General features: G+C 40.2%; 2 protein-coding genes across 3 annotated transcripts in view; both read left to right on the forward strand.

Annotated features, from left to right (window-relative positions):
- The first annotated feature begins 7,127 nt into the window (after window positions 1-7,127).
- On the forward strand, window positions 7,128-30,900 carry LOC139480665 (pro-epidermal growth factor-like). Of its 2 annotated transcripts, none has more exons than XM_071263732.1 (12): window positions 7,128-7,271; window positions 12,581-12,823; window positions 18,448-18,619; window positions 19,501-19,628; window positions 21,079-21,235; window positions 21,925-22,022; window positions 22,607-22,738; window positions 23,381-23,512; window positions 24,979-25,221; window positions 25,646-25,720; window positions 26,032-26,110; window positions 26,373-30,900. In XM_071263732.1, the coding sequence occupies exons 1-12, from the start codon at window positions 7,220-7,222 to the stop codon at window positions 26,665-26,667; spliced, it is 1,806 nt and encodes a 601-aa protein (XP_071119833.1). In that variant the 5' UTR covers window positions 7,128-7,219; the 3' UTR covers window positions 26,668-30,900. The 2 variants fall into 2 exon arrangements, with proteins under 2 accessions (XP_071119833.1, XP_071078424.1); XM_071222323.1 differs by having other exon boundaries at window positions 22,607-22,735.
- Window positions 30,901-52,358: 21,458 nt separating this feature from the next.
- Window positions 52,359-55,674, forward strand: part of LOC139469331 (15-hydroxyprostaglandin dehydrogenase [NAD(+)]-like) — an 8,187-nt gene continuing 4,871 nt past the window's right edge. The window contains exons 1-3 of the mRNA XM_071251475.1: window positions 52,359-52,417; window positions 54,498-54,606; window positions 55,445-55,568. Of these exons, the coding sequence (XP_071107576.1) occupies window positions 54,514-54,606; window positions 55,445-55,568 (217 nt within the window). The 5' untranslated portion in view covers window positions 52,359-52,417; window positions 54,498-54,513. The remainder of the gene's footprint in view (window positions 52,418-54,497; window positions 54,607-55,444; window positions 55,569-55,674) is intronic.

A 55,674-nucleotide genomic window follows, 5' to 3' on the forward strand; every position in this document is an offset into this window, starting at 1 on the left:
ATAATTCCTGGAGATAGTATTAACTAAAAGGCGAGACAGGTCATATAAAAACGGATTAAGTATCAACATTAATATCCGACTCATCGGATTCTTCTCCATCATAGATGTCTTGAACGCTAGATAAAGATTTATTCCTTCCATATTTCAAATTACTGAGTGACAATGTTCGTTGGGGAGCGACCTTTTGATTTTCAAGGGTGGGGTTGGGGTGGGTTGAGGTGGGGAGGGGAGGGGGGAGTTGGGGAGATTTGAGTATGAGATCAGCACTTTTTCTAAGGAGCTCATTTTTATTCTTTAACATAAACAGGTGCTCAGTTATTTTTTTTAAATAAATAAATAAAAATAGAACTGTGTTCTTTAGAATCTCGTGCCTTTATTCTCATGCCATCTCTCAAAGTCCAGTGACCATGGCGACCACGGTTGCAGAAAGATTTGCTGGATGCGAGCTTGCCATACAGGAGGTCCTTCAGTGTTGTCCCGTCCTCCATGGATGCTGCCCAGCCAGTGAAGTCAGTGATCAGGGAGAAGAGACGTGGGAGAAAACATCAGTGTTTGTGACTCGGTTTACCCCACCAAATGATGTGCCTTAGGCTGTTCTTGTGGGAGGCGTTGAGGTTCTTTTCTTGTATAGAGCAGAGGGCCTAAGCAAAGAGATCCAGATAAAGGTGTTACAAACGCTTGTATCACCCTTGTTCTTGTACAAGGTGACGATGGTACAGTCTCTTCCCAACACTGACTCAAAAGTTCATACAGGTGGATTAGCAGGAGTCCCTGTGTGCAGTTGATGGCCAGATGATTTCTCATCTTCTTCTTCCATTACTGGCGGGCGCTAAATGGCGTTATTAGTGCTCAACCCATCTCTCCTCTGTCACTGATCGTTTTGCCCAGATTTTAGGGGCACTGCCTTGCTTTGAGTTGGACTGATGCCTTTCTTGACGCCGTACAACATTCCTTGGATGATCCCATAATCAGCTGATAATTGATTGCCTCTGCAGACATGCAGCAAGCAGACTTCACATTGTAATTTGCTGCTGTCTTTTCTGAGAGCTTGCAGGGCCTTCTGGCTGGGATGGCGTTTGAATGATGGTAATGCTTCGCACCTTTCCTCAGTGGCAGGGATGAGCTCGCAGGTGTGAGCTTTGAACTAATCACGAGTTTTCAACGGCTGATTCCTAAAGGCTGAGAATGTAGGGGCGTGAAGAGAGCCTCTCATATGGACCAATCAGTGCTTGGTATCTCCCTGTTTATGTTCTGTAGCCAGATAATCACACATGACACCAGAAGTGGACACCAATCTCTGCGGAAGTGAGGTCTTGCTGACATCAATCATAGTTTTTCCCTCCAGCTCTGTGTGGTGCATCCTCTTTGGTTGGAATCTGATCCTGCAGTTGACCCAGGAATGGCCTTTATGATGTAGGTAGAAAGGTAGAAAGATGTGATAAGCACATACCTGAGATGGCGCCGCCTTGTGATGACCAGGTCCATCTTATGCCAGTGCCTTAACCGTGTGTCTCCAGGACACCATGTGATGAGGTTTAGACTGGAAGAGGGAATCTGAGGTGCGCCGGCAGTGGTGTGTCTAGAGCTCCAGAAGCCGTCCATTTTCATTCATCTTGCCAATTCCGTATTGTCCCTGACAGCAGGTCAGGATTCCTGGTAAGTAATCTACTCTGTCATTGAAGTCGCCAAGTAGTAGCAGCTGTTCTTTACTTGTGATCCTCTTGATGACGGTCTGGAGCTGGTCATAGAACTAGAACTCATCCTTCGTGTTGAGTGAAGTGTGGAAGCGTACACCCTGATGAAGCCCATTGAATGTGCCGAGTCGGAGAGTCAGAAGTGTCTCCATTACATTCATACCATACTCTATCATTCTGAGCATAGAGTCCTGACAGCAACGCCAATCCTATGCTTTCTGGTTTGATCAGCTCTGTAGCGACGTGATGTCCACTTGAAGTCTTCAGAGTTCGTTGTTGATGACAGCGGTCTTGCATACATCACTCATCTCCCGGAGGGCAAATATGCAGACCTCGCTTTCGAAATGTCACGCTTGCATCCCAGGTATCAAGTTTTCCGACTCCCCATTGTTCTCGGTGCCTCAGGTTTGGTATCTCCTAATCTGTTGACTGACACTGGGAGAGTACCCGGGTTTGCTGCCAGGAATACAGCCCTTCTGGCGATCTGGGTAATGCAGAAGGCTGCAGTGTTGGGGAGTCTTCACATTCTAGGTGGGTTCGACAACTCAGCGCTTCCTGGGAAAAGTCACATTCGCTTTCTGGGCTACGTGTAGAGGGGATAAGGGCCCTCAACCGATGATGAGCCTAACCTGCGTGACTGTGCCAGGATCCGGGATCACACAAACCCTCTTTGCTTCATTTTTTATTTTAATATAATCTATACATAATATGATACAACAACAACAACAATAATAATGATATTTCAACTGAGATGCATGCTCAAAGCGCAACATTATCATTACCCCGGTCAATGGATCAGCGTGCACTCGAATTTCATTCTCGGCTCCCTGGGGAGTATAACATATAAGCGCATACGAGTCACCTGCGTAAACACAAGTCAACGAGACTTTAAGATAATTACGATGGTCTCTCTGCAAATGGGTTCTTCGGTATTCGTAAAAGAGGTATCTAACCTTTTCAACATGTTTAGTACTCATCAGTACAACAGTTGATCCAGGAGAGGAAATGCCCGATAGCACTTTAAATATAGACGGAGTATTTCAGGTTCACAGGAAATGGGAGACGTGCACACATACAATGCATAGGGCAAGCTATGTGTGCTGCTGTGGGGTTACTGAATTCGACTTTAAACCATTATGATGAAGTCACGCTATTGTTGTTGCAGCTGATTCGGAGCCAGGAATTCACTGACGTGCATTTTAACAAGTAAAACGGACGCAACTGTACATGTAGATCATTATTCAAAATACCAGAGAGATATGTGTCAACCACGACATGGTTAATCGGTGAATCACTCATAAAAGTTGATTCCGTAAGAAGAATAAATTCTACTCTTGAGTTCTCAGTGTTCTTAATGAGAATCCTCGAATCCTTTGGAGTATGGAGGAAATCACGAGAATCTGTTCATTGTATGTCCAGAATCAACAGAGTCAATTGATTTCTCCGATTTAAACCACGTTCAGAATGGTCAGTAAATTCCTGGCTCAGAATCAATTACAACAGCAGCGTGTCGTCATCGTAATGGTTTGAATATAATATCACAATCCTTGTGTCAGCATTGTATGATGATGTGGCTGACGTTTGGGACAATCCTGATAAATCGTACAAATTACGTGAAGCTGTCATAAAATCTTAAAAAACCTCGTACTTCAAATACAATACAATGATGAGGAAACCGAAACTTCAGTGGGTTCACTGTTGCAGTCGTGTGGAAGAGATACTGTGTGTAACAGTGCAAATAATGATTTAAGATAGTGACACTGTGTGATAGAGATACGATGTGTGACAGTGCCAGTAATTGTATAATATAGTGACACTGTGTTATAGAGATACGCTGTGTGACAGTGACAATAATTGCATAAGAGGGAGGCACTGTGTGTGATAGAGATACGATGTGTGACAGTGACAATATTTGTATAAGACAGTGACAGTGTGTTACAGAGATTGGTGACGATCAAAATTTAAAGACGACATACAGCCCATGGTCTGATATTTTAGCGACGCGTCAGACAATTAACACAACGGGATAACCTCAAACACAGGTTCTCGCCGGAACTTGGACACAATTTTCATGTTTGGCTTCATCCCTTCGTAATATAATTAGGTTTTGGTGTAAATCTCTTGTGTGTTAGTAATAGGATTGTATTAAATAATTGATTATATTTGTACAATGTGTTATTAGTATATGCAAGTGTGATAGTATGTACTACTTTTATGTTCTTGTGTCAAGAGGGGCGGTCGGGTAGCCTAGTGGATAAAGCGTTCGATCGTCACGCCGAAGACCCGGGTTCGATTCCCGACATGGGTACAATGTGTGAAGCCCATTTCTAGTGTCCCCCGCCGTGATATTGCTGGAATATTGCTAAAAGCGGCGTAAAACCATACTCACTCACTCACTTGTGTCAAGAGTGAGTGAATGTTGTCTTATTCCGCAGTCAACATTATTACGACTATGCTTGTAAAATAACGGGATTTGTTAAAGTACATGTGAATCATAGCAGGTGTAGGCATCCACATTCTTTGGATTCGGTGGCTCCAGGCCAGGTCACATACTTCAACAAACCGTTCCCAGCCGGATGTTACAAGTCTTGGTTATAAGTGGCCTATCCTACCCCTGTATTAAGTACGGCTACTGCATTTCATAGATAGTCGTTGCCAACAGAATGTCCAATTATGCGGAGATTGATTGTGTGGTAATTGACGATATAGAAGAAACCAGGAGACCATGACTAAGTTCAAGTTAGTATGTCTAAGGAATATACGAAAGGCAACTAAATACATGAGATTCGGGGGCACGAATAACCCAGTCGTCCAAGTTGCCGATATTAGCCCTGCAGAGTTGTGTCCCTTTGGCCTGCCAGGAATCTATAATCCCAGTTTCGAATCGAAGTTCTATGTTTCAAATTGAAGGTTCTTTCAGTTCCATACTCGTGGTCGTGTGTTTCACTTAAGTGGTAAAAGTGTAAGATCTGAATCACTGAATACAGGGGGCACGGGTGGCCCAGTCGTCTAAGGCGCCGCGATTCGCTGTGCAGAGTTGCGTCCCTTGGGCACGCCAGAAACCTATGATTGTGGGTTCGAATCCCGGTTCGCCCCAATTATGTTTCTAGGTTTGTCAGCACTATACCCGTGCTCGTGGGTTTCACTGAAGTGGTAAACGTCTGAGACCTGCATCACTTCGGACTTTCCTTCAATATTACACACGCCGCGATATAACTGAAATACTGTTAAAAGCGGCGTTAAACCCAACTCACTCACTCACTCCTATTACAATCTGACACTTCGTCATATAACCAAAATACTGTTGAAAGTGGCGTTACACTAACCTCACAGGGTTGACGTTTTGCTCAAATTACGTTTCAAAAGGGTTCGGTTCAGTAAGGCAATGGTCACGACAAGATGGTTTAACGCCAACACTTTTACTTTGACGTCAGTAAATAGATTTGTTTAACGAAATGCAGGAGTTTATAAATAACTTCAAACTAAAAAGTCAATTACAGTGGGGCAGGTCCGCCAGTTCGGTCGGGGCAATTAAGTGCACACCTAAATAGCATCCTCTGTAAGAGGGAAACTCTCTTAGCTCCTGACTGCAATGTAAATAGAGAACGTCAGCGCCAGAGAAAATTCAGCCTCGATTATCTGCCGAAACAGATTCCATTGGGCTTTAAAGGCAAAATGGTGGTTACAATTATTTGAATGGATCACTGAAATTCAGTAATGACACCCGGTGTTCGCGAAAATGTTCAGCATGTCTTGCTCTACCGGTAGCAGCCGCCACCCACAAGTTACATACTAAGATGCCTACCTCCACACAGCAGTACTCATACCGTACGAGGGTGGCCTGTAAACAAATGAGTCTTGACCAGACAATCCAGAGACACAACAGCGCGTTTATGGATTTCCTTGAAACTGAAAACTGAAAACGTAAATGTTAATTTGGAACTACGTCTGTTGCGTACAAGTGCACAGATTTTGCTTCTTACAAGCTACATGCTATATATATATATATATATATATATATATATATATATATATATATATATATATATATATATATATATATATATATATATATATATATATATCCACATCTTTTGTGGGAATATCTACATGCATCATAGATTATATATCTACATGCTATATGCTATGTATCAACAAGTGATTTCATCAGGCGTATAAGTATTAAATAATAAAAAAACAGACTCCAGATATTCGTGCTTGTCAAAACTCCTTTATGCACACAAGATCTTTCGCCGTTCAACAACGTTCAATATATATAATTTAGCATTCCATTCTGGAAGATCCGGGGTAGAATAAGTCAATGTTTAGAGGTACATTGAACCGCAAAGGTGTGTAACAAACTGCATAAACAGGCATGATAAATGTAAATTATTTCTAATTACTTCGAATTCCCTTGACATGTTTTATAGAATGAACATATCATGTAACCCATCGGCAATATGTTTCCTAGAACACTGAAAACACGGGTTACAATGAAAGTGTGTTCTTCCTTTCTAAATATCATACTTGGAAAGGGAAACGGAGTTGTTTTACTCAGATAAGGTCATCCTTGTTTTCAAAAAATGAACAATGCTTTGTAATAATGCTATTCTGACAATTTCGGATCTAATCGGTGCGACATGTCTGCATTCTCGATGATATCAATCTACATTTGTCTCAGTACAATATCCGGAGGTGTTTTCTTAGAACACTGTAAGTACTGTAATTTCAATAATATATACCAGCTTATACGAATGAGTATAAATTATGTAAGTTTCATAAGTTTGTGAACATTTTGCCAAAACTGGATTTAAGGTAACGAGAAATACACTTTATTACAGGGTTTAAAATGATGACACTGTTGTCGGAAGAGTTACACCATTCAAGTGGTTTCCGTAGAAAATGTACCTGACGTTGCAAGACGCAGGTAAAAAATGTGAAAACACAAAAGGTGTACATACATCCACGTACAAAAAACGCTGCGCTGCAACCTTGGAAATGAATTATAGCATTTGATAAGAGTTTCCACGGGAGGATTTCATGTCTGAATGCTGCTAAGTGCATAGTATTGGTATTCACATATAAAAGCGGAATAAAAGAAAAGGAGAACTGGAACCATGACATTTAATATTTGTTTCAATGAAATATTAAAATAACGTACTAGATTAGTTACACCACGGTAGCGTCCATCTCTAACAAAACGAGTCCATGGGCCTGGAGATATTTATACTTGTGGCAGTGATAAATAAAAGCGACAAAAACTTTTCCATAATCATAAGAATCTCTTCCAAAAGCAGCGTCCAAAGAACGATTCCAACTATAATAACCATGTGTTATGAATCACTATTAAACCGGGGGCACGGGTGGCCCAGTTGTCTAAGGCGCTCGTGGGTTTCACCGAAGTGGTAAACGTCTGAGATCCGCTTTGTTTTGGTTCCGCCTGTGCTGTCACGTACATTCTTCTTCCTGTTTCGGACATAGTCAGATGAAGTGGGCCAGTGTAACTGGCAGACAGCATAAGCAGGATGTACGGCTCTCGCGGATGGTGCTTCATCGTCATGGTCTGTGTCGTTAGCGGTGAGTACTTGCTTTCATATGTAAATTTGTCCTGCATCTCTCTGTTAGTTAGTGTGTACCTTTCACGCGTATTGACACTGCATTACTTGTATTCCCATATATCCATCCATCTTTAATTGTCGTGCTATTATGAGGACTCCTTCCACCAACAACAACACACGGGGAGAGAGAGAGAGAGAGAGAGAGAGAGAGAGAGAGAGAGAGAGAGAGAGAGAGAGAGAGAGAGAGAGAGAGAAACAAACACACACACACACACACTTACTAACACACACACCCCACACACACCCCCAGTCAAATAATTGATGATTTATACTACTGGATTGGGAGGAAGAACATAATTTAAATTCACTATTTGATCGTGATTTGATGAACACATGCTCACGATATAGTGCATGAAGTGCGCAGTGTGTTTACATACCATGTGTTCCATTGTCGGATGTTTGGCAATCACATTCACTATCAATGTCAAATTTGACTTTGGTATTATAAATATAGAGGAATGTGATGACTGACGTTTCAGGAAAATATTCGTCAAACGGAAAACAAAATGAACTCACTAACATTCTTGTACCTAATTAAAACGCGATTTATATGAACATGAGCAATTACGCCACATCATTTCCGTCTCTTTGTAGGGGTAAGACGAGAAAGATACGGGAAGCTTTTAACTGTCATTCTTATTACGCTAACTTGAAATATTGTGCAGTACACCACAACATACGCAGCCCATATTTGGTAGTTAAAAAAAAGCAATGTGTTATTAAAACGGTTCAGTATTATAATTCAACCTTACGCACATTCGATTATAAGATCATCTTAAGTGTATATGTACGTGCATTGGCTACAGAATATTTCTCGTGACACATGAAACTATTGCAGGCCCTGAAATATGATACGATACGAGAGCGTTATGTACACTGAAGTAGAGATATCCTATATGCAAATGCGTTATCAGTCAAAGTGCAGATATGATAAGACATTCCTAGGCGTTATACAGCATTTATGCGCAATGAAATCGGCGACATTGGAAACATATATTCTCTCTGGGCCCGATAATGAAATGCCATAAGCAAAGCCCATAAGCAGACTCTGTCAAGGGGAGAAAATACGTCTACACGTACTGTGGGTAATTACGTAATAGAGATCCATTACCAAAGTCCTTGTTGACATTGTATCAAATTCTGCCGAAGCAGTATCATCAAATTTAACCTTATTCAACTAATGTACCATCAAAATCAGATGTTTATTACTCCACACTTGTAATACATAAAGTGCTGGTTAACGAAATGGGCTGTGCTGCTTGGAGAGGTATATTTTCTATTTGTTTTGTTAAATAGAGAATCTCACCCAAGTGTCTTTTGATATCAAATATATCAACACGAGTTCATAAAAGTGGAAAAATTCCGCGGCTTGCCGAGGATTTTTGCCACTTTTATCAACGTGTGTTGATATATTTGATATCAAAAGACACGAGGGTGAGATTTTATTTATCATCCAACATCATTTTCCAACTTTTTTCAATTTGTAGACAGTAATTAGCAGTGTCTTTAGTGAAAAAAGTACTGCTTACAGCTTCAGTTGCAGAGCCATAGTGATGTCATTTGATTGTGACGTCATGGTAACCAGTGACGTCACAATGGTCTGCAAAGCATTGTGATGTAATTTCATGGCAGCGATATCTACAGTGTAGATATCGCTTGATCTCATCCAAGCGATATCTCCTGTGGGAGCCAGTTTTGGATGATAAATAACGATGACTAGTACCTACATGTATTTACTAAGAGGATCTCCTGGTCACAATATATATTTAATGTTTACTACACATACATATTGTTTAATGATATGATGTGATATCGTGTCACTTATCAAGGGCTTCGAGGAACAATAACATTGCCTTTACCCACGTAGCACCAGCTGAAATTCGCGCATCCCTGTTCTTGGCAAAACATATTGAAAATGTCCCGACAAATACGCTGAGCGGAGTGCTGCATGCCGTGCATCTATAAAACACAGGTAAATTTAATCATGGACTGCTGCATCCTGCTAGTAATGAGTAAGTGGTGTGATGAAATAGCTGGTTGAAGCGATCACCTTGTCCGTTGTGTACTGTTGATGGAGAGCATCGGCGTCTGCAAAATATCTGGCGTTTCATTATCCGTCTATCCTTCCCACTGCATTCCGGATATGTTTTTTTCCTGACATGGACACGTGCCAGTTATAGGTGCGAGTATGTATAACCTTAATTACGGCATAGACGTTTTAATCAACACCACGGTATACAACCCTGAAAACTCGAACGATCGAAATATGGTTTGTTGTCTGTGGTTCGCGATGCACAAATTGTCAGTATCGGACCATGGGATGCTGATACGGATTCTGACAGGAATAAAATGTAAAAAATGTTATATAAAGATATATTAAGCTTATGAAGTTCGGGTAATTATATTTTGAATAAGGAATACAAAACACAAGGAGTTAACAGAAGAAGTTGGATTGCTCACATTCGTTTGGCTAAAAAATAAAATATGCTATTTTAGTATGAACAGACTTTAGGACACAATCAAACCCAGACTTTCAGAGTAAATATCAAATACTACTATGACATGACTTTTAGGAGTGACCTTTGAGAACAATAATCACGTTACTGTTCCTCGTTTGTAAAGGTCACTGCTGTGTATGGCAATACTGTATGTTGTATGCTGTTAACGTATTTGTCGTTTTCAAAACACGAAATAGGTCAATGAATTTAATTTGATTTTACATCACAGTGGTTTCTTTATTACAACCAGTTTAAAGGGAGAATAGGAGGGTCTGTGCTATATTTATATTATTGTCTTTTTCCTGTACTTACACAGTCCTGTGATATTTCTTACGTGGGTGTAGGAAACAGTTTAAAATATATGTCCGTTAGCCTTGCATGGTTAAACTGTGGAGCACTGTACGGTGATATCCTACTTGTCCGGCATCCGGCAAATAGTTAATCCCCACCATGTGTGTTTAAGACGAGGGGTCGTCTCAAATATAAGTCTGTCAGTGATGGTCCCCAGTAGTCTGGCCTCAGTAGAAAGTGTTTTTGCTCAACATTTTATTTCCATTGATATTGTTTTAAAAATAAAGATTCAAGTATATAAATATACAAATTGTGGAATATCACATACATTCACATTTACAAACTACATTTGTATATATTTCAAATAATACTTTTATTAGATAAAAATGCACAAAAAATACAATACAATAGTATCACCAGTAATGCTTTTCCCATTGTATCACAAAAAGTTTCTTTATTTATTCGATATATGATATGATTTCTGTACATACATTCACAATTCACAAACCAACAAGATGCGACATTGGGTCATGGTACTGGTATTTGGACTTCTGATTTGTATTCAGAAGTCGCTTCTCTCTTTAAAGAGCGTGTTACAAATTCCGATACCGCTTCTTTTTTGGCGGCATCAAACTACCAGACTGCAGGTGCATGATTACAATCTTATTACTGCGTAAAATGTGTTCACCCCCGAATTCATTACAGTGTGAAATTTGTTCACCCCTAGCATACAATCTTGAGATGCCCCCCTAATCCCCCTATTGTTTAATCAATTAGTACGCCTGGGCGATTTTTACTACTAAGACAAAGGGTGCCGGACAAGTAGGATGCCCCCACTGTACGAATGAGTTTGAATAATACTTCGCTGGTTTGGTGAAATGAAAGTCAGTTGAGCTCATGTCATGGGTTGGTTGTCGGGCGTCCAGTGTTGTCAGCGTCTGTAAACATCTTCTCCCATTAAAGCTGAAACATCACAGGCTTGTTCCGAAAATGATGACACCTCAATTTGTTCAAGAGTTTCGAATCCGGTTTGCAATATGGCCTCCAAGGCGGCCATATCAAAAAGATATTCATGGTAATTCCTCGTACTCAAACTATACAATCTCATCTACCTAAGCGGACAGGTTCCTACTCCCTGGAAACAGGCCCTAGTCATACCAATCCCTAAACCTAATAAACCAGCTAATCAAGCTAACTCATATAGACCAATATCCCTAACTTCAAACTTATGTAAAGTAATGGAATCAATGGCTAAAAATAGATTACAACACTACCTAACCCAAAATAACATCATAAACCCATATCAAAGCGGTTTCACTCCTGGCCGCTCAACCCTAGATAACCTCGCCCGACTAGAGCAAGATATTAAGACAGGACAACTAAATAAACAATATACCGCAGGCATCTTCTTAGACTTCTCTAAAGCTTTCGACATGGTATGGCACGACGGGCTAATACAAAAACTTCAAAAAATAGGACAGAAGGTCAGATAATAAACTACATCCAGGACTTCCTAAACAATCGTAAAATAACCGTGGGTATAGACCAAACACTATCGGACCAATGTCCCCTAGAAAATTGCACTCCCCAGGGCAGTATCCTCAACCCCACACTCTTCAATATAATGATAAACGATCTATTCGAGGGCCTATCCCCTAAAGTAAACACATCAAAATTCGCGGATGATGGAGCCCTCTGGATCCGCACTAAAAGCATTAAAATGGCCCAAAATTTACTCCAAAAATCTCTTAATAAAATACAACAATGGGCTGACAAATGGGGCTTCTCCCTTAACTCAGAAAAAACAACAGGAATAGTATTCAAACATAAAAATATGTAACCCACCCCCACGTCCGACCTCTGATCAGAAGGTCCGTGATTCAAATCCAATCACGGGACTCAGCCGCTACATGGGCGCCCAGCGTGGGGCTGAGCACGTTCATATTAAATTTGAGCAAAATAAGCCTCAGTACCCTCTTATGCGGCCCGGGACTTGCCTTCTGTTGACGGGGGAGTATGTAGCAGGCGTGGTGTCATCCCACAGATGACATCCTTACCTTGTCAGCTTGCTGACGGGGTTACCTCTTTGGTCATGTGGACAAGGCGTCCGACCTCTGATCAGAAGTCCGTGATTCGAATCCAATCGCGGGACTCAGCCGCTACATGGGCGCCCAGCGTGGGGCTGAGCACGTTCATATTAAATTTGAGCAAAATAAGCCTCAGTACCCTACTATGCGGCCCGGGACGTGCCTTCTGTTGACGGGGGAGTATGTAGCAGGCGTGGTGTCATCCCACAGATGACATCTTTACCTTGTCAGCTTTGTCTTTGGTCATGTGGACAAGGCGACCGACCTCGGATCAGAAGGTCCATTGTTCGAATCCCATCAAGGGGCTGTTAAAAATGTTATGGCCGCTACATATATAAATGGAAAACTGTTCAAAGCGGCACTCACTCACTCACTTCCACTCTGTATTTCAGGCATAGAAGATGTGATGGTATTTGTGACAGACAAGTCCAAGGAAGTAGCTGGTCAAATTCACCGTATCAACGTGACGTCACGTGTCGTCTCTACACTTCCATTGTTTAAAGTTATTAGGCCTGTCGCTATTGGATATGACAACATGACGGAAAATATCTACTGGAGTGACGTCATGTCTAAAGAACTCCGGTCAGCCAAATTTGATGGCTCCAAAGAGGAAACACTGTTGGATCTCGATACAAGTAAGTGCAAACGATAAATAATCCTGCCTCATGAAGTCGGTGAAAAATAATGATGATACCATTTCAGATTTGAATACTAGTATACATTGGATGGTTATCGTTGCCACTATACAGTGAAATCCGCAGCCCTCGAACATTCGGAAATATGTCGTGTTATCCGTCCTTCAAGTTAACGAAGTTCCACCTCATGTATGTGTCAGGGATACCTTGGTAGTTTTTTCCCCGTCCATGTTATTGACCATGAATAATTTTTTCCTGCAACATTGTATATTTTCGTTTTTGTTTCATCACAACTTTTGAGGGTCAGTAATATTACTTCTTACCCATGTGGGAATCCGGATAGAGGTATCAAATGTTCTGTAATGCTCTTGTGAATTAGGTTTTTTCTATAAATAACTCGTTTTTTCATTGGTCGTCTGTTTGATTTGATTATGGGTAAGAAAGAGAATAACCACCACGAATCTCGGAAGTACGTTAGTGTGTCTTTCCCCTGGGAGTTACTGTAATAAATCATTCGTTCACTTCGCTCACATGGGACCTGTCACATGGATTCCTTTGGGAAAGATGGAATCCGTTATTTCTCGAAGCTACGTTATGTTATTCTCATAGTCAATATTCCACATTATGCCACTGTCGGAGCCGTTCCACTGAGCAAAGGGCGATGGGGTAGGCTAGTTGTTAAAGCCTTAGCTCGTCACGTCGAAGATCAGGGTTCGATTCCCCAAATGGGTACAATGTGTTAAGGCCATTTCCTGTGTCCTGCCGTGATATTGCTGGAATATTGCTAAAAGCGGCGTAAAACCATACTCACTCACTCACTCCACTGAGCAAAATTAACGATGTGATCGTCCTAACAATTGTCAATTGTTCATTGTATATTACAATTGCCCTTACTACGTCAAAGTATTGAAGTTGTAAATCATGTGCTGTGTAAGAAGCCTTACGGGGACTAACATTGTACAAGCGCAGCGAATAAAAGAACGTACAAGCAAAAAGTCTGCCAGTGAGTTTGGGTTGAACCGTACACCAGTCATCTGAGGGTTTGACAAATTAATGTGGGAGGAATGACGAAAGTTACCCGTGTCATCTACTTACCATCAACCGGTAGGAAACTGCGTGAACAGCGTCATCACCTTCCCTCTGTCATTTACGTGGGTGGTTTAGGATTAAACATAGGATATTGCCGGCATTGTCATCATGTGTGGTTAATGAAGATTTATTTGTCCTGAAAACACGTGTACTTGGTATACTTAGTGCACGGCCGAAGTGAATGTGCAAAGTGCATACCGCATTCGTCGTAATAAGATACATTGGCGCTGATTAATACCATACACAACTGAGATCGAGATCGAAACATATTTCAATATTCGACGAAACTATTTCGATGATAGTTACTCCTCCACAACTACTTGGCTGCTGTGTTTTTAAGAAACCTGTAATATATACAATATTATAGCTAACATGGATAGAATTATCATTAAACCGCCCGCACGTTATCAGAAATGAGCGGGCCACTGTAACTTGATTATGCCCTCATTGCTTGACGACGGGCCATTATCAAGCCCGTTATTAGGTGACGTCATATTTGTAATATCTGGTCAGTGACATTCGTGTTGATTGCTGTAAATGTTTCAAAACCGATGTTGTTGTTTCTTTTTATTTGATAACAAATTCCATCCATTTTAGCTATAATAACGGTAACGCTCTTTTTCAGGGCATTATCATTTGCAGAAGCCCTCGGTCTTTTCAACTGACTTCCTTCGTCGGGCAGTTAATGGGAAACCTCGGGCTCGGGAACAATAGTGTTACCCTTATAATATATGAACTGTGATATAACGTTTCAGTCTTAGAAGGGGAAGCTTATTGATATTACTTACAGGTGGGTCTGGACGTTGGTCTGTGGCAGTTATTTGAGAAGGGCGCTTAAAACGGGGAATACGGTAGTTGATAGTCCATGGTTAGTCCTGCACCATGGCTGGAATATGTTTATTTTCTGAATTAAAACCCAATCTAGAAATGAAAAAAGCAAAAAAAAAGCAAGTATAGCCAGCTCAAGCTAGCTCTTGACCACAACATGAGGAAAATTATTTGTTTAATTTTAGAGGCGAGAAGAGTATTATGTAACATAAAATTGCATAGACTAAAGGTTAGTCTTAAGTCCAAGGTCTATTCTGTAGTGTGCAAAGGTCACGGCGCATTTCAGTGAGTTTGGTCTTGTGCCACATCGAACTCTCTTCGTCATTATGGTCAAGCCATTGTCTTTCTACAGGCAAATGTTTGATGTAAACAAAAAACAAAAAATCGGTTCCACTATCAACATCTCTTCGAGAAACTTTATACACATACATGTAATAATGTACGAGATGCGCATTTTGCGGTCAATTCTCTCAGAAAACTGTGCCCCTGGCCACTTCATGACGGCTCATAGTAGTGATTATGAGTGAGTAAGTGTGAGTGAATGAGTGAGTATGGGTTTATCTCTCTTTTAGCAATATCCCAGCAATATCACGGCGGGGGACACCAGAAATGGGCTTCACGCGTGCCCATGTCGGGAATCGAACCCGGGTGGTCGTCGTGACGAGCGAACGCTTTAACCACAAGGCTACACGACCGCCCCTAGTGATTATTAAAGTCACAAATGTTTTCACATTGGCGGCATGTTTGGCGGCTGTAGTTCCAAGTTCTGCAGGCAATGTAAAATATCTTTCTGCATCTGTAATTGCGTAAAAGGAGCGTTGGGGCAACCTAGTGGTTAAAGCGTTCGCTCGTCACGCCGAAGAGGCGGGTCGATTCCCCGGTTAGGTGCAATGTGTGAAACCCATTTCTGGTGTCCCCCGCCGATGTTGAGAGGATATTGCAAAAAGCGTCGTAAAACTATACTCACTCACTATAACTGCGTAATAGTCGTCACAGCAACTGACAGAAATAAGACGTTGTTTGTTATCTGCGCTTTAATAAAAACATGTGCACAGTCTAGTTTGTCACAATACCTGCACTATATATAATGTATGACATTATTTTATTGGCCACGGAAAATGATGACACGAATGTTCATTTTATGATTTTCAATTGTTGAATACATTGTTCCAAGCTGAAATATCGTTCTGCAACCATAACGTTCTTTAATGATATGAATATAGTATGCTAAACGAGCTCCCGTGTAATACTAGTTTTATGGAGTTTAGTAGTTTAATTATTATTTGCAGTTTATAACGTTTCTAGAATTTCACTGTCGTGTGTGAATATAGACAGACATCTATGTGATCCACAGCAAAATCCAATTGAGTTTAACTAAATGTTAGCTCAATATTTGTTCGTAAAACCATTCGTCACCACTCACTCCTTTCCGTAACAAGACGACTCGTCCCCATATCAATGAATGTTATGTTCTAATTCAATATGTTCAAACGAACATAAAACATTTACTATGACAACATACTCCACTCATGGGTAATGCCTACCGCTGCTAACAGGCGAGCGGGTTTATTTACAAAATCATACAGAAAATTGTTTTATTTAAAAAAAAAAAATTATATGTAGACATGTAGACACGCGACTGTCGTGTTATATTCCATTCCAAACACCGACACTCCATATTCTCTATGGTATTCTTTCTGTAAAAAACCTGTACATTTTAATATTTTTGGCACATAAAACCGTTACGAAATACTGCAATATCCTTGTAATATCGCGCTTGAACATTTTATAAATTACTGCGAAATTTACTTTTTGAAAATATACAGATAACTTATCTGGACGGTGGGTCTTCTTGTGTATCCAAATCCATTTCCCGACTCCTGCATCACCTCTGTGGGATCACTCACTGAAAGAAAGCAACAACCTGCGGCAATTTTTCCATATGGTTTTACCTGCCATTCGGCAATACTGCAATAACAGGCGGTCCAACGCAGACAAGCATTACACTAAATGTCTGATTATCTTTATATGTATATTTTTAACAAACAAAGAAGACAACAGCTCGCCTCTGTGACGCGAAGGCCTCGAGTTGTGTTTCTTGCCCTCTCCTCTGCACCTTAAGCACGTGACACCACCGCTTTCACGTGCACGGCCTTCTTCAAATCACATTCCTTACCGTATTTACCCAATAGTAAATACATTAAGGTGCGCAGATACGACACACCAATCAGACTGCGCGTATGACTTCGTACGACAAGTACTTCGGTTAGGAGTCCCTTAGGAATAATGTTTGATTTTACATATGTCTTACATTAAACAAATACCCAAGATACAGTTAAACGTGTTCAATTATACTTTATACTAGTGTAAGCCCCGATGTGTTTCCAGTAGCATCTGTAATATATATGATATAAGGGGTACATTATTACTCAACGAGTTTACAATTCTTTTAGCTATGCCGGTATGCGCTTAGACGGAACCCAGTCGCAAAAATGGCCACGAGAGGGGCACGAGTCGCTTTTCGGCTTGTCCCGGAGCTGGTCACGAAAGTCGTGAAAGTTGTTCCAGCAGTAAATTAGTACACCTTTAGGTATTACACAATGTGTACAGCTTCATGTTTAATAACGGGTAATCTCATCACGGGCAAGTAATAAAGAAAATATCCTTAACAGTATTTTCCCAATAACAACATCAAACCAACTGTAACAGCATCACAGCAATCAAAAGCCATGAACTCACTTACATGTTATTTATGCATATACCTGTACCATTCCGAATCTCAATAAAATAAAACATTTTTTTTACTCTGATGCGTTGGTCGCGTCATGTGTACCCTGTGTAACCTTTGACCATCCAATCTAGCATAAGGATGAGCGGGTTCTTGAGTCAGTGAGATGTCATCTTTATAAAACGTTGATGTTTTATTTCTTTTCGATTCGAGCACAAGTGGCCCAGTCGTCTAAGGCGCTGCAATTCCCTGTTCAGATTTGTGTCCCTTGGGCACGGCACTCACCTACATGGGCGGATACAGCTTTTTTTTTAAAGGAGGGGTGTGTGTGTGTGTGTGTGTGTGTGTGTGTGTGTGTGCACTATTAAGATCTATTTATTGTCTTTGGTGGTAATTTATACAGAAATAAAGATTTTTTTCGAAATAAAAAAAAGGGGGGGGGGGGGGGGGGGGGGGTGGGGGGGGGGGGCGCCTCCCCGCCCATGACCTATGATCGTGGCTTCGAATCCCGGTTCGCCTGATTATGTTTCTAGGTTTGTCCGTACCGTAGTTTTGTCGGTGGGTTTCACCGAAGTAGTAAACGTCTGAGACCTGCATCACTTCGGGCTTTCCTCCCACATTAAATCGACACGCCGTGATACTCACTGCTCTGTCACAAAAAGAAAACCCACGCAGGACACAGATATGCCTTTGATGATGCTCCCTATTGAGAGCAGTTGCCTAGGAGCTAGCAGTGACAGAGTATTTAAAATATTCACAGCAATATGGCGCCGTATTCATTCGGTACATTTGGAAAAAGGTCGTTTCGAGATACAGAAGTCAGATACGCTGATCTGATTACTTCACGCATTCATACTGATAATTTAGAATGCTCGAAGCTCATTGGTTGATCAGAAATCGTACCTGTAGGTATCGTATCAGAGTGAAAGGTCTGATTTTAATGCCGATATTGATACCATTCCCGGTTTTCTGTTTCTAGATGCTGTCCCAGATGGTTTAACCATGGATTTATCAAATCGCAGACTTTTCTACACTGATGCTGGAAACCGCATCATTTGGGGTGTCGACTTAGATGGTCGCCACGCAAGTGAAGAAATAATTAACACGGGCCTTGAAAATCCTAGAGCTATAATTGCATACCCCTCAAAAAGGTAAGCATAACACAGTTTTTCAATTGTATGGAAGTCGTACATACCTATTCCAGGAACAGTTTATAGATACATTACATCTTGGAGTTGGTGTGATTAGTGGACTTTGGATGTCACGAACACATTCTGAGAGTCGTAGAGTTTATATTCATAATGAAGGGTATGTGAGTCAATTAGGACTAACGCCGCAATGAACAGTATCTCAGCGATACGTGATGTGTTTACCACTCTGATAAAACGGAAAGCCATTCACCACCACTTCTGTATTTTCATTTTCAGAATATGTTTATCGCTTGGAAATATCCCCATATGAAGTTAATCTATGGGGCAAAAAATCCGAGAAATTGTCAGCCCAAAAAATACTTTGTTATATATAATCATCATAGATAATCGATTTCTTTTTCTATATTTCAAAATGAGTATGTCCCTTTCTCAAAAGCATTGAAAAAGGATTCGATTTGAAAAAAAGTAAAACTATTTATTTGGGAAATATATACAGGAAGCGGTCCTTAACTCTTCTCAGCTTTATATAATGTCTATCATATGTACCTGGCAGTCGAGAAGAGTTGCATCCCGAGTTTCGGTATTTGGTTAACATCTAAACATTCCAATAATTTATCTCTTCAGTTATGTTTATTTATTATATATGTCCCCATGTCCCGACCAGAGCACTGTGGCGGGAAATGAGACAATTGTTTCAAAACAATGTAACCTCTAGTGTCAAATTAACATCACAAACAGGAAGAATCTATCAACACCGAAACACAATATCATTGGGCGAAGTCTTCGTGCAGGAATAAGATACTCTATTGTGAAGTTCACTCTATATTCATTGTAGCTGATGAATTATTATGAAACAAATGTTATTGTTTTCTGTTTGGTAGACTCCTGATATGGACAGACTGGGCGGTTTGGGCAAAGATAGAACGGTGCAATTATGATGGCAACGATCGCAAGACACTTGTTAACACCGACATCGAATGGCCAAATGGGATCACTCTTGATGAAAAAAGTATGCCTACATCAAGAACATATTTCGTGTAACTATAAATAAAAAACGAACAGCCTGGTGAAAGTTCCGTTTTGCGTTATCGTCAATAGCTATAACACATCTTCGATATCACTTACAGACAATAAGGGATTTTATAGAAACAAATAAATTGTCCAATAAAACTTTGAAAAAAATAGTTATGCTTTAGCTTGTTGAAATAATTAGATTGTCTGCCACAAAATAAATTGTTGCAATGTGGGTTTTGTTTTTTGTAGGCTCAAAGTTTTATATATAAAAATATCTGGTCAGCTGAAAAAAAAAATCCTGTCTTCATACAAAAGCCCCCCCCCCCCCCCCCCCCCCCCCCCCCCTCTTGAGTATCAAATAGTCGGCCTCCTTTAGTAATAATAGAATAGAATAAGAGATCTGAAGGCACCAATGCACCAATAACAGGAATGCTGCGGCAAATATGTGTTTGACTAGAAGTGGCAAGGCTTAATTGCGACCATGCGATCAACATATTTATAACTGAGGGAAACACTTCCTTTAGTTTATGGGGAATCACAATATAAACAGAAACGTAGCGGTAATAGAGAAACAGACACTACGAACATAAGGCTATTACGAGCAACCCATGCTAGTGTAAGGCGTAGTATAGGGTATGTGTCATCACGAGTCCGGATATCGAAGCTGGAGCTGAAACTATGCGTGCTACGTTACAGTGATCTTGATAAACTCTGATGCTGACAGTTACACTAAATCGGGATGCCATCCTGATAATTAAATATGTTATTGCCCCGGGGACAAGGCCCCAGGTTATACTCACAGAATTTAAATGAGCCTGTCCCAACCGACCAATAACACTTATTCTGTTTTACTATGTTCCTTGTGATACCCTAAACTGGCTTCATAAGCGTCGTGTGTTGTTTATCTCACATTTTTAGTCACTCACTCACTCAACGTTTCCTTAGTGTATACTCGACAGCAGGAACAATGATTCACATGACAGGAAAGGTTCTAGGATTTCACGATGATTCAAAAGTATCTGTCACGTCCGCCTCTATTGTTTCACAGATGTATATGGTTACATCCAACGCAGCTCCGTTATTCTCCTATAGCCCGACCAGTGTCTATACAGATTATTGACTCGTTTTGATTATCAACACTAGTACGATTTATAAAACATATCCTGATATATTAAGTAACTACGAGGAAGCATAATCTTATCCCTTCCTGTTTATCTATATCACGTTTTGTTTTCTAAAGATGTTTTTTTCTCATGACATTAATGAAAGCAAAAGAACAATGGTACAAACGAGATGATGTAAATAATAACAATAATTATAATAATAATAGTAGTAGTTGTTTTAGTAGTTTTAGTCCCATTTATTATTATAATCATTATCATCTTTATTAGAATTAAATTTCAATTGGAATTAAAATTTTAAAATTATACGTTTCTATATTATAGGCGACACAGTGTACTGGTGTGATGCGGGGAAACACCGTATCGATTCAGTCAAACTTGATGGTACAAACAGGAAGCAGATCCTTGATGAACCAGGCACTCATTACTTTGGTCTGTTCTTCTTCGAGGAAGCACTGTACTTAACGGACTGGAAGACTAAGTAAGTCTACAAACTGGGTCCAGTTACTATCTGGTTAATGTTGTGCAATGAGAGTCGCAATAAGGCCTGTCGTGATGATGGTGAACGTGAACATGTAAGTGATCTGAATAGGAAAATTTTTGGCTACTGAGTCTGCTGTTTCACTTCCTTGTCACTGAGAGGTAAAGGAAAGTGCCTTTTAAAAACATGCGCTATATTGTGAACGGTCAGTGAAAACTCTACATCTCACTGAACATCTTGTCTTTCGGCTGAGATTATGAAATCAGTACGGTTTTTAAAAAAAATCCTCCGAGCATGTTAAATTTTACTACAAACACCATCAGTGTAAGTAGGCGGTTATGTATCATTACTTCACTCTAGGCCAAGCCCCATAACGGACTACTGTTTCATGATTGGTTGACAATAGAATGGGAGGGGCTTGTGTTGCATTATCACTGGTTTTGTACTGTTGTCAACAATTAATTTTGTCTTGATTAAATAAGCAGTCTGTGAAGTGGTATTTATTTATAAGAATTAATTTCAATATTGTTTTTTCCCCCATTTATGCAGTTATAAACGTACAGTAAAATCCTGTGGTGACACTTTGTGTGCCGATATTTGCAAAATGATATAAACGCAAAAGATATAAAGTCTCTCCTGAAGTACACATCTACATTTAACAGCCATTTTTACATTTTCTCTTTTTATAGGGCTGTTCGAGCAATATATCTCAACGGAACTGAGAAGATGAGGATTTCTGCCGGAAGCTTCCAGCAAAACACTGGCATTTATGTCACCAAATTGTCGCGTAAGTTGTGTACACGTTACTCCTGTGGGGGATTCAGTGTCAGAATTGGTCCCCAGAGCCCCATAGCCCATCACTGTACCCCGACCCCGATGCTTTCAGTCACTGTACAGTCCACCTTAATATATCAATAAAGCTGGGCTATATGGGAAGAAACATTCACACGTTAACATCTCAAAGAAAGCAGGAAAAGAGTGAATGAGTGTGGTCTAACACAGCTTTAAGCAATATTGCAGCAGTTTCATGGCTGGTGACGCCAGAAATAGGTTCCACACATCGACCCCCATCTGGGAATCCAAACTGGGTCTTTTGCGTGATGAGCAAACCCCTTCCCAGGCTACCTTACCGCCCCAGTAGGAAAAGAAAGCTTGAAACTAGGGTTTGTAATTATATGCGTATGCAAAGAACAATTTTAGAAATACCAATGTGACAAACAATAGGTTTAGTGACTTCAAGACGTGTTTGACGATTTTGAGAGTGAAGTTGAAAGTTTTATTGTTGTCATCTCAATTCTATATTTCTAAATGATGTATGATTGCCAGAAACTGTTCATATTTTTTTGGCTTTACTATATGTATGTTCAACAGGGTGCTCCCCACACACATATGGAGAAAACTGTAACATTCAGTGTGGCGAGTGTGTGGATGGTGTCGCGTGTACCAGGACGACAGGGTTGTGTACTGAAGGCTGCAAACGAGGCTATTACGGAAGTACAGGTGGTATGTTGTGGCAAATATGATGCGTGTTGAATCGGTAGGGATGACATCATAACCTCGTATCTATTATCACATGAACTCGACCTACATGAATCAGCAAATCACTAATCGTACATTATACAACACGCAATGCTATAATATGTACCTCGTAGTTCATGAAGGTTTCGTTTAACTAATAGTTAACTAATACTACGGTAGCATGTGAAATGCTGAATCGAAAACATGATCAATTTTTCATGACCTTTTACTACAGCATCTGGTGCGCAGACATCGCTAAACCAAAACATTGTAAATTATTCCTGACTAATTATATTAAAATTGTATAATTCTAATCAGTGATATCACTTTTGAAGGGTGACTAACATGCCCGTTAAGCATGTAATATCGGTCTTCGTAATATGTTGATGTATTTGAGCGGTCCTGGAATGGGTCGTTAATAGGGCTCGGATGGTACAGTGATTACATCGCTTCAGACCATGATCCGCTAGTCGTGGGTTCAAACACCGACCACCAGCATCACGGATTTGTCTGCTAGTACCCGTAGGTTTCACCAAAGTGGTAAAAGTCTACGCCGTGGACTATTATAAATAGTACAGTAACTAAGCGTAATGGTTTCGTTTTGATGACCATCGTATTGTTTTTCAGAGGCTCCGGGGTACAACTTCTCCATGTGTAACCAGCAATGTGGTCATTGCAAGGCCAAGTCCTGTCATTACCTGACTGGAGAGTGTCCTTACGGCTGCGAGGAAGGATGGAGTGGTCAGAAATGTGATACAGGTACATTTTACTGCCATTCATGGTATTCACACAAAGGTGAAGATGTTAGTCGAAAAGAAAGTCAATATTCAAAAGCGAAATATTAGTTTCGGAAATATTCTTGCATCCTCGTTTAATTGCTTACCACCGAACACTCGTTTGTAAGAATAAAAGGAGAAAATATACAGTATCTGAAAAAAAACAACGTTGATTCAAAATAGTTTCAAACGTTACCAACCGCCCCTGTGAAGGTTAATGACACTTGTGATCGAGATTTGTTATATGTTCCCGAAAATGTTTTTTCCTGCCGATGTATGTCCGTATTCGATTTTTATGTTTTATCATTTTAGGAAGTCGGTGTTCTTTAACACTTGAAATTAGCGCCTCCGCAAGGTTAAATACTCACTTGAATGATCATTTTTTATATAGTTCGTCCTTATTTGGGTTCTGAACCTGGGACCCGTGAACATCTAGGTCTTCAGCAACCCATGCTTGCCATAAAAGGGGACTATGATTGTCGCGACTTACGTCATCGGGTGGGCAGGCTCGCTGACTTGTTGATGCATGTCATCATATCCCAATTGCGTGGATCGATGCTCATGACGTGAATCACTGGACTGTCTGGCCCAGACTTGATTATATACAGACCGCTGTGGTTCATCCGAAGGTGGTTCATCCAGAAAGTGCACATGGCTCTCTTAACAACTTAAAGTTAGCTCTTTTTACTTTATTGAACGGCAAGAACATATGTTTTATCAAAACGGAAGCGGTGCTATTAAACCGGACAGCATATGAAATAAGTTTATTTCTTTACTTGAAGTGAAATGAAGTGAAACCAATGTGAACATACTTTTCTACAGTCATGGACATTCTATCTAAAAGTGGCTCTGCATTTTACATGTGTTTCCCCAAACCGACGTGACGTCAATAAAACCGAACGTTCATGCAACTTTCTTATAAAATCATCTTGAGGAATGAGACGTTCTGGTTGAAAGCTCTTTTCGGCATGCCGTTCCACACACCGGTGATGTCGATAGACGAGAGAAGCGAGGGGAATCGCGCTTCCGTGTAAAAGCAATATCTTTTGTCCGGATATTTTATTAAGAAATCGTATTAACGACATGGTACCGTTATCTGGTTGGAGGCAGTAAAGAGCATGTATTTCCCAATACAGAGGGTAATTCAAGGAAGAGTTCGTGGTGGTTCAGACAGGAATTCATGGTGGTCTCAATGTAAAAGAATGTATTGCGCCTTCGGGAAATTGCGGTGTTTCTGTCTTTTTAGTACTTTTTGAACACCCTTTCTAGTTTATTTAGGTTTTTAACTCTATGTAAGGCTATGATTTCGTCGTCATGGAAACGGTGAAGCTTGAAACTTCAGATTCAATATGTTTTCAGTAAGACATGCACATGGGCGATTTCATGCATGCATGTTTGTGTCGCTATATGAACGATATAGTAAAAGTCATACATGCTTGTCTTTTGCAGAAACTATGGTAACACTGGAAACCAGTACATCGACGTCCTATATATCAGCGACTACTCCGCTCCGCTCAAGTCAAGTCGACAATGAAACCACTACGTGTGGTAAGGTGGGATACTATGGCGACGGATGCAAGTACTTGTGTGGTGCGTGTGCTGACAATGCTACCTGCCACGGCCAAACTGGGGACTGTCCACAACACTGTGCTTGCGGATGGGAGGGCAGCAAATGTAACAAGAGGCGAAAAGGTACGTGTATGAAATCCCCAGAGAAATTTATTTGGATAGTTTCAGCTGCATCCTGCAACACTAAGAAACTGACCATGAACTTCAACGGTTGAAGCAATTGATTTTGTTTGTAAATTTAAGTCATCTCTGTGCCTAAGAAAATATACTATTTACTGACTTCCATTCGGCAAAATGTCATTATTCAATAATTATGTTTGCATACAAGACATGTCGTTCTAACAAATATTAACAGTGACCCTTGCATAGAGCCTCATTTAATATTGTGACTTTGTGCACGTACATATACTGCTTGAAGAATTAGAAACACAGAAAATGATAAATTTTGAGTATATTTAAAAACAAAATTCAGTGATTCTTATCACGCATTTTATTTGCCACACATGTTGCAAACATTATTTCCATGTATTAAATTTTCTTCCATCAGACCTCCAACGAAATTGCCCTCAAGTGAGGAAAGCCGAGTCTAGCAAAGTTACTTTAAAGGCCAAAGAAAAGATTGGTAAATGCCAGCACTGATTATGAATACATTAAGAACTTATAAAAAAAGACTCATCACGCGATGACTGTCTTATATTTTGTCCAAACCTCATCAATCGATGAACTGTTTGGGTCAGACTTGATTTCCAGGCAACTGTGATTTGGCCTGGGCTATTGCGCTCTACATCAGCTCACATGCTCACCCAAAGTAAATGTATAATTCAGATATTCTTCTACATGTATATTCTGTTCACAAGTAGTACAACATCGTGAAAAAAATCAATACATAAAACCAGTAGAAATTGTAATAAGGAGAATGCGTGATGTTTTCAGGTGATGCAATGACAGGGATGATTGCTGTAACAGTGGCATTGTTGATTGTGATTATAGTATTGGTTGCATATATCATCAGGTGAGTTGCTTCTAAGGGTTAAGTAAATATTGAAAGTCAACGACAGAAAACGCCTTGGATTTTGTCGAAAAAATTAATTGTCCCAGTAAACACTTATGCTTCAAACTGTCGAAAAAAAGAAACTGTCTGCCAAAAACAGGCACACACACTTTGTTGCAAGAGACTTTGTTTATTTTAATTTTGATTTTAAAGAATTTATGGTCAAATTCATTTACATGCGGACATTAGGTTTTGCAGCAATCCCTTGTGTTTTGTATTCTAGGTCTCGACAACCTAAAGAAAGTCAATACGACAATCTGCAGTTCAACAATTCAAGTGGTACCGCAAGCATCGCAGAAGAAAACACTGAGTACTTTTTAGTCAGTAAGGCACCATGTGGACCAGAACAGGAGACAAACGCCAATTCGCAGCTTAATTCCCAGCCCGATGTTCTCTTAGGAAGCGACAAACGCTGTAACGCAAACAGCGATGATGAGGAAGATGAGGAAGATGAGGCTGTAGACAAATCAAGCGACCCTGCATACGCATCACTGCAGTTCGGGATCGGGAACGAATGAAAGAAGACTCCAAATTGAAATTTTGCGCTCGTTATTTTCTGAATTGTGATCTCGTATTATAGTACTTTGAGATTGAGTTGGGTTTAACGCTGCTAGGAACACTATTCCAGTTATATCACGGCGTGTCAGCTTAATGTGGGAGAAAAAACCCGAGTGAATGCAGGTCTAAGACGTTTACCACTTTGGTAAAAACCACGAGCACGGGTCTGGTGCTTGCAAACCAAGAAACCAAGATTCTAGCCCACAATTGTAGGTTTCCGGCGTTTCCAAGATACGCAACTGTGGACAGCAAAATGCTGCGCCTCAAACTACTGGCCATCGTGCCTTATAAGCCTTCTGTAGTGAATTGAATTCTAGTGTACAGTGACTTGTGAATTTCACATAAATTGTTAAGGGTTATAGCGCCATATAGTTCTTTAAAAACTTGGAAATGTCATAAATGTAAATAATTTGTATAAACTTTGACTTTGACTTTTTACACAGAATATCTGAAGATAATTAGTTTCCTCATTTATTTTTCATCTTAATTGGGATAAAGATTGAATTAATAATGTACATCTTTGTATACATCTAACCAACTGTTTTTTGTCACATTATATTATTTACAAAGGTAAAACCATTGTTTTATATGTACAAGAATATTCGGACCCGTGCAAATCCGGTTTACAATTGTTCTTCAGCAACCCAGGCTTGTCCTGTAAGGCGACAGACGGGATAGGGTGATCAGGTTCGCTGACTTGGTTGATACGTGTCATCGTTTCTCGTTTGTGTAGAACGGTGCTCATGATGTCAATCACTGGATTATCTGGTACAGATTCAATTACTTACAGACCGCCGTCATATAACTGGATCACTGCAGATAGCGTCGTCAAACAACAAAAAAGCAAACCGGAAATGTTTAAGAGAAAGTAGCTTTCTACTATTTATTTGGAATTTGTAATGGCAATCCAATTTTAAGAAAATAGTACAGAATATAATTCTATTCTCTGTGGATATGCAACGCATAGTTATTTGTTTATATTTTAATTGTTGAGTTTTGAATACGTTCAGACATCCGAACTAAATTCTTTGAAATAATCCACTCAACGTTATAACTGAATTCGCCTATACAGTAGTATCTCATGCTTCCATATGTTATGTTTGATATCTGACATTTGAAGTTACGTTTGAGAAATATTATACTCTGTTTACTTTACGAAGCCACCAAAAGACACTGCTGCTGTTGATAATATATCATTGCCAGTAATAAGAAATAATACGTCGTGCCCTGATAACACTTCAGTAGGAATTTGTGACAGTATATCCAAGGTTCCATTATCTAAACTATGCATGGCATGTTTTCTCACCAAGTGCCATGTTGCAGAGTTCATGTAGAAATATGGCTCTGCTAATTACTGCATTTTACGGTATGCATATTTGAGGTATGCATATATTTACAGAGCTCCAGATAATCTTTTGGTGTTGTGGGTATTTTACCCATGCATTTTAAAATCATTGGGTATCAGTAATTCTATCTGGGTTTTCAAATTTCTGTTACCCACTAGTTTTTACACATGTGGGTATTTAAGTTAAATATTTAAACACTATTTATCTAGTCCCTGCAAACTGGTGCCGTGTGGGTTCGAGAGCTTTACAGGACTCAAAAATACCACGATACTTCCACAAGAAAGTGTGATGGCAAATGATCATGATGTAACTGTCATCGTGGAGTTTGGCAAGGTTGACGGAATGCCCGTTTATAATTTCAAAATAAGTTGCTGATTTGCTAATCGAATACGCAGGGTTACTTCACAATCTTTAGATGATATGCACAAGTTTTATTTTTGTAGTGTATCTGTAATGTTCGTTGCGTATTTGATACGCTTGGATTTTATTTTAATGCGTCTTTCTGCATTTCTGATGCGTATTTCACGCAGATATGCAGCTTTTCTGGAGCTCTGAATTTACCTATGTGACTCAGTATTACAAAGTAACTGTGATGCCAACTGTATCATGTACATAGTAACGATTGTATATCAATCAAAAGCGCTTCACTTTTGGAATATACTAGTAATTGCCTACCAGGACATTATATTTTATGTTCCTTTTGCAAAATATGCACCCCTACCGTTATAACTGACATTTAGTATTAACTCTTCTATATTAATAAAAATGTAGTTTTACGCAAATATGTTTTTCTATTTTATATGACAGTGCTCGACTCTGCTTTATGCAGAGATTTCTATTGGCTATGGAAAGGACTTTGTCGCTTTGTTATTAGCAGTTAGTACACAGATGTATTGCTTCCATGTTGATTCCTTTTAATAATACTCTCATATATCTTCCAGTGTTTAATAGTGAGTGACTGAGTATGGTTTTACGCCGCTTTAGAAATATTCCAGCCATATCACGGCGGGGGACGCCAGAAATGGGCTTCACACATTGTACCCATGTCGGGAATCGAACTCGGGTCTTGTGACGAGCGAACGCTTTAAACACTAGGCTACACGACCGCACCTAGCTAACCCTAATATGCTTATGAAAATAATCCAATGTCTGTTACAATACATTATTAAATTTAAACTGTTTTTGCTACTTTTGTAGTAACATGTATTACGTATATTTGTGCCAACATAGTTATGCATTTTGTACTACTCACGTTTGTCTTATTCATATTGATGTGCAATTTTAGACCAATGACCCCCAAATAATGCAAGTAGCTTCGAGGAGCACATCATGTAAATATAATACCTCACTCAAACCAAAGCATCTGCTTTGTTACAACGTTGTTTTTATGGAGGATGCTCTTGAAACAATTTCCCTGCCTAGTCATTCGGCTGATTGCCCTGTGATTGAATCATGTAATGCAAGTTAGTATTATCTGGTATTCAGCAATATAATTCAGTGTCGATCATAAGATTAATGTCCCGCACGACTTATTATAGGACATTTTTTATTGTTGTTTTTATTTATGCTACAGACATGTTTGAACATTATCATAATCTTATGATTTAATCTATAGATAGTCCACACTATCGTATTCTCAGAAAAGCTGAGATTAAATTTGAATAAGGATGTTATTATTCAAATGTTATTAAATTATGATGTTTACTTACATGTGTATTACAACACTCATTATTGATTTTATGTGTTTACAAAAGTGCAATGTAAATAAGCTGGGGAGCACACTAAACTATACCTACTTCTCCATGGTAAAATATAATTTGATCTAAAACTTTAAAAAAATAGAAAAAACATTTTGCATAATACACAAAGCTGATGTGTATCTTTTACATTTTATCCTTCGAAATCACTACATTTGTCTTTTTCGGCACAAATTTACAACATTTCAAACATGGCAGGAGTCATGTGATTTCAAATTCATTTCTTACCGTAGTGGAACAGTTATAACAATTTCTTTACACACAATTACCCAGCCACAGAATATCTTTTTACAAACTATTGCAGGAATGAGTAATGGTTAAATAGACGTACTCAAATTTAATTAATTAATTTTTTTGTTTCAATTTTCAATTTAATAAAAAAAACAACAACCTCGTATAACTTTCTTTTGCCCCTCAGTTTATGTAACGTCAACGCCAAGAATACCCTGTCTTGATTATCCGCCGACACTGATTCCGGTGGACGTAAAGGGAAAAAATAGAGGTGAAAATGACATGAATGGATCACTGAAAATCAGTGATGACACCGTTCTCTTGTGTACGGTGGCCCATAAGGGACATGGAGTCTGTTTGGAGTCTGTTTTTCAATATTTTGATATTTCACTTACTGTTATCGTAACCTTTTGCAAATTAACACAATTTGTCATACAAATGTGTGATTAGTCATGTATAAAGAAGATACTGAATCGCTTTTAAGTGAAGCGAAAATGTCAAAAACAAAAATGAAAATGTCAAAAACTAAAATGAAAATACAGAAAACTATTTCCACCGCGGTGGAAATAGTTTCTGTATTTCATTTTCGTTTTTGACATTTTCGCTTCACATTTCAGCGATTCAATAGCTACTTGAAAGTACATTTTCCATGTTTTCGGTTGTTTTTATACATGATTTATCACATATGTGTATGACAAATATGAAAATATTGAAAAGCAGACTCATGTCCCTGATGGACCACCGTACTTGTGGTTTAATATGTACATAATGCGTCAATAACACAATGACGGAACTTTCAATGAAAAACCAATACCTCTTTGTACGTTACATTTTCGGTAATAAATATTTTTGTATTGTTCTCTTGGGATCTATATATATATTTCAAGTCAAAACGTCAGTATGACCTCACATGTTAAAAACATCAACGATGAGGGACGGTAACTGAGAAGATAGTGGTGATTAAATAACCATGATCACAGTCTGACTCCACATAACCTCATTTATTTCAAATGTCGGAGAATGGGCTCATGTATCGTCACGCTGTTCGAGGTGTAATTAAGTATTACGGTACGCTGACACTCATAGGGATGTGTAATGACTGTTCATGAGATATTTCGGGGGGGGGGGGGGGGGGGGAGGAGTTACTTACTTACTTACTTACTTTGGAGATTTAACGTGCGCTTTCCGACTGATGCGTATTTCGCACACGGGCCCGGTCAGGCCATTTAATGTGTTTCCGAAAGGGGCGAGGGTGGACTGTGCAACCCAAGAGGGGGCTTTAGGGGTTGCTTATATAGAATTTGGGAATTTTGAGATTTGGAATAGATGCCGATTGGGTTGGGGAGGAGAACTAAGGGAGCTGGGTATGGTGGATGATTGTTTGTTTTTGTGATTTTGATTTGGTAGGTTATTATGGTTTTAGATGCGTTTTATTAGTTCCGTTTTTATTAAGAATACGCCTAAGGCCTTGAAGTTTTCTAGTTTATTTTGTGGGTTTAGTATTGCTTCTAGAGTGAGAGCCTTGTTTAGATTGAGGGTGGTTTGTAATGCGGTTCGATGTGTTAGGTAGTGTGTGCAGTGGATGAGTGCGTGTTCTGGGGTTTCTGGTTGTTTGCAGTGTGGGCAGTTACCTGTAGTGTGTTTTTTAAATTTTTTTAGGTGGTTATTTAGGTTGGTGTGTCCTGTTTGGAGTTTAGTGATTACTCTGTCGATTTTTTTGGATGGATGGAGAATTTTTGGTTTGGTTAGTGGTTTGCTGAGCACTCTTTTGATTTGGCTATTTGAGTTTAGATATAGGTTATGCCATTTTTTTGTGATTTTTTGTTTGTTTACACTTTTAATTTCTGATTTTGAGATGGGTAAGTTTAAGCTTATTTCTGGGATTTTGAGGGATAGTTTAGCTGCTTTATCGGCGTTTTCATTACCGTATATTCCTACGTGGGCGGGTATCCACAAGAAGGTTATTTGTTTGCCTGCTTTTGTTAGTTCGTTGGAGCTTTTAAGTATTTGATTTATTAATTTAGGTCGGTTTTTGGTATTTTTGTTTTGGAGGGCTTGTAGTCCACTTAGGGAGTCAGTAAGTATTAGGATTTTTTGGTTGTTTTTGGATTCTTGATTGTGGAGGGCTGAGGCCATGCCCATTAGTTCGGCCGTGAATATTGATTGGTTATTTGGGAGTCGGAAGGATTGTGTGGTTTTAGTTGGTTGTGTGGTATGGACTCCGAAACCCGTGTGTTTGGAGGTCGGATCTGAGGATCCGTCCGTGTAAATGTGACACCAATTTGGCCAATTTTTGTGTATGTATGCTAGTGTGGTAGTTTTAGCTATGTTTGGGTCGGTTTGTTTATTTATTTGGCTAGCTAGTGTTGTGTCTATTTTGGGTATTTTAAGTTTAGGGGTGAAGATATTTGATTGTTTGCAGTTTTGTTTAAGATTTTTAATTTGGTGTTCATTTAGGTAGTTTGTTATTCTTTGGGATATTGGGGTAAGTAAGGGGTGTTTACGAGCTAGAGCTTGGTTTTTAGGGCTGATGTTTTGGTTTATTAAGTTTTGGATGAGAGGGTTTGATTGGGACGCGGCCCAGAAATTTAAGCTTAGCTGTTCCCTGCGTAGACTTAGTGGCATTTCTCCTGTTAAGGCCTGAAGTGAGGTGTAGGAGGTGCCATGTTGGGTGCGTGTAATGAGTTTGAGGGCCTGATATTGTATTGAGTCAAGTTTTTTAGATAGAGAGTTGTTTAGGGTGTTGTATATGGCGCAGCCGTAGTCTAGTTTTGATCTAATTAGGGATATGTAGAGAGAGAGGAGAGTATCTTTGGAGGCTCCCCAGTTAGAGCCAGTTAGGCATCTTAGGGTGTTTAGGTCTTTACTGCATTTAGTTGTTAGGTTTTGGATGTGAGCATCCCAGGTGAGATGTTCATCGAAAATAAGTCCTAAGAATTTGGTTTGTTTTTGAAATTTGATTGTTTGATTGTTCAGCTGGAGGATTGGGGAGGCGGGTTTCATGTTTTTATGTTTGAATACTATTCCTGTTGTTTTTTCTGAGTTAAGGGAGAAGCCCCATTTGTCAGCCCATTGTTGTATTTTATTAAGAGATTTTTGGAGTAGATTTTTGGCCATTTTCATGCTTTTAGTGCGGATCCAGATGGCTCCATCATCCGCGAATTTTGATGTGTTTACTTTAGGGGATAGACCCTCGAATAGATCGTTTATCATTATATTGAAGAGGGTGGGGCTGAGGATACTGCCCTGTGGAGTGCCATTTTCTAGGGGACATTGGTCTGATAGAGTTTGGTCTATACACACGGTTATTTTACGATTGTTTAGGAAGTCCTGGATGTAGTTTATTATCTGACCTTTGAGTCCTATTTTTTTAAGTTTTTGTATTAGCCCATCGTGCCATACCATGTCGAAAGCTTTAGAGAAGTCTAAGAAGATGCCTGTGGTATATTGTTTATTTAGTTGTCCTGTCTTAATATCTTGTTCTAGTCGGGCGAGGTTATCTAGGGTTGAGCGGCCAGGAGTGAAACCGCTTTGATCTGGGTTTATGGTGTTATTTTGGGTTAAGTAGTGTTGTAATCTATTTTTAGCCATTGATTCCATTACTTTACATAAGTTTGAAGTTAGGGATATTGGTCTATATGAGTTAGCTTGATTAGCTGGTTTATTAGGTTTAGGGATTGGTATGACTAGGGCCTGTTTCCAGGGAGTAGGAACCTGTCCGTTTAGGTAGATGAGATTGTATAGTTTGAGTAGTGCCTGGAGCAGTTTTAGGGGGAGTTTTTTAATTATTTGGTAAGAGGTTAGGTCTAATCCTGGGGCTGTGCCCTTTTTCCTGTTTTGGATTACGTAGAGGAGCTCCTCCATTGTGTAGGGTTGATTTATTTCTAGATTGTTATTGTTTGGTTCTTTTGTGGGTTTGTTTTCTGTTTTAAGTTTATCTTGGAATTTTTGGCTGAAGTTGCTGTTACTGCTAACGGCCGAAAAGTGGTTGGCGAGATTATTTGCTTTTTGGGCGGGGTTGGTTGAGTTGTTAATGTTAGGGTTTTTTTTATGTCGTTTTAAGCCTCTAATGGCGTGGATTTTGCGCCAGACCGTTCTGGCATCTGTACGGTTATTTATACCTTCGCAGAATTTTTTCCAGTCTCTACTTTTGGCTATTTGGACTAGTTTTTTAACCTGGTGGTTTAGTTCGTGGGCTATGTTTAAATATTTGTAGTCGCGTTTTGCTTTATTGAAGGCTGATTTACGTTTTCGTCTAGTCTGTTCTATTTCCTCATTCCACCATGGTACCGTCGGTTTGCCTGTCTTAGATGTTTTGAAGGGGATGGAGGTTTTGGCTGCGTTTATTATATAGTCTGTTAGGTTTTTACAATAGGTTTCTGGATCATTATTTTCTATTTCGTTTAAGTTAGCTTCGTTGCAGATATCTTGGAATTGGTCCCAGTTAGCTTTGTTGTAATGGAATTTTGGTTCTTGGTTTTCTGTTTGGATTGGTACGTTTGTATTTCCTATGGTTATGTTTATGGGGAAGTGGTCGCTACCTAGCGGGACGTCGTGTACTTCCCATTGAGTGCTTTGGGCTAGATCTGCGGTGCATATGGTTAGGTCGATAGCCGACATTTTTTTGTTTATCTTATCGTACCTCGTGGGTTGGTTGCTATTAAGGAGTACTAGGTCGTTTGTTTCTATCCATTCGGAGATTAATTTGCCATGATTATCTATTTTATCATCTATGCTCCATGTAGGATGGTGAGCGTTAAAGTCTCCTAGGAATATAGTAGATTTATCGCTTATTTTGAGTAGTTTGTTTAGATCCTCAGGTTGGACTTTTTGTTCCGCCCAGTGGTAAATATTTATGATGTTTATGTTTCGGTTATTTAATGTGATTTTAATGCCGTTGGCTTCTAGGTTTGGCGTGTCTATTTTTATTTCTTCGTAATTTATATCTTCCCTGATAAATATGATTAGTCCTCCTGCGGCTCTTCTTGTTTTCGGTTTAGCTCTGTCAGTTCTAACTGAGTTGTAGTTAGGTAGTGTGAATTTCGATTTTTTTGAGAATTTGGTTTCCTGTATACAAGCAATGTGAGGGCCTTTATTTAGTTTAAATTTAGTTTTTAGTTCATGGCCGTGGGAGGTGAGTCCGTTGGCGTTCCACTGAAAAATATTTAGTCCTTCCATTATTGGTTTCGGGTGATTGGTGATTTAGTTTTTAGTTTTTATTTTATTCGGTGAGTTCTTTTAGATGGAGGTTAAAGAGGAAGAAGGGAAGATCGGTTAATTTTAGATTGAAAGCTACTTTGTGGAAGGATTCCATACTAGCTTTTGGTGAGTTTTGACTATGCATATATGCTAGGAGTAAGGTGAGGTTATTTAGGTTTGGGGTGTTGGCTGGTTGGGAAGTTTGGTTTGTTTTAGTTGGAGTAGTGTCTATTGTTTCCTCAGTAGTGGAGAAATCTTCGTCATGGGTTGGATTAGGTTTAGCTGGTTGAGTTTCCATGGGGGAGGCATGTGATGTGGAGGGTTGTGAAGGTGTTGGCGGGATGGGTGTAGCTGATGTTTTCTTAGTGTTTGTGTTTTGTTGTTGTGCTTGCTTGTGGGAGAGCGTTGTTGCCATATGGGCTGTAGGGTGCTTGGATGAGGGTCGTGTTGTGGTGGTCATTTTGAGGTTTGTTTTGCATGCGGGGGTTGATGTTTTGGGAGGGTTCGTGGTTGGTTGAGTGGCTGCTTGTGTGTGTGAGGTGGGTGCGGTTTCTCGGTAGGGCTCCCAGACAGAGCTGTCGGTTATGGGTGTGGTGTTTGTTTGTGGGATGGTGTTTGGGTGTGGTGTAGGGAGGAGTGGTTTAGATGCAGGTGTAGCAAATTTTCGTGTTTGGATTTTAGCCGTTTCTATGTTTATGTGTTTGTTGGCCTGCTGGGTGAGTGTGTGTCTGTGTGGGCATTGGTTTGAAAGTGAGGTGTGTTGGGTGGATTTGCAGTGGATGCACCAGGGTGTGCATGTGCCTGGGCAGTCTGTTTGTGCGCATTTTTTACATTTAGTTTTAGGGTAGGTGCATTGGGAAGCAGTGTGGTTATATTTGAGGCACTTTGAACATTGCTTAACCTGCTTTATATAGGGTTTGACTTCTAAGTTGGTGTGGGCTCCGAAGGATATGTGTTTGGGGGCTTCAGGGAATTTAGCGGTTTTTTTAAAGTTGATTATGACAATGGAGGTTGGGACCGTTTTTCCGTTTCTAGTTGAGGTTATTCTGCGCGTGCTGGTGATTAGGGGTTGAGGGTTTTGGTCTTGGTTTATGTTAGCTTCTAGAGAGTATAATTGTAAGTCCTCAGTTGTTTCCCTTGGGTTAACCCTAATTACGCCTCGTGTATATTGTTGCCAATTAGGTGTTTGTTTGATTACCGTGACGTGGAATATTTGAGTTATTTTATTTGCTGCGTTGTAAGATTCTCGGTTAGGAAAGATTATCTGGTATCCTTTGTTGGCTTTTTTAATATTGTTGTAATTTATTTTTTGTCTTTTGAACCAAAGTCCTATTTTGTCTGCCGAAAGTTCTAGTGAGAGAGTGGTGCCTGAGCCTGCTGAGAAGAAGTAGAGGGCGAAGGTGGTGAGGAAGGCGGCCGGGGAGGGTGTTGGCGATGGAGGTGGAGTGGATGTGTCGAGTTTGCGTTTTTTGGTGTTTTGTGGTGGCGAGTTAGCTGGTTTGGTTGGGGTGGTGTATGTCGTGTTTTCGCCATACTCGGTCGGGACGATGTTTTCGAGTGACCTCCCAGAAGTGTTGTGCGCTTCCGCAGGCGTGGGTGAGTAAGGAGCTGGAATGTCTGCGAGTGTGGCGTTGCGGGTGTCAGTCATATTGTTTGGGTGTTGTGTTGGAGAGCGTGTGTTGTGGTGAGTGGTGGTGGAGTGTTTTGGGGAGGTGAGTTGGTTTGTTGTTTTTACTTGGTGATTTGCGTTTAGGAAGAAGAAGAAGAAGAAGAAATGTTTATTTAAGTGTCACATATTGTACATAAAACACATTTTAAACAAAAGCAAGTTGCCATTAAAAGTACAATATCCAGCCTCTAGGGCTTATGAGACACTCTAAAAGCATTTAAAACATATAACATTATTAAATATAAAACACAAAATAAAAATATTATATACAATGTTAAGACTAGAAGAGATGCACTCTCCTTCTATGCATGCTGTATAATGTGATTGCTAAAAGCGGCTGTAAAATCACTTCTTGCATCAAATAAGATAATTGCTGAATGCTATTAAAATAATAAAAGTCCTGGTTTAATTCAGCTGCCTTGTGTAGTAGTTGATATCTCAGGTCACTGTATACAAAACAATCTATTAAAAAGTGTGATTCATCCTCAATAACATAATTATTTTTTTCTGCACAAAATTTACATATTCTATCATTTAAAGGAATAGGTGGCTTGGAATAGCGGCCTGTTTCGACTAATAGAGGGAGGTTACCACACCTAAACTTAGATAAAACACTGCGATAATCCCTTCGCTTCACACATTTCACATAGTGGCTCACATTCACATCAAATTTGAAAAGTCTGAAAGTCCTTAGCTTGTTACCATTTGGTTTGTTCTCATCATCCCACACTTGTTTACACCATGTTTCACTATCTTTCTCTTTCAAGATATCCTTCAGTAAGTTCACTTTTTTCTTGTTATTGTCACTGTCACTGATAATCCCATCCACATTTAAGTCTCGTATCAGCATTTCAGTTCTTTTATCAAGAGATTTACTATGATACATTGCCCACTTATGAATAATATTTGGAATTCTGCTATCTGGCATTGATTCACATCTGAAGAATTGTCTAAATAATTCTATCTTTTGATCCACATCACTTGATGACCATCCCATATCGCTGCGAATCGCCAAGTTAGAAGCATTTTGACCGGTTCCTAGAAAAAATCTACAAGCTTTGTTTTGGATGACTTGCACCTCCCTGTATTTGTTAATCCCCCATATACCAGCTCCATAGAACAAAACAGGCTTGATAAGGGTATTGTACAACTTGGTATACACTTCATAGGACATCCCACCACAACTTCTAAATTTAGTGTACAATGCAGATAGTGCTCTACTGGCAGATTTACAAAGTTCTTTTACAGTCTTATGCATGTCCATATGTTGATTCAACCAGATGCCCAGGTATCTATAGCTCTCTGTATATGGTACAACATTTAAGCCACATTTAAACTGGTAATCTGAAATGATTGTAGACTTGGGTCTGAAATGCACAACTTGTGTTTTCTCACAGTTTATTTCTAACCTCCACTTTCTGCACCATTCACTGAGTATACATAGCATTTTCTGTAGAGATTCTTCATCCGGGGCGATTAATGCTAGGTCATCCGCATATAGGAGAACAGATAACATATAGTTCTCTATTTCAATTCCACATTGTAAACCTTTCAATTCCTCAGCAAGATCATTGATGTAAATAGAAAATAAAGTTGGGGATAATTTACAGCCTTGTTTAACACCATAATTCACATCAAATGGATCTGTATACAAGTCATTTAATTTAACTGTGCATTGCACATTGTTGTAGAGTGACTGTATGCATTGAAGAATTTTTCCTTTTATACCACATTTCATAAGCTTGAACCATAAGCATTGCCTGTCAACAGAGTCAAATGCCTTCTTTATGTCAACAAAACACACAAATGTTGACTTTTTAGTGGACTTTCTCACATTGATGATGTTGTAAAGTGCATAAACATGATCTATGCAACTGCGATTCTGTCTGAATCCATTCTGCTCTTCTACTAATGTATTACTATCTTCTAACCAGGATTGAATCCTCCTATTTAGGATGTCTGTGTATACCTTACATGGAATAGATAACAGGGTTATTCCTCTATAGCTAAGTGGGTCAAGTGGATCACTATTTGACTTTGGAATAGGATTTATGATTCCTTTATTCCATTCATAAGGTGCAACTGAATTCTCAAAACAAAAGTGTATTAATTTGTGGAGTAGCTTAATACAGTGATTATTTTGTAGGACTTCAGCAGGAATATTATCCAAACCAACAGCTTTACCTTTCTTGAGATGATTAACAGCTATTTCAACCTCACTGAATGAAATAGGTTTATTTAAACTTGAGATATCTCTGTCTTCTTCTGTTTTTTTCAATTTAGCTAATTCTTCTATTATATTTAGGAGGCGGAGGAGGTTGCGGTGGTTATTTGTTGTTGGTTTTAGTAGGAGGGTTTGGGAAATGGATTATTTATTGAAGATTAAGTTTGATTCTGGAAGGCTGGGATAAGGTGAGACAAGTGGAAAGCGGGGATTTAGAGATATTTAGTCGAAGGAGTGGAGGTATGTGAGTGGTGGGCGTGGGTGGTGAGTAGGAAAGAGCGAGCGTTGTGTTTAGGAGAAGGGGGGATTAGGTGTTTTTTGTTTTTAGGAGTTGGGTCAAAGGGTGTGTTTGAGTGGTGGGCGTGGGTGTGAGTAGAAATGAGTGCGAGCTGTGTTAGGGAGATTGGGTAGGATAAGGTGTTGGTTATTTAGTGTTGTTGTTATTTAAGGATTAGGGGTTTTATGATTAATTCGGTGAGAGTGATTTTAAGAGTATGTGAATAAGGATAACGTGATAATTACCGATGAAGGAGTTTCCTTGGCTGGCTATCAGGCAATGCTCTGTGCTGGCTTGGGAAGTGTTGCTCGCTGGGAGTACAAACTGCAACTGATTGTCTGGCCAAGACTCGTTTATTTTCAAACCGCTGTCCTGTAGCTGGAACACTGCTAGGTTCGGCGTTAAACAACAAACAAACAAACGGTGAGAGTGATTGTAAGAGTATGTGAATAAGGCTGAAAGGATGACGTGATAATTACCGATGTTGGAGTTCTCCTTGGCTGGCTATCAGGCAATGCTCTGTGCTGGCTTGGGAGGTGTTGCTCGCTTGGGGTACAAACTGCAACTGCCAGATTGGACTCCTCATATATATACGGACTGCTCATGAGATATTTTTTTTTTGAGGGGGGGGGGGGGGGGGATTGGTACTCTCATCTATATTAGAGACTGTTCATGAGATATTTCAAATTTCAAAAACAAACCAAATTCTTAGGACTTATTTTCGATGAACATCTCACCTGGGATGCTCACATCCAAAACCTAACAACTAAATGCAGTAAAGACCTAAACACCCTAAGATGCCTAACTGGCTCTAACTGGGGAGCCTCCAAAGATACTCTCCTCTCTCTCTACATATCCCTAATTAGATCAAAACTAGACTACGGCTGCGCCATATACAACACCCTAAACAACTCTCTATCCAAAAAACTTGACTCAATACAATATCAGGCTCTCAAACTCATTACACGCACCCAACATGGCACCTCCTACACCTCACTTCAGGCCTTAACAGGAGAAATGCCACTAAGTCTACGCAGGGAACAGCTAAGCTTAAATTTCTGGGCCGCGTCCCAATCAAACCCTCTCATCCAAAACTTAATAAACCAAAACATCAGCCCTAAAAACCAAGCTCTAGCTCGTAAACACCCCTTACTTACCCCAATATCCCAAAGAATAACAAACTACCTAAATGAACACCAAATTAAAAATCTTAAACAAAACTGCAAACAATCAAATATCTTCACCCCTAAACTTAAAATACCCAAAATAGACACAACACTAGCTAGCCAAATAAATAAACAAACCGACCCAAACATAGCTAAAACTACCACACTAGCATACATACACAAAAATTGGCCAAATTGGTGTCACATTTACACGGACGGATCCTCAGATCCGACCTCCAAACACACGGGTTTCGGAGTCCATACCACACAACCAACTAAAACCACACAATCCTTCCGACTCCCAAATAACCAATCAATATTCACGGCCGAACTAATGGGCATGGCCTCAGCCCTCCACAATCAAGAATCCAAAAACAACCAAAAAATCCTAATACTTACTGACTCCCTAAGTGGACTACAAGCCCTCCAAAACAAAAATACCAAAAACCGACCTAAATTAATAAATCAAATACTTAAAAGCTCCAACGACCTAACAAAAGCAGGCAAACAAATAACCTTCTTGTGGATACCCGCCCACGTAGGAATATACGGTAATGAAAACGCCGATAAAGCAGCTAAACTATCCCTTAAAATCCCAGAAATAAGCTTAAACTTACCCATCTCAAAAACAGAAATTAAAAGTGTAAACAAACAAAAAATCACAAAAAAATGGCATAACCTATATCTAAACTCAAATAGCAAAATCAAAAGAGTGCTCAGCAAACCACTAACCAAACCAAAAATTCTCCATCCATCCAAAAAAATCGACAGAGTAATCACTAAACTCCAAACAGGACACACCAACCTAAATAACCACCTAAAAAATTTAAAAAAACACACTACAGGTAACTGCCCACACTGCAAACAACCAGAAACCCCAGAACACGCACTCATCCACTGCACACACTACCTAACACATCGAACCGCATTACAAACCACCCTCAATCTAAACAAGGCTCTCACTCTAGAAGCAATACTAAACCCACAAAATAAACTAGAAAACTTCAAGGCCTTAGGCGTATTCTTAATAAAAACGGAACTAATAAAACGCATCTAAAACCATAATAACCTACCAAATCAAAATCACATAAACAAACAATCATCCACCATACCCAGCTCCCTTAGTTCTCCTCCCCAACCCCATCAGCATCTATTCCAAATCTCAAAATTCCCAAATTCTATATAAGCAACCCCTAAAGCCCCCTCTTGGGTTGCACAGACCACCCTCGCCCCTTTCGGAAACACATTAAATGGCCTGGCCGGGCCCGTGTGCGAAATACGCATCAGTCGGAGAGCGCACGTTAAATCTCCAAAGTAAGTAAGTAAGTAAGATATTTGGGGGAGGAGTTGGCGCCCACATGTATATTAGGGACTATTTATGTGATATACTTAATAAACCAAAACATCAGCCCTAAAACCCAAGCTCTAGCTCGTAAACACCCCTTACTTACCCCAATATCCCAAAGAATAACAAACTACCTAAATGAACACCAAATTAAAAATCTTAAACAAAACTGCAAACAATCAAATATCTTCACCCCTAAACTTAAAATACCCAAAATAGACACAACACTAGCTAGCCAAATAAATAAACAAACCGACCCAAACATAGCTAAAACTACCACACTAGCATACATACACAAAAATTGGCCAAATTGGTGTCACATTTACACGGACGGATCCTCAGATCCGACCTCCAAACACACGGGTTTCGGAGTCCATACCACACAACCAACTAAAACCACACAATCCTTCCGACTCCCAAATAACCAATCAATATTCACGGCCGAACTAATGGGCATGGCCTCAGCCCTCCACAATCAAGAATCCAAAAACAACCAAAAAATCCTAATACTTACTGACTCCCTAAGTGGACTACAAGCCCTCCAAAACAAAAATACCAAAAACCGACCTAAATTAATAAATCAAATACTTAAAAGCTCCAACGACCTAACAAAAGCAGGCAAACAAATAACCTTCTTGTGGATACCCGCCCACGTAGGAATATACGGTAATGAAAACGCCGATAAAGCAGCTAAACTATCCCTTAAAATCCCAGAAATAAGCTTAAACTTACCCATCTCAAAATCAGAAATTAAAAGTGTAAACAAACAAAAAATCACAAAAAAATGGCATAACCTATATCTAAACTCAAATAGCAAAATCAAAAGAGTGCTCAGCAAACCACTAACCAAACCAAAAATTCTCCATCCATCAAAAAAAATCGACAGAGTAATCACTAAACTCCAAACAGGACACACCAACCTAAATAACCACCTAAAAAAATTTAAAAAACACACTACAGGTAACTGCCCACACTGCAAACAACCAGAAACCCCAGAACACGCACTCATCCACTGCACACACTACCTAACACATCGAACCGCATTACAAACCACCCTCAATCTAAACAAGGCTCTCACTCTAGAAGCAATACTAAACCCACAAAATAAACTAGAAAACTTCAAGGCCTTAGGCGTATTCTTAATAAAAACGGAACTAATAAAACGCATCTAAAACCATAATAACCTACCAAATCAAAATCACATAAACAAACAATCATCCACCATACCCAGCTCCCTTAGTTCTCCTCCCCAACCCCATCAGCATCTATTCCAAATCTCAAAATTCCCAAATTCTATATAAGCAACCCCTAAAGCCCCCTCTTGGGTTGCACATACCACCCTCGCCCCTTTCGGAAACACATTAAATGGCCTGGTCGGGCCCGTGTGCGAAATACGCATCAGTCGGAAAGCGCACGTTAAATCTCCAAAGTAAGTAAGTAAGTAAGATATATGGGAGAGGGGTTGGCACCCTCATGAATATTATGGAACTGTTCATGAGATATTCGAGGGTGTGGACTGGCACTCTCATGTATATTAGGGACTGTTTATGTGACATTTGGGGAAGGAGTTGTCGCCCACATGTATATTAGGGACTGTTTATGTGACATTTGGGGAAGGAGTTGGCGCCCACGTGTATATTAGGGACTGTTTATGTGACATTTGGGGAAGGAGTTGGCGCCCACATGTATATTAGGTACTGTTTATGTGACATTTGGGGAAGGAGTTGGCGCCAACGTGTATATTAGGGACTGTTTATGTGACATTTGGGGAAGGAGTTAGCGCCCACATGTATATTAGGGACTGTTTATGTGACATTTGGGGAAGGAGTTGGCGCCCACGTGTATATTAGGGACAGTTCGTGATATATTCGAGTGAAGGGGTTTTATCGAAATATTTTTCTGGAGTAAGCTTTTTCCCCACGTTCCGCAAACCAACCTTGTCTGCCTGACAGTCAGCGGTTGAACGTATCCACGATCCATCACGTCAGGGTATGATAAGTAAAAACATGTGATCCTCATATATTTCAACCACACAAACTATTACTTGTAATGTTTGCATTGTTGGGATCTCCAAGTGTTGTGCAAGAGCGAGTGAGTGAATGTAGATTAACGTGCTGTCAGAATAGTTCAGCTCTATCACAGTGATCTGTTGATAATCAAGTGTGAACAAGGCAAATCAGTGGTTGATATCATGAGCAAGGACCAACTGTAACCAAATAAACCTCTTTGAGATGTCGGGTTAGAATCCGCAGAAACATAGGCTGGTCGTAAGACGGTCGGTGATGAGGCTCGTTGCTTGGTTGAGCCTAGTTCTCCTACGACGTGGATCTTTGCTTACAGTATCAATCACTGGTCGGACTACAGGTCGCAGTGATTTAGCTGGAATATAGCTGAACGCGGCGATAAGCAACACACGGTCGTTTAGTCGTATATCAAGACCTACATTTTAACAATAGGGTAATGTGTACCTTGTCTTCCTGATTCCAGAAACGGATAACTCCAAACAGAAAAAAACCCATCTGTAATAGACGAACACTAGATGTTAACCCAGTTGACCATTGTTTTTTAAGTGGGCTCTAGCTATTTCTATCATTAGTTGCCATTACCACTGCATATGTGACTGTTCTAAACACAGTGCACCACTCCAACAGACATCCTGGGACCGGAAAGGCGGCCTCATAGCGTGATATTATAAAGCATTTATGACTATAAATGTTCAAACAATACTGAAATGTGACAAGACATCCGTTGCAACACGGCCAAGGATAGGGCAATCCCCCAGCACACAAAAGAGATTAATATTGAGGCATGGAGCTGTTCCCTTTCTCATGATGACACCGTCACAAACAACACAAGAAATGATAATTAATCTTATACTACGACACTAAAATCTCGTTAATCCGGACGGTATATAGTTCTCAGCGAAATCGTCCGAATTAACATAGTTCCTTATGAACAAACCACCGGTGGTTTCGCTTTCATAGAGGTTACTGTTTAGTGTGTTTTCACTGTGACTGTGACGTTAAACAACATTCACCCTCACTCAGTGTACATAAACAAAGGGATATGTCGTATAAACGGTTTCTGGCGTTAATCTGCTTGAACATTTGTTCTTTAATGGACAACTGTACGGTGAGTGAGTGAGTGAGTGAGTGAGTGAGTGAGTGAGCGAGTGTGATGGTCAGTTATATCACGTCGTGTCACGTTGACGTGCGTGGTGATCTGGAAGTGATGGAGGTCCGAGTGAGTGAGTGAGATGGTGTAACGCAACTGTTAACAGTTACATCACGTCGTGTCACGTTGAAGTGCTTGGTAAGCTTGAAGAGAGTGAGTGAGCGAGTGAGTGAGACGCAAGTGTATGTAAGCAGTTATATCACGTCGTGTCACGTTGACGAGCGTGGTAAGCTTGATGTGATGAGTGAGTGAGTGAGTGAGTGAGTGAGTGAGTGAGTGAGTGAGTGAGTGAGTGAGTAACCCTTTTATTTTGTGCTACCCATCCCTGTGGGCTTTCTTGGTTATTTGTACCCTTAAAAGCCCCTTTTCACTACGACCACGAATATCCAGAATCACCCCGAATAGGAATTTTTTCATCTTCGTAGATAAATCTCAATCATTTCTTGTAGTTCTTAAATGAATATTATTTGATTCCCAAACATTTGTACAGTTCGCGGGAGTTCGTTGAATCGGCGAGATAGCTTTTGTTTGTCGAAAACATTCGTGGAAGGGTCCTCGAATCGCAATTTCGTGGCTGTATCGTAATCCATTCGTAATTAATTCTTATGTTCCGTAACAGCTTCGTAATCGATTCTTTTGCATTCCTGTCTATTCTTAGCAATTCGTGGCTCCCAACATTTCTTGTCCTCAACCCGAAAACATCCCGAAACAGCCACGAATGTCCCGAGTCAACTGCGAATCATGTAAGAATTGAATAAGAACAACATTCGGCATATTCGTAACTTCGTCCTTGATCCGTAAAGGAATCTTGTAATTCGTCCATGTTTCTTAACCCATTGCTGGCATTCTTCGTATTTTTCAACCCGATTAGCCACGAAAGTTTGCATTATTGGCCGAATCATCACGAATTTCCAAAGTTTCCGATTCGGTGTGATTCGGGATATTCGTGGTCGTAGTGAAAAGGGGGCATTAGAATACACCGCAAGCATGTTCCGCTGATTGTCACGATGAGATCATGTTGAACCTATATCATAGTTCTTCCTTTTTCATATCTTCTGCAATCATCGAATACCCCTTACATTATTTTCAGAGTATATAATATAACATCTAAAAGCTTACGAGCATATGTTTACAGCATATTACGTGGTCTCATACATATTGTTTTGTGTAATGGGAGGTCTCAACACGTATATGAATAATATCATCGCAGGCTCGTGGTATAAAACCTAACCCGGGACGCATAAAACCCCATGTACCCCTCGTGATCCTGCTGCAACTTATAAAAGATAGCTATGTCACAGTCAGCTGACTTTGATTTTATAAACACGATGTCACTTTCCAGAATATCGAAACTCTCGAATGTCCACTCGATTTCTCGGGAAACAAGTAAACAGTACGCAGAAATAGGATGGTATCCGTATGCTTATATGTTACCCACAATATGATTTCCGTATATGATACATCCGTATCACTTGCCCTCGTTTCAACAAGGCATATAATGTCAGAGCTGCTTCTGTGATCTATGAAACATGATTTCTTAATATTTCGCCTCAGGCCTTCGATATTTTACATGACACATTGCATCACCAACATCACCATCCAGACTTGACTGACGTTGACTTTGGCCCGAGTTTTTCTGTACGTCGTTATTCACAAATGTCATAAGGAGCGACGTAAACAAGCATAGCTTCAGACCGGTCATTGCCCTTCTCGGCACGAACAGCACGCGAATGTGCATGGCGACTCGTCGTTGTGCTCTCTTCAGCATGAACGACATAAAACTAGCATGAAAACAACCGAGACGAGCTCTGTACGTACCCACACCATTGTATCATTCAGGGGTTTACAACATGGGAAATGTCTTTTCAGTCTCGGTAAACTATCGGTAAACTTTGTAATTTTCACTGTTTGCCGGGGCTCTCTGAAAAACACACACACTCTCACAACCCAGTAGGTGGCGCTTCCGCCTGGCCATAACTGGACAAATATATCGAAGTAAAAGTAGAGAGGGGGAAGTTTTATTTTCTGAATGCGTTTTTTTTCTATACGTGGCCACGAACATTTTGATTTAACCACATAAATGCGTTTAGCTTTAAAAAGACCAGATTTACATCGATAACATCAAGCTGTCCAGTCATGGGTTCAGAGCATGTGTGGATTAATTATTCGTTTTGATGTTAGTATTTATATCATGTTAATTCAACATAAGTCTGTCATCTCGCCGTGGCTGAAGACCACATTCATTAGCCTCTGGCATGGTATGGACTTCGCGGGTTCGAATCCCGTTGGCGACACGTGTTTTTGTGAAATTGCTCGAACATCAAGGAAAATTAAAGGTGAAAAAGGAAGTTCGGTCATTGCCAAGTGGTGTTTTAGCAAATGTACAGTTAGCAAATGTACAATCAAAGACATAGGAACCATGGTTTAAAACGAGGTCACGTCTATAACGAATATGCGGCTCACAAATTGAACGCTTTCTTAGATTGAACCTGCGCGTTATCATATTGTTTGCCATGATCGAAGATCAAGTTAGTGAATATCAAGTCAGTAAGCTGTGTGGAATTGCGTTCCCTGGGCACGCCATGATTGTGGGTTGGAATCCTGGTTCGCCCCGATTGTGTTTCTTGGTTTGTCAGCACCATACCCGTGCTCGTGAGTTCCCTAAAGTGGTAAATGTCCGTGTCCTGCATCACTTCGGGCTTTCCTCCCACATTAAGCTGACACTCCATGATATAATAAGAATACTGTAAATACAAAGCGGCGATGATTTTTCTAGGTTTGTCATCACCAAACCCGTGCCAAACGTCTGAGACCTATATCACTTCGGGATTTCCTCCTACTTTTAGCTGACACGCCATGCTATAATTGGAATATTATTCAAAATTAGCGTTAAACCCAAATCACTCACTCATTCGACGACGTGGATAAAAAAATGCCTAAAAGTGTCAACTATTAGTTTGTCTTGCTCAGATGCAATTATTTAGATACCGCAGTGATAAACTAACTGTTTGATTGGCATTCTCGAAGTTGGTGAGTAAGTTAGATAACGTACAACTTTATGGATAACAACTTCTGGTTTATTGTATAAAGCGACGTTTCCATGTAGATTCTTACACTGTTATCAAGCTGGAGTGACAAAAACCAAGCGATGAGAGGAATATATACATGATATGTTGTGATAACTAGCAGAGTAACATTGACAACAACAGGTAATTGATAACAAGTAGCATACAGATAACGGGATGATGTCAAATGTACAGTAAGAATAACACATAGCACACGGGCAATGAAGCCAGATGTAAGGATGAAGAGGAAAAGTGATTAAAAAGATGTGACAAGCTGATTTGATCCTAATTAAAATAGCCTATAGCTTGATTAGATCTTCATTGGCAGACGAGATGTAATTCCCTTGATCTCTGTTGATCAAAGGTTTGAAACGGTGGATTTCTATAGCTTCTGCAAGTTTTCTTTTGGTGAAGTCCGGATGTTTTGATTGAGAGGATTTGGACTTTGTCTAAGTGTATTTGATGGCTAGTGATTTTTTGCAGGTGGTCTGAGAGGGCTGATTCGCTGTCTGCTTTGGCTGTTGAAGTCTTATGTTCTTTAATGCGGGTATCACCAATGTACGATTAACAAACAGTGAAAAAGCTGAAATCTCGCTAAATTTCATTTTGTAGTGTTTCCACGACAACGACCTGTTCGAGCTTTAGCGCCTCTTTGAACGAGCAGGTTGTAAGCTGTTCAAGGTTCCAGACCTGATGCACAGCCGAGTTTTGAAATAGACAGAAGGTTCCCCCTGACCCGCGTTCGGGATGCTGTGGTTTATCTTGGTGTGTCTGGCATCCTGTGTAAGTGGATCCCTGGCTTCCTGGCTTCCTGATAAATTAATTGTTCGTCGTCACGGACTTTCCATCTCAATCACTCCCCTGCTGTAAATCATGGTTTGCCCGTGCGATAAACAAACGGAACTCCATGCAAAACTGCATTCGGCCTTTTCAGTTATGAACGTCTGTACGGTTATATGACATAGGTGGCCCAGTCGTCCAAGACGCCGCAAATCACTGACAGAGTTGTGCCCCTTAGGCGTGTCAGAATCATGTGTTCGAATACCGGAGTCGCTGCCACAATCGATTTTGGTTTGTCAACACCATGTAATTGTGCTTATGGGATTCACCAAGGACCTGCATCACTTACAGTTTTCCTTACACGTTAAGCTGACTAACAAACTAGTATAACTGAAATATTGTACAATACTGCCAACCCAACTCACTCACTAATTACGTGCTTTTAGTGAGTGAGTGAGTTTGGTTTTACGCCGCTTTTAGCAATATTCCAGCAATATCACGGCGGGGGACACCAGAAATGGGCTTCACACATTGTACCCATGTCGGGAATCGAACCCGGGTCTTCGGCGTGACGAGCGAACGCTTTAACCACCGACCGCCCCTACGTGCTTTTAATCAATTCATATCATAGATATAATACCCTGGTCCAATATAATTTAAAGTATGGGAGGGACAAATGGTTTGTCGAATAATCATATGTTAAAGTATTGCCCTGACTTACAATGTAAATAACAACAGTTATAACACGTACACCAGTGTTGGCAAACAATAACTGCCTGATTCATAATACTTCCTTGTAGATCATGAACCTTAAACGACAACCAAGAGATAGTTTCCACGAATTAAATAGCACACTTAATGCTGTGCGTTGTGCTTTTTATAATAGCAAGTACAACTGCGGCAACTAAATACGTGTATTTACTGTTTCCTTAACGTGTCAACTGTGAAGAGAGTGTCAACTTACCTCTATGTCAGAATGACGATCTCTGATAAGTTCACGTGATCTTTATAACATACTACATATCCCGTCTGGGAGGGAAATATATTCTGAGCAGGAGAATACATCCCTTATACCCCGCCACGAAGAAAACAGGCTTCACGTGGATGTTTGAGCGAGAGAATAAATCTCTTTCATCCCGAAGCAAAACTACGACGCAATAAAAATCATGTGACACAGCACCCAATGAAAGTTTGCCTGAGGTCAATTTTCAATTTGTTATAATTCTAATACAATAATTTTATTTATTGCATATTGGAACATGTCAACCAGATAAATGCGTTGTAGCAGTATCACTCGGATTGTGTGTTTTATTCGTCCCGTGTTAGGTATAGTTACCATAAGCCGGAGGCGAGTAGTATAAAACCTAACGAGGTACGCATTAAACCTCAAAGTCCTATACCCCGAGTGGCGCAGCTGCAATTGATTGTGTTCGCATGTTTGTTGACAGTGAGTGAGTACGCTTTTACGTCGCTTTTAGCAATATTCCAGTAACATCACGGAGGGAGACAACAGAAATGGGCTTCACACATTGTACCCATGTGGAAAATCGAACCCGGGTCTTCGGCGTGAGAAGAGAACGCTTCTACCCCAACCTCCTCGTATCTAAGGAGAACGAGTGTGCTATTTTATTTCTTATGCATCTAAAATGTTTATATGGGTCTTCTTATTTAATAATTTTCGTTTTCGTACCCAACCAAACAGACCCCGGTTTGGCAAGGGCAAAGCGCGTTTGACCCGTGAAGATCCGGGATAGAATAGGTCTTCAGCAACCCATGATTTCGGTAGGCATCTGATATAGCACATGAATTCATTGTAAGTCATAGAAGACTGTGACGTGAGGCTTATATGTACAGTCCTGCTGCACAGGTCTGCATATACATGTACATGTAGCCACATGCCTACGGGATCCGTGAAGATTCGGATTAGAATACGTCTTCAGCACACCCATGCTTGCCGTAAAAGGCGATTTGGTTGATGCTTGTCATCGTATCCCAATTGCGTGGATCGATGCTCATGATGTCAGTCACTGGATTGACTGGTGAAGACTCGATTATTTACAGACCGCCGTCATACAGCTGGAATATTGCTGAGTGCGGCGTTAAACAACCAACAAACATAGCGCATTCAAATAAAGGATATTAATTAAAGCAACTGTCGAGGTCAAGTGAGCAAACAGGGGATCCGGGCCTTGCGACGGCTAAGGGACGCAACTCTTTTTAACCAATTGCGGACCTTTAGGTGATTGGACCACTCGCGCATCTGGTAGCGCATTATAGATATATGCCACAACATGAACAATGCTATAAGTAACCTGCCAAATAAGGGTACTAGGCTACCCCAACCGCCCTTGTTCGTTGACAGCTCTGCTGTAAACTGCCTATAATTAGGAGATAAACATAATGACACTGTGTTTTCAATGTAGAGCTACGTTACCTGTAGATTTAACCGCGCTAGATTGAATTTGGAACCGAACGCGCAAGTGAGGTTTCAAATGTTAAATTTTGCGCGAACTCTTTGGTGTCAGCAAATATACTGAGTGAAGCGGCATGGGTAGAGTCCAGTGTTTTGAGTGGGTTATCGATCTGAATTACGGAATCACCGAACAATATATGGCGCTGTATATACTCTAGCAGTTTGTTTACTACTGTAATACTTGGTTCCCTTTGTAGATTTCTATCGTGTTTTCTGCACGAAATGTATTGCCACACATCCTTTGAATATTGTAGTAACCGCATCTGTGCATTTTGTAACATGTAATTGTAGATATAATTATTTAAAAATGCCTACCGACAATGACTGAAAAAAAGCTGTGAGTATGGTTTTACGCCGGTTTTAGCAATATTCCTGCAACATCACGTCGGGGACCACCAGAAATGGGCTTCACACATTGTACCCATGTCGGGGATCGAACCCGGGTCTTCGGCGTGACGAGCGAACGCTTTATCCACTAGGCTACCCTACCGCCCCTAGGCATGTAAGAAGCGTACTAAACAGTCAGTAAAAATTGAAGAAATTCCCTCCTTTGAGTTCCAGATATTGATTCGTACACCGTATGAACGTTGAAAACAGACCAGGATGCTGCTGCACAACGCGATCTTAGCGCTAAGGTGTTCGTACTCCCATACTTTAACATAAACCTGCCACAGTCGAAACGTTATTTATGTCATTTCTGTCTTTTCATTATTTTTTAAAAATATTGTTGTTTGTCTTAAATTAACATATCATTTTTATATAAGTATATCTTCGTGTTGTCAACAGATACACACTAATGGGTGATAAGTCGTCGTGCAAAACAATCCTGTGCATGTTTATTCATTAGAATGGTTCGTGTGTGATAAGGTCTAAACTAATTGCCAATTGGCATGCACAACCGTTGCCACAGCAGCTGGTCTTGTCATGAAGACTACATTCATAGTACACAAACTGAGCTGGTGACCAGTGCTCGATGTCGGAGGGTTTGCCACAAAGTTAAAGCGGTGAGTTACAACCATGCAGGACACTAACAGCCCATAATCATTAATGAGAGGATTGGTTAATACGTATGTAGATATATACACACAAAGGCTAGCGAACATGGAAGACAGACGAAGACATGTACACGGTTTCTGCACTTGTTGTGATATGGGAGTCAACGCATTTGTTGACAGTGATAAGTATTTTGAGCCTGCTTTCAAGTTGAGTTTGTAGCCGCGTTTGTTCAGGTGAACATATGATTTGCCTTTGCATGTGTTTGTGACGGGTACGACGGGTGTGGCAGTATACCCCAAACCTTTCGCGAACACCTCGTATCGTCACCATGTGATAGTGATTCAAATCATCGGTGTCTCTTCGTCTCGTAGGTTGCACAGGCAGGTAAACAGTGTTGAAAATGCCAATGTTAATTAATTTTGTATTGTTGCGTTTCCAAGTCAGCAAGTCGGATTCAAGTAGAAATGAAGGTTAGTTTCTTTTATTGAGCATAGCCCAAGCCTTTCTTTGAAACTTTAAAGTAACTTTCAGGCAAGAGCCGATCTGAATGAGTTTGCTATTCAGGAATTTTATTGCTTGAGTATGGAAATGCCTTTGTTGCTTATATTTAATACATTACAAGGCAACGGGTCGGACATATGATGAAATGTTGAAATGAGAGTTAGGTTCATTTCGAGAGTTTAACTCTGTTACATATCAAATGTGAAACTTTGCAAAGATATCAGTCTATAAATATATATATACGCCAGGTTCCATATCGAAGGAACGCCCCCTGTTATTGCTATTGCTTTTGTGTATGTAATGTTAAATTCCCTCTGGTTTTTAGTTACCATAACTAATAGACCACTTGCAGACGTTGTACCTTATCATGATGGTCTTATTACGTATGTAAGTTTAAATGCCAACCCGTAGTATCGGTTTACAGTTGGTTAAAAAATACACTTGATAGCCTTGGCTGGCCGCTTGGGGTATAAACTACACAAGCGAAGGTTCTCTACTCCGATGTCCGCCCTTTGTCGCACCCTCCGTATATGAGCTCAGTGGGATATTTCCTCTGGGAGAAAATCCAGAACTTGAGTTCGTACTGCAACGTTGGGGCCCCCAAAGGAAATTCAAAGACCAGAGTCGATGTCCTGTTGTTGATGCAGAAGCTGGTTACGTAACAGATGGTTTCATCCGCTGTCTGTTTATGTATTTAGACTGGCGTGCACGTGGCAACCTATATCTATATAGATTAATTTTGTAATTCCCACTGTATACTCAGATCGGGCCAGCTGTGTATTTGAACGGACCAGTTGGTTTAATCAGATTTTATCAGCGTCAGAACACAACCAGTCTGTAGTTAATTGATTGAATTTGAAAATATTGCCAAAACAGTTGTTATATGTTTCTTCTGTGTTATTTTATAAATATAATATATCCGTGTTATGGTTTTATTTCATTTCCGAGGTGTATCCCATTGTGCCTATACTGTTTTGTTGTGTCAGTATAGACCGGTTTATCTCCTATCACGGGTGAGTGAGTGAGTGAGTATGATTTTACGCCGCTTTTAGCAATATTCCAGCAACATCACGGCTGTGGACACCAGAAATGGGCTTCACACAGTGTACCCACTATCAGGTGAAACAGGTAACAGTCATGTTCACTCTTGCATTCTCACGCTGGGCGAGTCCAACTTTTAATTATTTAAAGCTTTAAGGCTTTAATAAAAACAATTATAGCGCCTCAATACAATAGGCCTCTCTATGTTTTGTTCGACTTCACGTGTGTGCACGCACCCTCGCCCTTAATGCATTTTACAATTATGAGTCGGCTCCACCGTGGGTGAAGCACTACTCCAGCGTTAGCGGCAAAATGGCCAGTTAAGTATCGTGACACATCAATCCAGGAAGATGTTTATAACTGTTTGGGTAATGTTAACCAATTAACTTCACCTGCACTTTCCACCGATTAGGACGGTTTCTTATATACAGGGTGGATTGGGTAGTCCAAAGTGAAGAGACCGCGTTCCAAACATTGTTCAACATCCTTATTAGTAATATACCGATGCCTGGGTCACTATTTGTGTATATATATCCTTACCTGCAGCATAACGTAAACCGAGATGCAGCTGAAAGACAAAGTAGTGTTCATCACTGGAGGTGCAAGGGGGTTCGGGAGGGCTGTGGCTGAAGCAGTGCTGAAGAAGGGTGCAAAGGTGAGGATACTTTACGACCACAATTCCATGTTATGGTCGCGTCTTGTCTTACTTTGTTTCAAAATGTCATAATTACTTTCAGTGTGTGAATGAAATACAATATTTTCATGTGCATATATAACTGACTTGTGGAGATCCGGGGTAGAATAGGTCTTCATCAACCAATGCTTGACATAAAAGGTGACTAGTCGTAAGAGGTACCTAACCGGATCAGACTTGGTTGATGCATGTCATCGTATCCCAAATGCGTAGATCGATGCTCATGATGTCAACCACTGGATTGTCTGGTCTAGGCTCGATTATATACAGACCGCCGTCATAGCTGAAATATTGCTGAGTGCGGCGTTGAACAACAAATAAAAAAACAAACAAAGCATAATTATATACCTTTCAATTTCACATGTAAAACCATTGTTTTGTTCAGATCTGTTCTGTTGCCAAGTGGCATGAAGTCACCACTCCTTGTGATGAATGCTTTGTTGAATGAATGAAGACCTTGTGGTTATCTGCCTACGGTTCCATTAAGCCCATGTACGGGCCATGCAGTTTGGACATTTGTAATCTGATATATAGGCTTTGTATAAGACTGAAATATCATCACTTGTTGGTGTTTGCTGAAGACTAACAGAAGCTGTCTACATTCGCAGCCACAAGCCATCACTCAACAGAGATCAAGGCTATTTTATGTACACCGAACGTCGCCTTTACAGTATTAAAGAAGTTGTTATCCATAAATTGTGTCTAATTCTAACCCGGATCTTCACGGGGCGACCATCAGTATAGTACATGTACATTATAGAAAAAGGATATATATTTTGTACGTGTCTTCCCGTTTTAGGTTTGTCTTGCGGATGTGAACGTCGAGGTTGGGGAAGCAACTGCCAAGGAACTTCAAGCTTCCTGTGGACCAGATAATGTCGTCTTTGTCAGATGTGACGTGTCGGATGCTGCTGCGTTTTATGGTGAGAAGCGGATCTGTCTTACACTATGAAGGGGCGGTGGGGTAGCCTAGTGGTGAAAGCGTTGACTCGTCACGCCGACAACCAGGGTTCGACTCCCCACATGGGT

This window comes from Haliotis cracherodii, unplaced genomic scaffold, assembly GCF_022045235.1.
Source record: "Haliotis cracherodii isolate W230 unplaced genomic scaffold, xgHalCrac1.p SCAF_1, whole genome shotgun sequence".
NCBI lineage: Eukaryota > Metazoa > Mollusca > Gastropoda > Lepetellida > Haliotidae > Haliotis > Haliotis cracherodii.

Excerpts from the sequence above, each read along its gene's own strand:
- LOC139480665 (XM_071263732.1), top strand. The coding sequence starts at position 7,220 with ATGTACGGCTCTCGCGGATGGTGCTTCATCGTCATGGTCTGTGTCGTT. Across the intron at positions 18,620-19,500 it reads ATTGCATACCCCTCAAAAAG|ACTCCTGATATGGACAGACT; the intron begins GTAAGCATAACA and ends TCTGTTTGGTAG. Across the intron at positions 23,513-24,978 it reads TGGTCAGAAATGTGATACAG|AAACTATGGTAACACTGGAA; the intron begins GTACATTTTACT and ends TGTCTTTTGCAG.